The sequence below is a fragment of the Culex quinquefasciatus genome, chromosome 2 (genome assembly GCF_015732765.1).
Source record: "Culex quinquefasciatus strain JHB chromosome 2, VPISU_Cqui_1.0_pri_paternal, whole genome shotgun sequence".
Lineage (NCBI taxonomy): Eukaryota > Metazoa > Arthropoda > Insecta > Diptera > Culicidae > Culex > Culex quinquefasciatus.
Genome location: NC_051862.1, coordinates 22,236,242 through 22,297,189, shown reverse-complemented (window position 1 = coordinate 22,297,189; position 60,948 = coordinate 22,236,242). Strand labels below are relative to the sequence as shown.

Here is a 60,948-nt window from a genome sequence, read left to right as displayed (position 1 = left end):
TTAATCCATTCAGTGAACTCAATTTGAATATACGAAGAGCAAAATTTGGTAAAGATTATCATGTGACTGTTGAAAAAGGTGAACAGAATGAAAATAAAAAAGAATTTCATAAGCAAGATCATTTAAATAAAATAAAAGCTGTACATTTTTGGATTTTTTTAAATAATAAATTATTATTAGAATTGATTCAAATAAAGCTTTCAGAATTGAATGACATGTTGTTATGAACGTCTGAACATAAATTTGCATTGGTTCTGTATATTATTTGCAAAGTGTTCTGGACTCTTTAAAAATCATTGCTTGGTTTATTGTTCAACAGGCTATTTTCGCAATTTAGTATGAAATAGTGTTGAAAAATATTTGATCAATGTGCAATTTGTAACTGCACGCTTTATGTTACAAATATAAACAAAAGTGAAATGATGTTAAAATAAAGATTTATGTATTTTTTATCAAATGAAAATCGTCATATCTCTTCTTCCTGGTCTGCAAATCAAATTTAACATATTGAACACGCACAAATTAGGCAACAATGTAGCAGCTACGCTAACAAACACGCAAAACCCCCCAAATTTGACACCGAAAACCGATGCTCAGATCCCAACCGGTGAATCCTCATTTTTATTCGCATGCCAAATGAGCATATTTCGTGGTGCCCATTAAGGTTCCTTCAACAGCATTCCGGCTTCACCCTTCTCAACAAGGGCGAAAGTTGGTGCGGAGTTTGGAGGAAAATGAGCACCCTTTTTTCGAAATTGTGGAGAAAACATCGAGCTAAGTGTGTGCTTCGCAACGTTAGAGAGGGAACGCTCCTATATTTGTAAAACCAATTACAAAGTTCCCACCGTTTACTGGCTGGTGAGTTGGTGATGAGTTCACTGGTGAATGCCTTAGGTTATCAAAAAACGATAGCATTTTTTCTTTGAATTATTTTTCGATATTTTTTGAATGATTGATATAGGTACTTTGATTTTTGAAACCAAAAATTAATTTATTCTATAGACTGTGCAATTCGAGCTAGCTAGCTAGCTAAAAATTAGTGTTGGAAAATCTAGAGTTTTGATAAGCCAAGGGATACGGAACCTGAACAGGTGGCGATGAATTTATTTCGATGTAACAAACCAGCTGAAATTTGTTAATGAAAAGTGAAAAGCGGTTGAAGCAACCGCTCATGTTGAATGAAAGAAAAAATCTAATTGACTATTTCATTCTGTGGCATACTGATTGAATTAATGCATATCGAAAGTCCGGACAGGTTTCGCCCGAGTTTTGACACAAATCAAATTAAATAAAACATAATTTGATTTTGCGATTACTGGCTTCGAAACGGTTCGGGTGGGGAATCCAAACGGGGACATTTCTGACATAAATTGTCAACTTCAATTAAATTTGAATAGCATTCCGCTTGTCAATCTTTCCTGATGGGTTAGGAAATTGACTCTGCTGTACGTAAATAGAAAGTCCGGAGGATTTCACAAAAAAAAATAGTCATGCAAACTCTACCTAGGCCAGAAGTTGGGTTCTGAAGAAGGTTACACCCATTTATGTCGCAATTCGTTTTGTCACGAAGGACTTGTTGTTATTGTTTCTTTTCCTTTTTGGAGTTGCTCAAACAAACTCAAACCACCCGACATGCAAAAGAGAGAGAGCGAGTTGAGATATTATTTTTGATAGTCCTGGGAACCTCGGAAGATGTTTCTCTAACAAACTAATTTCGGCGCCCTCCAAGCAGGTCTATCTCGCCGTATAAAGATATAAAGCACGGTGCTCACATGCCAAGCCATAATTACCAACTATTTATGGCTTTTCCCCCTGGCCGAGGCGTCGTAGAGGGATCGGAGGGGGAGCCGGTGTCCTTAAGGTACCGGTTCGTTGTTGACTCTGCTTATGAGGATGATGCACTCACCTCGTGGAAAAAAAAGTCAGGACTTTCCACTTTTCCGAAAGCACACTCGGTACAATGGAGCGGAGTCGATTGTACCGTAATGTAAAATGAGTTTGGTTATTTCATTTAAAATAATAATTTTACTGAATTGTCCAAACTCCAATTTGGAAAACACATGTTTTTTTATTCTATAGGATTTGCTTAAAAACGATAACAACAAACATGCAACTCATGTAATAACTTTCGATTCTTTTGGTTTGAAATTTAATAAATTTGAAAATTTTTGAAGAATTTAAAACAGATTTTTTAAAGCAAAGTTAATCATTTTCCGACTCAAAACAATTTGCTTTGTAAGTACACCCAGAACTGGGCATCGGCATACAAGAGGATAAAGAGCACGATTCGGTAGTAAAATGGTACTGTGTGCGGACGGAGAGGATAAATCCCGAAATTGCCGTGAGTACTTTACTCATGGGTTCATTTTCCAAAAAGTTCATCTATCAAAAAAAAAGTACCGGTATCGAGATTCGAACCCAAGACCTTCGGCTTATTGAACCGTGCCTTTGCCGTATAGGCCACCTTGGTTCGGTGACTAAGTGGCGGTCATTTGTCCATATAAGCCACTCAATAGGATGAACTCGTCAATGAACGAATGAACACGCGAGAAGTCTTTACTCACGCAAAGTAGCACTTTCCTCACGTTTCTTTTCGGGAGGACTTTCCCCTCGTTCTTTCACTTTGGGTGTACTGAACTAAGTTTAAAAGTAAACTAAATAATTTATATAAAAATATACTAGGAACATATTTTTGTTAGGTTAGGTTGCTCAAAATAACCTCCGAAAACTAAAAAAAAAAAAGAAAACAAAACACAATTGAGCAATTCTTTGAGACTTCGGTCATTCGATTTTTTTTTGTATTTTTTAATCCGACTGAAACTTTTTTGGTGCCTTTGGTATGCCCAAAAAAGCCATTTTGCATCATTAGTTTGTCCATATAATTTACCATACAAATTTGGCAGCTGTCCATACAAAAATGATTTTTGATCGATTTGGTGTCTTCGGCAAAGTTGTAGGTAATATTGGTCGCAAAAATTTTTCAATCAAAAAGTACTTTAATAAAATTTTGATAAAGGGCACCGTTTTCAAGTTATAGCCATTTTTAGGTAACTTTTTTTAAAAGAGTAGCAGTTTTTCATTTTTTTAAAATTAGTGCTCACACAGCAAATTAAGTAGTAATCCAGCTGCTTGTAAAAGGCTTGAGTGTAAAATAAATTTTGCATTATTTTATGAAATACTGTGTAATATTACACCCTGAAATCAGTATGGGAAACCTACTTGACCGAAATGTCAAGCTCACATATACGTTTATGCTTTCCATTTTTCATCGGTCTGATGGCCGAGCGGGCTAAGGCGCCAGTCCTTACTGTAGGTGCTGGGTTTGAGTCCCTTTGGTTGCCACTTTTTTTGTGTTTACAAAAATTTTACATGCAGCGTGTAATATAAAGTGTCTTTTTTGACGAAGGTGACCATCGGATTTTTTGCTGTGCATGTATGCCCACTCCTGAAAAAAATATTTTTGATAAGCTGAGAAAATTTTCTATATTTTGCTTTTTTGAACTTTGTTGATACGACCTTTAGTTGCTGATATATTGCCCTGCAAAGATTTAAAAACAGGAAAATTGATGTAAGTCTCACCCAAACAACCCACCATTTTCTAATGTCGATATCTCAGCAACTATTGGTCAGATTTTCAATGTTAAAATGTGAAACATTCGTGAAATTTTCTGATCTTTTCGAAAAAAATATTAAAAAAAATAAATTAAATCAAGACTAACATTTTAAAAGTGAATAATATTGAATGTTTTGCCCTTTTTGAAATGTTAGTCTTGATTTAAAAAAATTGAAATTATTTTTTTCGAAAGGACCGGAAAATTTTACGAAAAAACGAAGTTGACTTTATAGCTGTCGGCCACCATTGCTAGTACCAACCACTAGTGTCTTCCTTTTTAATTACAAGGACTTCGCCGCCCTGGGCTCCTAAGTGTATGGAAGTATGGCACGGAGCGACGGCGCCGAATACTCATATTTACACAAAGAATTTTAGAGCGCCCGCCGCGGGATTCGAACCGGCGACCTCTGGATTGTGAGTCCAGTGCGCGGTCCGATTGATCCACACGGGCGGGACAATTTTACGAAAACTATTGAGAATTTTCTCAGCTTTTTAAAAATATTTTTTTCAAAAGTGGGCTAACATGTGCACTAATTTAAATAAATGAATTACTGCTACTATTTTGAAAAAAAGTTACCGAAAAATGGCTCTAACTTGAAAACGGTGCACTTTATCCAAATTTCACTGAAGTACTTTTTGATTTCAAATTTGATTTTACATCGAAAAATGAAAAATTGCGACCAATATTTTGATTTTTTGAAAACATCAGTATTGGTTCAAAAATTCATGACTTGGTCAAAGATTTTTTGCCCATTCTGGAAATTTCGGAAAAGTTGGCATTGGATGCCCCCTTAAACATATCAGAAAAAAAATTGTGTGTGTTTTTTTTGCAAATCATAAAGTGAAATAAAAAATCAACAAAAAAAGTTTTTACCATATTTTCAGTGAAGTTCTTATCCATACCTACAACTTTGCCGAAGACACCAAATCGATCAGAAAATTCCTTTCAAAGATAAAATTTTCATAAATAATTTTTGTATGGACAGCTGCCAAATTTGTATGGAAAATTATATGGACAAACTAATGATGCAAAATGGCTTCTTTGGGCATACCAAAGGCACCAGAAAAGTTTCAATCGGATTATAAAATACAAAAGTTAAAATTAAAGAAAAACGGCTGATTTCGTAGAGAATTGCTCAATCAGCAAAATTTCAAAAAAAAATTATTTGATTTTGGATTAGCAAAAGAATATGTGATAAACCAAAGTTACCTCCCATCACAGTAACAAGGGCTGGCATGTTCAACTTTGTGCAACCCGATAGTAAGCATAGATGTGCGTGACCATATGGAGTTACGGTTTCCTGCAGTCAAGTGCACCATCAAATGAAGAATGCCAATCCAGAAGAGAGAATATCCCTTTCGGGAAAAAGTAGCCCATACAGTTTGAAACACGCTCAAGAAAGTTTCTAGCCGCCGCCGTTGGCTTGAGGTTTGTGTTTGAACATTTAGCTGGGAAAAAGCGCACGCTTCGTATGAGCAGTTTTTGGCGTGTTGGATTTTGATCGTGTGTTATTCCAAAACCAGAGTGAAAAAAAGATTCAATATTTGATATGTCTGACACTTGGCGGTACCATGTGAATATATGTTTCGCTAAAAGTGGGCCCTCTAAACAAAAAGTGTATGTAACCACGTGATGTAGAAAAAATGACGTGCTTGAAACTTATTGCAATATAAATTCAAGTAACACTTTGGAAATTGAAAAATATGGCGGCTGGAAACGAAGACTAACTGATGTCAACGGAATTTTAGTCTAAAAAAAAAAGAAACCACTCGAATTCTCAACAAGCAAATCACAGCTGAAGCCACTTGTCAAAAATTTTACGACGCTTCCCCCTAAAAAAATCACCCACTTCTCAAACACTTGAGATATTAATTCACGGTCAAGTGTTGCCCAGAAGTGCCTTGTGCCCTAATTTTTATGGCCCACTCTTGAAAATACACACATCATCCCCCTAATAGCAGGTTAATTGATTATTGCCTTTTTGGCTACCTGTCAATAAACCCGAAATACCTGTGGCACAAGTGCGATAATGTTTATAACCCCCCCCAAGTGGACTAGCCAAAACTTTTCTCCCAAAGATAAGCTTGTTCTCCCCCCGAAAAATAAGTTATCTACGATTGTTTGATTACCCAGTGGCTACCGCTGCTGCTACCATAAATCTGTCCAAATTTCTGAAGCAGGGTGTGAACCTGAAAAAAAAATTATGCATTTGTGGGCAGTTTATTTTTAAAAATTTCTTTTTTTTCCCTGGCAGTGCTTATTTATCCAAAAAAATCAGCTCAACAAAACATTTATTTAAAAAATTTAAAAAATAGAAAAAATAAGGTTTTAAAAATTAATCCTATTTGACCCTGATTGATTGTTCACAATTCCAATGAGCTTAGGGGACATTTTAAGCATCTTTTATTCTACGTTTCCCGTTTTCTTTTCTTGTTTTTTTTAGGTTTTTCTTCTTCAATTTTCATTATTTTTATATTTTGAATTTGAAACTTCTTGGAAAGTGACACAAGTCTCAATACTTCCTTTTCAAAACCCTTTAATTGTTTGTGATATGATTTTGACCTACAAAAAACAGCGTAATTTTTATTTTATTTGGCTATTTGACTTTTTGGCTAAACCATATTTTAAGAAAAGTGCTGACGAAAAAAATGAGCTGAAAATTTAAAGATAAATTCTTGATTTTTTTTTTTTGAATAGGTTCTATAAACATATGAAACACAATTGCTTATAAAACCTTTTCAAAAAAAATCTAGAATTGGTCATAACAGCAAGAAAATTCATTATTAAAGAAATGGTGAACTTGCAAACATTTTCAACCGATATCATTTTGAGAATCAATGTTTGTTTGGATGTGTTTACAAATCAATCAATATCCGTAACCGGCTAAGAAATTACAGTAAAATATAATTTGTATTGAACTTGGTTGGCAAACAAATCTATGTATAATTATGAGAGTCATGCAATAAAAAAGCATTACAAAAAAATCACTGACAAATTCTGCTTTTTTGAGAATTTTGAGAGTTTTGGGGCACTTGTTTAAAAAAAATATACCTTTTCTAAAAATTATTTTAATATGCCTTACTTACCAGGTCAAAATCGGGAAAATAATAATTATGAATTGGAGGAGATCAATTAATTCGAATGTTTGTAGAATTCTTATGGTTTAACTGATTTGTCGGCCTCAAAAAGGTTGAATTAACATTTGCTTTGAAATATATATTCTAAATTTTTCGATTATCCATTAAACTTGTATATGTTAATCAAAAAGTTGTTAAAAAGTGAAAAATGTTTAAAATTCTGGCAGTGATTGGCAGTGACTGAATAAACAAATTTAGATCATTTGTATTCAAATCGACAATCGAAAAATATATGAAAAACAAAAAGAAAAGGATAACAATCTATAGTTTAAAATTTAGAAGCAGAAGGGGTTTTTGAATGCATGGGAAACGTTTGCAGTTTTCTTGTAATTATTTTACACCTTTATTGGTATGAAAACTTTGGGTTTGTTATGAAAACCAAAAAAAAAAATAACCTAGCTCGTGTTGAGATTTTAATTTTCAAACAATTCAAAAATAGTGCCGATTTATTTTCATCTCTAGAAACATACAAGAAAAGGGTGCATTTTGACAGCATGAATTATTTAGCAAATCTGGAGTTTTTTTTTAAAAGGTCCAATAAACCAAATCTCCAGCTTTTGCTTTTTGGATGTTTTTGAAACCGCCTTGAGTCAGGGGTATTAAAAAACACCCAAAAAGCATAAACTAAAAATTTGGTTTATTGGACCTTTTAAAAAAAACTCCAGAAATAACCTGAATTCTTCACAAAACTCAAAGGTTAATACAATAGCTGGCCTAACAATGTGGCTTCTGTAAAATCAGTTCCAGCTGCCTAAAAATCGTAAAATAGAATGCAAAATGCAAATTGCTTTGCATTCAGCCATATCTTGACAAATTTTGATCCGATATTTATAAAATAAAAACTCAACCTTTTGAAAAATAAACTGTTTTTAGGAATCCAAAACAACTTTTGAAAATGGCCCTTCTCAAGGAACAGATTTTAGAATATTTTAATAGTCATTTTCTCTAACCAATCTTTTTATATTAGTGTTTGAGCAGGTTTTTCTGTAACCTTTTCCTATGGTTATCTCCCCATATCTCAGCTTAGGAAGGTAACTGTACAGTAACGAATTTATGGTAATATTACATCTGGGAATGGGTACAACTTTTATTTCAGTAAAAATGTTTAATTTTACCTCTGAAAATGTTTAATTTTACCACTTTTCTGGTGCAATGTCTCTTTTTCAGTCTAAATTTGGATAAAGTTACATCATATTTAACCTTACAAAATTACACCTTCAAAATTTACACAATTATTTACTGTGTGCGTACGTGTAATGCTAATGCTTTAGTTCATAACAACGGAATAAAAGAAATGAAAATGAATAATTTAATTGCTTTTTAATATGGACTACAAATATTGCTACACAGTGAAAAATTGTGTAAATTTTTTAAGGTTGAATATTACAATTTTTATGATGTACTTTACCTTAATTTAGACTGAACAAGTGACATTACACCAGAAAAGTGGTAAAATTGCATATTTTCAGAGGGATAATTACACTTTTTTCAGATCTAAAAGATGTACCCCTTCCCAGATGTAATATTACCATGATTTGTTTTACTGTGTACTTCGGACTAAAGAAATGAAAAAAAAATCAATCATATTAAAAAGTGATGAAAAATTATTATGGAAAAGCGAAGAGAAATGCTTTTAAGACAAATGTCTGAACTTAAATTTGCTTTAAATTTGTAAATGAAATAAAATTTGTTCCTTTCTTTGCTTGAATCGATCTTAATGTTATGTATTGTTGAAATGAATTAAAATATGTTAATCTTTGTACTGAATAAGATTTTTTGTAAGTTTGGTCAATTGGTCAATTTTCATCATCAAAAATATTTGCTTATAAAATTCAATTTTTTGCCAAAACTTACTCATACTTGTAGTCATAGTCCGTCGCACCATAGTCCGGCGGTATCAGCTGCCAGCTGGAATCGTAATATTCATCGTACCCAGGTACCGACGGAACCTGCACCTGTACCGTAACCGGAACCACCGACGCCGTGGGTGGAACTGAAGCACCAGCCCCACCAGAAGTGGCGCCCGATCCACTGGCCATAACTCCAAGTATTTGCTCTCAAAGATCACCCCCTGCCGACGGTCGGTCTCGGGTGGGACAGATCCAAAGTGGATCCACTCGGGGGACGACTACAACGACTCGGGGGAACAACTCACTTGAACTCAACAACCTGTCCAATGCTCAACTCAACTCGATTAGCTATTCACTCGGCACTAACTGATGACCCTCGAAAGCGTGTTTATTTTGGCACTTGACGAATTCGGAAGCACTCTTGCGTTAATTGCAGTCAAATACCGGATCAGTTCCGGAACCGCACGGAAGAACCGGTTCCACCGACAACTATCGCCCAACTGGCCAATCTCCCGCGCCCAATCGAAGAAGTTCCATTATCTGCCCCAATAGAGTGGAGAAGGATGGTGGTTTGTTGGTATTAAGGGGTGGGGGTGGTATCAAAAGGCCCCAATAAGCCCTGTTGGCGACGATATCAGTATCGCTCGCGGATGGATGGATTGCATCGCCGACGACGACGACGAGCTGCATGTGCAACTAAAGAGCAAACATTGGAGATATGACCAGGCTGGGTGGAACTTGCCGCATCAGGACGATACGATGGGAATTGAACAACGATTGGGAAGGGTGATTATTAGTTTAGTTTGTTGCAGAAATGCAGTTTTTAATCTTATTTTGTGTGGAAAACGTGACACCAGGTGCAGGTGCATGGGAAAGTTTGAATTTAAAACTTTTTCTGTAAACTTGTCCTCTTTATATATAAAAAAGGTTATGTACTTTCATCCAGATAAAAATTACCAGCTTTCAATAAGAGGGAAAAGATCCTATCATTCTGAATAATTGAGGAAGTGTACAAGTCTCCAGAATTATTTGCATCTTGACTTTTTCGTTTTCAATGGGAGGACAAAATGAATCTTGTGATGTTTCTATGGAAAGTTGGGAGATCGTTCATAAACGCCGTGGCCTTCAAAATAGAAATTCCTTCTGCCTGTACTTTTCTTTACTTTTTGTATGGACATTTTTTAACTTTTTGTATATATAATTTTTTGAATATTTTGATTATAAATTTTTTTTTCTGTATCCATTCAACTGGTTAAAGCTTGGCAATAGAAATTTGATATTTTTCATTCAATAAATCTATTTTACCTAATTTATTTTTAATTAAATAGGGGAAATATACCCTTTCTAAACAAACACCTATCTTCGTCATATGAAGAGTTTGATGCTCGATGATGCCAGCAAATTTTCTCTATAAATGCTACTTTTCGTAAGTGTTTGCTTAAAATTTCATCACAATTGGCAGCACTAAGCGGACCCAAAAGAGCGCTGGGAGAAAAAAGAACTAAGCTGAAAATAGGAAAATGGGCGTGGCCCAATGCACTTGACTGATTAGAATGCGTTTGGGAATTTTTTTTTAAATGCTTGTAAAAGGAATAGCATAACTTTTAATAAAAGTGAAAATAAAGCAGAAAGTTGCTCTACTCGTTGGTGTACCTGGTTTTAGTGAATTTCAAGGAACACTCCAGATAATCCAGCATCATTCAAACACGACCGCTTATTAGTCTTAAAATGGGTATATTTCCCCTATTTGAGAATTCTGAAAAATAGAAGGAAAAAAACTAAGACAAAACTTATTTTTTTTGTGATTAGCACTTGAAAAGTTCCACACCAGCTGTCTAAACTCTGAACTCGAAAAACTTTCTAATGTAATCTAATGGAAAAATAACGGTAGCCATTTGAAAACCATAACAACATGACTAACTTTACTAGAATTACTGAGTTAACCCTCTACAACACAACCCCGCCTTTAGACGGGCTTCGATTTAAAAAATCGCCAAAAATCAATTTTTAAACTAATTTTTGATCTTTAAAAAGCATTAGAAAGAAGAACTCTTAAAATTTTGGAAATTTTATGGGTTGGAAGCAGGGATGGAATAATCGCAAAAAAATCATTTTCGCTTGCGAACTTTATTCACCCGCGAAAGAGAGAGGAGGCAAATCACGCAAAAGAAAATCGCTCCCGAACTTCTCCAAGAAAATCAATCTGCTGATGATTTTTTATGAATTTCCTTGTCAGCACCACTTAAAAATATTTATTTCACTTTGTTTACACACATTGCCCATAAACAAAATGTGACAGGTCAAATTTCGACGTGTGAAGTAACACTCGCAAGTGTAGTAATGAAAAAGAAGTTCCGCCGAATAATCAAGATGATGATTTTTTTAGATTCCTTTTACCGATCTTTCGTGCGCGGGAGAGGAGAGCCAAGCTCCCTTCGGATTTTTTCTCTTGATGAACGTCCGATGATTTTCTTTTGATGATGATTATTCCATCGCTGGTTGGAAGTTTTACTTGTTTTATGTGACTTTGCCAATGTTTTTAAAATGTCCTTTTTTTAGGAATCAACTTTGGCTGTGTTTTTTACTAACATTTTATATATTTTAAGTAAAAAGAAGTATGCAGTAATTTTTGTAGTGTCCCAGACTATGCCTCTATGCTTTTTTTTTCAAATTTTAATGATCATGGTGCCATTTTATAGCAGAAAATGTGAAAAAACAAGCAAAAAATTTAAAAAGTGACTGTAAAAACGTGAAAAAATTATATAGGCGAAATGTAATGATAGGAGGTGGTAGAATGGGCCAAATACTACCAAAAACAAACAAAAACTAAATGAAACAAGAAAAACATAAAACAAGATAAATGAAATTTTCGTAGAACAAATGTGCTCAAAATGACTTCCGAAACACGGGAAAAATAAAAATTTTGGAAAAAAAATTGGGCAGTAGAGGGTTAAGCTTAAACTACGATGAAATACATAATTTTTCAGCGCCGGTTACAAAATTTATTAAAATTCTTGTAAATCAGAGCTTTTTTGATAGCAAAATATTTTTTTTAAATAGTAGTAATTTTTTAAAGCGTACAAAAAAAAAAGTTTATTAATCTTATAGTGAGTGCGGAAAAACAATCCAAATTTGCTAACCATCTTGATCAAACATATAAATTAGACACAATTTGAAATTAATAATGGACTAATATTTATCAGTTTAAAAAAGGCTAGTACAAATTACAAATTTTGTTTGATGTTTTTGTCCTTCTGCACTGACATTTAAAATATCTTTCTGGAGTTTTTATTTGAAAAGATACTACAAACAAAATGTTCACTTCTCGATCAAGAAGGTTTTAAAACATCCAAAAAATGAAAATTTTGAAATTTATTAAGATTTTCTATTTGATTATCCTTGATTATATGAAGCCTCGATTATCCGAAGTTTCAATTATCCGAAGGACTTCGGATAATCGAATCATAAACAAAACATTTTTTTTTTATTTCCTTGCTTTTAACATCAAACTTGAGTTCTGCGACCTCATTTAAGTATATTTTATTAATTTTATATTTATTCAGTTTTTCTTTTCCATGTACATTCATTCAGTTAAAATATTATTGAGTGTCCAATCACAATCGATGACTTTTCACCTCAATTTTAAATACTAGCAACTTTCATTTATTCATGAAATATTTAGCTTTCGCTATTCAGTGATTTCAAATGTAGGAGGTCCTACATGTACAAAAGGGAAAAGGGATACCTTAAAACTAACTAACTTATAAACTATATAAAGAGCGGATCAATGCAGCTGAAGACTGCAATGATTTTTGTCGAAATGCATTAATTATTTTATTGGACATAACATCCAAAGTGTCAACTTCGGCTAATTGATGAAGTTCACTGGTGCTGAACCAGGGAGGAAGTTTCAGAATCATTTTCAGAAGACCTCATTTAAGTAAATTTTAAATGGTCGATCGCCTATTAAATTAAAAAAATGCATTTTTTTTTCAATATTTCATCACCACCATTTTGGCTGGCCGCCATCTTGGATTTTAATTCTGAATAACTTTAGAGTAGGTTAGGGGGAAAAATGGGACAACAAAAAAAATTCGAAAATAAGTCTAAATTAAAAATTTTACTATAATTCATCAAATAGTGAAAAATTCAGGCCCCAAGGCGTGGCTTTGTCTACATGGGTGCATTTTCAAGTAATTTGATAAATTTAAAAAGTGAAATAAATTTTTAATAATCATTTCTACTAATATTTTGAAAATTTCCTAAAAACAATTTTTCAACTTATTTTTGATCTTCTTTAAAAAATTACAAGTTTGTTTCATGAAATTTGCTAATGTTTTGGAAAATGTCATGAAATGTGAAAGCTATGTTTTGTTGTGCAAGACTATGTTTTGAACTTTGCTGTGATTTTAAAGGATATTACATTTAAAAAATGCCCAAACTGTTAAAATACATATCAAAAAAGTCAATGTAAAAATAGGCAATGATAATGCGAATAAGTCTAATCCTACAAGAAAAAAAATCTTTACAGGATAAATTGATTAAACATTCTAAAAATTCTTTGAAATCAATTCTTATGATCTCATTTTATTTCAAGGTTTTACAAAGCGCAAATATTGCGCCATGTGTCGCGTTGACTTTGCCAAACCAACGCCGAAACCTTCTATCGGCGTATAGAAACTATGAAACTATTCGCTCATGTTGCTCGCGCAATTTTCTGCCGATAAGATAATGACAGAAAGGAACCCGCGGTGAGAAAGATAGTTTGTTTTCAATTGCAAACACAAAAAAACGGCAGCCAACACCCCTGATAAGGAGGAGGAAAAAAAAAGCCATTATCAATGCATCGATCACCGATGTGCAATTTTTGTTGCGGTCTGAGGGAAGCAATAAAATTGAAACTATAATAAAAATTTCCACCCTGCTTTCTGATAATGAATTTTTTTTTTGCGATAAGGGTTTCCATTTGCAGAATGCCGTTAAAAGTGAGGGTCGTCGTTGGTTGGGTGCGTTTACAGCACCGGAAGCCTGCGGACAAGTTCATTAATTTCATGCTTGATAACTTAATTAGCCTTGAAATAATAATAATATCATGAAATCTTGTGATAAGATAAAATTTCTGTTCAATTTGTTGTCTAAGTTGTCATAGAACTTCATTCTTTCATCTTAAAAAAATTAAACTAATTTTCATTTTCAAAGTTAAGCAACATGTTAGAAATAATCAATTAAATTGAAATCAGCCTTTAGTTCATTCTCCTTCAACCATCAATGGCAATAAAAATGATGAACTATCATAAATATATGATACAGTTGATAAAAAGAAAACCCCACACCTGCTGTATTAAATCGCGCAAAGCCAATATCAGATCAGCAGCAACAGGCAAATTGATAACATGACTGACGTACACACTTGTGCAAAACTACTATAAAGAAAGAAAATAGTAGTTTATGCAATAAGTTGCAAAAAGAATATTTTTCAAGTTTTGCAACGAGTTGCTTACAACATTTTATGCAATTCCGAAAAACGGAACTTTATGTCAAACATTCATGTGTTAAGTAAAATCACCGCTCAAATAGATTTTTTAAATGTTACTTTTCGATACTAGTGCTGAAAAGTTCAACTTTTCAGCACCCATTTTAGTGCTGAAAAATATTGCAATCAAAAATATAATAATCAAAAGCACATTTAAATACTAAAAATGAACATCCCATCGCGAACCAGAAAAGCTCGAAATATTTCAAAGCTTTACCGCACTGAAACATTTCACCACACGGAAATAAAACGCTTCTGGAGATTTACAGTTTTCATCATTGATTTTTTATTAACTAATAAATGTAAGTATATTTTTCTCATATTCATGTCCACATAATTTTCCTCTTTCTCTCTCTCGCTTTCTCTTTCTCTCTATTAAATTAGTAAATCGGAAATAAAACACTTATCTAGGTTTTTCTTTTTCTCTCTAACGAACGAGGGGAGTCTGTCTGTCTGTCTCGTTTTCTCACGGAGAGGTGTGTGTGAGTGTGATGATGCTAGCTCGCTCGCTCCTCCCTCACTTAAAGCTCAAAGTTTTTTTCCCGTTTTCCTTCCCCTCATATTTCACAACTTGCTTAGTTAATTTTTTTTCTGGATTGATGGTAGCATTTTACGCACTCCCGAAAAATTAAACGTTAAAATTGGGTTTCCACCAAATGTGTCTTTTCCAGCATTCCATCAGGTTCCAACGGCAGGGGGACTATTTTTCTTCTTCTTCTTGAGTTATTTGTTACTTTGTTACAGCGATGCTTCTTCAGTTTGTATACACGTTTTTTTTTAAAGAGTTAATCTTGATTAGTTTAAACATTTTTATTTAAATTTCTTTTCCCTAACTCACTAGCTCCCGTTTCCGACGGGCGACATTTTACCAACTCCTTGCTTTTACCGCGCTGTGTGTGTGTGTAAAATTACTCGTCCGTTCGCAGGAGGTGTGTTGTGTGACTAAATCGTAAGGAGTGGTGGAATTGGCGGCCAGGTGACCCACGTTACTCGTCCGGTCGGTGTCATTTCTTCTTGATCCTCTGGGCTATCCACTCGAGGCCCTGGTAGAGACTAAAAAGCAGGAAATTCAAGTTAGGGAATGCTATTTTGGAAACGAAAAGGAAAACTCACCCTTCGCCGGTTAACGCACAGCACGACTGTATGTGCCACTGGTGCTTCTTGATGGAGGTCAGGTCCAGTTGTTTGGAAATTTCAGCTGCACTCATCGATTCTTTCAGGTCCTGCGCGACGAGTCGGGGAGGGTTGAAAAGAATCGGTTAAAATAAATCATTTTTAGACATTGAATACTTTCGAATAAAAGGTTTGAGGAATCACTGGGATTAAAAGAAATTAAAAATAACAATAAAACTGAAAAATCGAACCAATAGTTTCCGATACATCGCTATTTCAAGAATAAAGTCGAATTAGATGACGCTGAGGAAAACTTGTTGTTGTTGTTGTTGATTTTATTGTGGGAACTTTAACCCTATGAGGAAAACTTGTTTTTCATAAAATTTAAACTTTAAGAGACTGTATCACAATTCATAACAACCAAGAATCCGATCAACAAAGTCAAAAGAAAGAAGAAAATTACAGGTAATTTTCTCAACTTTTCCAAATACTTTTAGGGGAAATTATTTAAAGGGGAAAAATTTAAAAACGGTGCACTTTATTAAAAAATGAGTAAGGTCATTTTCAATTGCAAATTTAATTTTGTAAGTAACTTAAAATGATTTTTGAGATTAAGATTGACAATATTTCAGATGTGACAAATTTTCAAAAAAATCGGTCGATTTCGACCATGTTTATTTTTTGTATTTTTTATTTGGCTCAAACTTTTTGGGGGCCTTTCCTATGACCAAAGAAGCCATTTTGTGTAATAGGTTCACCCGTACAAGTCTTCATATAATTGTGGCAGCTGTCCCTACAAAAATGGTACGTAACTTTTGAATTTTCTGATCGATCAGGTTTCTTTGGCAAAGTTGTAGGTATTGATGAGGACTGTTCAGAAAAAAATGTACACGAAAAAACATGCCGATTTTTTAACAAACTTTTTTTTACCATAGCTCAATTTGGTATTTTTTGATTTTAGAAATTTTTAGATATGTTTTGGGGAACCAAAAACCGCAAAATTTTGCCGTCGAGTTATAAATTTTAGATATTTTTTTGATTTTTGGAAAAAATCTAAATTTTACACATAAAATTTGTTTGACCTCATTTTTTATGTGAATTTGAATTTGCAATCGGAAAGAATTTTACAGATATTTTTATAAATTGTCTCTTTTTCAAGATATAACCACCAAAAGTTTGATTTCAGTGAAATATTTGCAGTTTCTGGATTATTAGAAATAGTGACTATGGGTGACCATTTCTGAAAATATTTTTTTAAGGGTTCAGAAAAAATGCTGTAAAATTGTCTAAGAGACATTGAAGACTGGACCTCTGGTAGCTGAGATACTGCGGCTTAAAGCAAAAGAAATTGGAAGATTGAAGTTTTCTAAGTCTATCCCAAACAACCCTCTATAAATACCCTCTATAAATATCGAAAAATTTTTTTTGCGGATTTTGGTCCCCTAAAACATATTAAAAATTATCGAAAATAAAAAAAAAACAATTCTGGGAAAGTGAGTTTTTGTGAAAAAAAGTTAATAAAAAAAACGGCAAGATTTTTTTCAGTGTACCTTTTTTTTCTGAACAGTCCTCATCTTTGCCAAAGACACCAAATCGATCAGAAAATACATCTTTAGGATGGGATCATCCATAAATCACGTGGACACTTTTTTTAAATTCTAGACATCCCTCCCCCTCTCTTATGTGGAAATCACAAAAATATTACAACAAAAGTATTTTTTTTGTGAAAGTATCAAATAACTCTAGATATGTTTTTAGGAACAAACAAAATATTTTTCGAGAAGTTTTCATAAAACTGTGTAACCTTCCAGTTCGGCCTTTTGAAAATTTAACTCGCTATAATTACGCTATATAAAAGTCTTAAAATTTTCTGAAATTGAATTTTAGATTAAATTGTACACAGTAGTTGTTCGGTAACTGGGCTGAGAACGTAGCCCAGTCACCGAATGTTGCTCGTTAACTGGGCTGAACAAAAAAAAACGAGGGGACCACCGATGCATGATATTTTCCAGATGAAATATAAAAATAAAAGTTACTCAAATTTATTTACAATGCTTACTTTTCATATTTCTTTAATTGTTACTTGAAATTAAACAAAAGTTTGAAAAAAGTTTTTTTATTTATTGAATATGATTTTTGCATCCATTAACCCCTCGGTCATTTTGATTTGTTTTGGTTTTTTGACGTTTGTCTGCTTTTTAACTGGGCTACGGCCCAGTTGAAAAGCAGCCCAGTTTAACAACGCCCAGTTACCGAACAACTATTGTATACCAAATTATTAGCCGAGGGGAGCGACCGTAAAATAGTAACTTTAAAAGTATTGGTGTTGTTTTCTAACTCAAATCTCAAAAAATCCAGTGTTTGATCAAATCCAGGTCTCTTGACCTCAAATGAAAGATTAGGATGTCCCTTTTCCGACGCGAAAACCGGATTTGATTACCTGGAATCTGCTAGAACCGACAAAAAGGAGTTATTCAGGATGCTTCGGGTTGCATTTGAGAGATTTTTTTTTCTATATTTTGACGACAAATATCAATGTTAGGGCCGGGTGACCTACCGGTTCCGGAACATCCGAGTGTTTTTTTCACGGGAATGCGGTAAGAAAACAATCACGACAGTTGAAATTGATCCGTAAAACAAACTGCAGACACAATACACTGGTTGAGTGTTACTGGTCACTTCCAGGTTACCTGGAACCGGTTCCCGGATGGATACCCGATAAACGGTCAACTTGACTTTTTTATGAACCCCCATCATGTTGCACACCAAACTTCATGAAATTGACGGATATGCCAATCAATGGTTATGCAGTTGTTCTCTGACCCAATCTGGTCTATCTGGAACCGGTTATCGGTGGCCCCTCGGGTACACTTCCGGAATATGCAACAAACTCTATCTTTCGACGTATCAAACTTCATGAAATTGAAAAATATTTAAATCTGTGGTCATGTCGTTGATCTATAATCCATTCTGGCTACTCTGGAACAGATTACCGGTGGTCCCTTGGGGACACTTCTGGAATATGTGAAAAATGCCGTCATCCGACATATCAAAGAAAAAGAGAAGTAAGAGAAACCCTTTATTCCGACATATCAAACTTCATGAAATTTACAGATATTAAAATCTTGGAAATTTTGAAAACATTTTTGAACGCTTTTTTCAGAATGATTCTAAAACTGATCTGCAGACACCAAATTTACCAAAAAAATCTCTTCCTAACATACAGATTTTTTGCAATATTGCATACAGTCTTCTGTATGATGCTACAAAATTGCGGTTCTGGTAATAAGGAAGGCCCTCACAAAATTCAAACCCAATAATAAATCAAAACAAAACAAATAAAATACATTACCTGCTTATTAGCGTACACCAACAGGCTCGCCTTGGTTAAGTCTTCGTGCTGCAACATTTTGTACAGTTCTTCCCGCGTGACCGCTAACCGTTCCCTGTCGGTCGAATCTATAACCATTATGATAAACTAGAAAGACAGAAGGTGAAAAGGGAGAATTGTTACGAAAAACGTGAGAACTTTGTTGTTTACCAAAATATTCCAAATGCACACACATGTTTGCTTGCCGCTGGAAATAAGAACCACAACAAAAAAGGGCAGCAGACCAAATAAGTAAAACATCATAACAAAACGCACATGTTTGCTTATTTTTCCACTGGCCCGGTGTTTATGTACTCGTGTCAGGGAAACGTGCTGCGCGTTGGGCACGTGAAATCAAGCTGCCCTGCAGGCGTAATTCCGAGACTTGTTAGAGGGGTGCACAGACGTAACAGATTCAAACGAAAATTGATAGAGATTCATAGACTTTTTTTTCTATTAAATTTAAATATAACAACAAAAATAAAACATTTCAATTTTGAATCAAAAAAATTAATATTTCGTGGTAAAAAAAACGTTTAAGTCTAACTGTTGGAGTCGTTTGTACTTACCTCTGTGTTTGTGTAATACGTGCTCCACGCTGCCCGTAAGCTCTGCTGGCCGCCCAAATCCCACACCAGAAAGTGAATGTTTTTCCACACAATCTGTTTTTTTGTTTCGTTTTTTTTTTCACCAGTAGAAATTAAATTCCATTTGTCCAGATGCATTGGAGTTGGCGATTGCGAAAAAAAGAGAAAAGAGAAAAAAGTGGATTAGCAGAACGATTAAAGCAAATATGCGACGAACTCAAAATCTGCACCCGGGCTTTTATTTTTGGGGAGTAGCTTTGTGTGTGTTTGATTGTTGTTGTGCTTGGCCGTAGACTATGCTATGCTGAAAGGATAATCCGATTGACGGGACGGGATTGATTCGGGGTTTATCGGGAGGAAATTCCTAAACCTGGATTGTTCGGCAAGGCATTGTTGATCTGAATGCAAATTTGGCAATTCAAAATAGGTTGAAAAGGTTTACAAAGACCAATGATTCACATTCTTCACAGCTTCTGAATTAATTCTATTTTGATAAAATTTATCGATTTTTGCAATAAATAATAAGTTTATTATAGTTTAAAAAGATTTGTAAAAGATAGTCAAAAGCTAATAAGGCAAAAACTTTAGATGTCTGATGGAATACCTTCCGTTATCTTTAAATAATGTTTTGACATGTAAAATTATGATTAATTTTTTTAAGGCTTGGCTTGTTTTTGAGTAACACATGTTTTTTTAAATGTTTGTATTCGTTTCTGCAACCATTTCCCAACATATCAGAGGCAAAGAAAAAGATCTTAAAACAAAAATTTACCTTGAAAATTTCTAGTGAACTTCAAATTGAATATATATATTTTTGAATTTCCAATCAAATTAGGAAATTTTTAAGTTAGTCTTAAAGAATGTAAATTTTAAAAATTGAACTAAATTTGAAAAAAAAAATACCGATTTGTTTCCATTAAGCGCAAAAAAGTTTTGAGAAAATTATCACTTGATTTCATTAGGCAATAAACGACCCAAAAATAATAAGCAATTTGTACCGAATTCCGGAAACTATTGGAAACGGATTTGTTGCCAAAATAACATTCAGTTTTAATGAAAGAGCCGTCTAAATACGAAAAAAACCTAATAAAATAGTGTTTTTTTAATGTTAAAAAAATTGCTTTTGCAATAAATTGAGAAAACAATTTCTTACATTTTTAATCAGTTGCTGAGATTCGAGCTAACAAAAAATAAACATTTATGGAAAGAATATTTTTTGATTTTGGAAATAATATTTAATTAATTAGGCCAGTGTAAATTCCATCTCATGTGATTACTTCTAAAGAAGAGAAAAAATATTTTAAAAACAGAAAATATCTAATTTTTCCGACTTCTATCACAGTCAGAGTCGAGGGACCTAATTTTTACAAAATATTTGCAATGGCCGTGAAAAACGTTGCCACACTTGAAGTTGCCTTTTTTGATCTTCTAAAACATGGTTTAAAAAAAATATTCTCGGGAATTTAACATTTTGGCAGAAAAAACAAAAAGGGAATTCAAAACATTACTTGTTGGATTGTCCACATTATTATTAATTATTTTTTCTGAAGACACCAAATCGATCAGAAAATCCCTTCCCAAAATAAAGATGTTCAACTATAAATAAAATAAAATTTGAAAAAAGGCTAAACATATGGCATCTAAACCTAGAGTGGAATTGATGTTGAAGCTATGCAAATAATGTATTGAAAAGATCAGAAAATTACCCATAAGATTCCTTTATAAAATCTTTTTTTAGTTAGATTTTATTTGACACATGGCACAGCAAAGTCAAACTCTAAACACAAAACAGATATTCGAAGCAACATTGTTACACAGAAAAATAAAACAATTTTTTAAGAGGTTGGAAATTTGATGATTGAATTACTTCTATTTCGGTGTAACTTTACCTCAATATATGTGTAAAAATGGAAATAAAACATAAAAAATGTAAATTTACATATTTTTCGAGGTAATATTTCACATGTGTTGGGACATAACCAGCATAATTTTACGCTGCAGGCTCCTAAAAACGCAGCAGAGGAAAAGTTTATGTAGGTAGTTAAACCCAATTTCGAACGAAGGCATTGAATTGCAAATTTGATCTTAAGTTACATTTAAATTTAAGATTTTTTTTTTGTGATTTTTAAAGCTTTTTCAATCAACCAAGAATTCCATTTTTATGCCACTAGTTTTTTTGTCCGCAATTATTCACAGCATAAATTATGTCGTTTGTTGTGCACTGCATAGAATCAAAAGTAGAAAAACAATATATACAGATTTTGAAAACCAAGTTTAGTCTGAAAACAAAAAAAAAACCATAAAAAAGATCCTATTTTTTTGACACCTAAACTGCCGTTCTAAGCATAATTGTCCCATGTCATTTTTTGACGATTTTGATATAATGACATTTTTAAGTTTAGTTTGATGTGTACTTTAAGAAAAACACATAAAATCTGGTACTTTGTTCGGAAACTCATTAAAATCCACATCAAGTCTGTTTGTCCCATCGTTAAACTTCTACACATAATTGTCCCACCAAGTATTTTCTATCACGAAATCATTAGTTTTACGTAGCATTATGTCTTATTTACCTGTTGTATAGCAAGAGAATCACAAATAAGGATGATAAATTGCTATCTGGGGCGATTAGGGACACATAGGGCGAATAGGAACCCACGGGACAATTATGCGTAGAAACACAGAAATCGATCGAAAAATTTCAATCGCGTTTTTCTCAGTTGCACTTTTTCGAACATGGGACAATTATGCGTAGAACGGCAGTAAACAGAACAAAGAAGTATTAATATGAAAAGTGTAAATTAATCTCTGTTTTAACGTAATTTTATCATACTTTATGTCGGAAAAGAGGATTTACAAAAAAATACGTAAATTTATGTTCTGAAATAAAATTTTAATCACCAAAAAATTAAAAAAAAGTGTCTACATAAATATTCTTACAAACCCCAAAACACAAATGTAAAATTACATTGCAAACGAAGAAAAGTAATATATACATATTTGTTTTAAATTTGTATAAATTTACAATAAACATAGACAAGTCCATTCTCAATGTACAGATTATATAATTTTCAATATTGCTAGAAGGTATACTGCCGCTCGAATCAAGTCCGTCCCATATGTATTTTTGTCGATTTTGAGATAAACCTAAAAATTGTCTTGTATGACCTTCTACTTTAAGCCTATTTAATAAAAAAGTTATGTTTGTTCTAAAAATTCCAAAATAAAAATCACTTTGGTGCTGTCCCATATGCAAAATAAAGGCAAGTCAGTTCCTTGTATAAAAATTTCTTACAACTCAATAGCAAAAATTGTCTAATAATTATATTTACTCAGACTATGTACCTAGGTACTCGCAGAACTTAAAAACACAAAGTTTTTCATATTGACGGTATATTTTGAATTTTGAAGCGTGATAGTAGAAAACTTATCTTGCCTTTTTTTTCCTCATGCATGGGATAACCACGGAAACAAAATAAACTACATACCATTGAGCTAATATTCAATACAATTAGTACTTTTCCTTCTTGAATGAATAGCCATGGTCTGGTTCTGAATTAGGTTCCCCTTCCGTTAATTAAACGATTCTGGATTACTCAATTTAAGGGCCCAGATATTGAAACATGCAATCAATTATCTATTTGTCTTCAGCTAAAGAAATAGAAATAATACAACGTCGCTAGTTTCATTTTCGCTGCTGGCAAATTTTCTAGAACCATCCTCCAAATAAATAAACCTGAAACAAACAAACTTTTAGATATTTGATAAAAATAATTTGGAAAACCACCAAAACAAACCAACAAATGACAGGCAAATTTCTGTTTTTTATAGTTTACACATATTTAAATATTAACAGTATAAAAACAGTTCTGTTAATTATTACTAAAAAAAATTAACATCTTTTTGTCAGGAAAAAATGTGTAATTACCTATTTAAAGTTTAAATTCTATCTTTTATATGGAATTCAATTTTCTACATAAACTTAGGTAAACTTACATCAAAAACGCGTAAACTCGTGTTAAACACTTTCCAGATTTACAAAATTTCAACAAAATCCGCTCAATTCAGGGAGATTTGCTTCAATAAACTTTCACAACTAGCTTCCATGCTAATATCTCACAACACTCCAACAAAATCTTCCCATCCAATAAAGCCCAACATTTCAACACGTCAGGATTAAGGGAAAACACTTTCCCCTCCCAATCCTGCTGCTGTTCCCAACAAAAGGTCCTCCTTCCATAAGATTAAACCAGCTGAGTAAGCCATTCTACCAAGAAAACGACACACACAGAGTCGACACTCAAGCCAATTTCAAAGGGCATCTATCGGTCCAAAAGCAAACAAAACTCCTTGATGGCGATGGCGATGATGATGGTCCTAGGTCCCTGGGGTTCCAGGATACATCGTAAATGTGGGTCGATTTTGAATAAAATTAAGGCCTAATTCCCCTATTCATTCAACAGCCCTGATGGTTTGCTGATGGCAGCAAAGAGAGGGATCAAAGCCGGATTTGGCGGCCCGGGCTGGAATTACCTCTTCTACGTTGGATCCGATCGTCGGGCTCGTGTGGACGACTTCATTCATCAGAAACTGGTACAGGATGGTGGTTTTGCCGGCGTTATCTAGGCCGACCATCACGAGTTTGTGTTCTGGAAAGGGAGAGAGAGAGAGGAAGAAAAGTGGTTAGTGGGTTAGTAAAATACTTCAACTGCTGCGCCATCTACAGCATTTGACAAAGTGACGATTTTGACCGAACGAGAGGGGTTCCGCTAAATTAATCCACTCAGATTACAAAAGAGGGATTTAATCGATAGGGGATTTTGAGTGACCTTTCCGCCTAAAGGTAGGTAATTCAACCTTCCGGACGAGAAATACACACTTTTTTCCCCCGGATATAGAGACATCCGTCAGCCAGACAGTAACTAACAGACCAACGCTAATTAAATTTTACTTTCGACGTCAGTCGACCAGTTCGACAAAAATAGGCTCCACTGCCATGAAGTTGTTTTGTTGTTTTCAACGAACCCAAGTGACCGTGACATTATCTAGTTCCGCTTTTTGGGGAGCAGGGCGCGAATAGCTGCTACTGCTTTTGTGTCAACACTTTTGATTTTTTTGGGAGATCTGAGATTGATTTGGAGATATCGATATCTTTTGAAAACAGATGCTAGCGAGAACCACAAAGAAGCATACAAAATTTAAATTTTTATTATTTTAATGAAAATATATGCGATTTGCTGTTATAGTTGACGATTATTTTTATATCAGCTGGAAAATCAAAATCTGGTTGTTTCAAGTTGCTTTTTAGATGCAGAATCAAATATATTAGAAAAGAAGCTTACATTTTTTTTGTGATATTTTTCAGTTAAAGCTTCTTTTACCCCTATTCTGGCCAAATTTTTGTTCGATTTTTTTCCACTTGTTCAGGTGGTCATTTTAAATCACTTTTGATCTACAAATAATTTTACTTCTCTTATTTAATGTATTTTTTAATTATTTTTTCTTTTCTATACATTTATTTTGATAGGTTTTTGTATTTTTAATATTATTTTGCTTGTTATTTGCATTTTTGACCATAAAATGCAATTATTGGCTTCAAATTGCAATTATGTGCATGCTTATTTCGACATAAAAAAAAGAAGAAAACGTGGCCAAACATCACAAAAAAAAAATCGTTTAAAATGTTAATTGGTTAAATCATGAAACCCAAGATTTTCTAAAAAAAAAAACAGAATTCTCCTTCATAATGCTTCTTTAACTCTAATTTGAATGTTGTAAAATGAAATTTTTTTTACAAAATTTTCGATTGAAACCCGTCTAGAGACGTTATCAAAGCGCCATTATGTGACACTTATTATCATATATATTAGATTATTATTATATTAGATTTTTTGTAAACACAAAAAAAAGTTGCAACCGACGGGATTCAAACCCAGCACCAACGGTTCGAACTCGCGCCTTAACCCGCTCGGCCATCAGACCGATAAAGAATGGAGAGGATAAACGCATTTATAAATAAAAAAGTTGAAACATTTAAAATATAGGCCACGATTTTAACATTTGAATGAAAAAAGTGTTTTAAAAACATCTAAGTATTGAGGATTTTTTTGCCGAAAAAAAAACTTTTTGCAGTGCTGTGCAACGGAATTTTACAAAAAAAAAAATCGATCGATACCAGACATGCTAAATATGATTTCAAACGCAGGAAAATGCATTTCAGATTGTTTCCAGTCGATCAGACCTCTATTTCCATTAAAATTTTGAAGTTTTTGGAAAAAATATTTTTTGCTGCCTTTTTTTGAAGGGGAGGGGCGACATAATCTTTGAAAAATATTTGCAACTGCCTTATAGGGGGATGGCGTCGCTATTTTTAGACCACGTTTTCCACTTTTTCTCCATCGAAACCAACTACTTTATCGACTTCAATTTGCTGGGCGAGATAGGACGCCGTCTATTTTTAGACGATGACTGAGTGCTGACTTTTCCACTCTTGCACTTAAAAAAAACATATGGCAGCACGATGTACTTAAAACGATTGGACTTAAAACAACTCCTGATTTCATTAAAATAACCTGTATTTTGAGTGTATTTCAGTAAAACTTAAAATATTTTTTTGGAGAAACTATCAATAATAAATAAAAAAAACTGAGAACAGTTTTTATATTTCTAAAATAATTTAAAAAGTGTCTACGTATTTTATGGATGGCTCATAAGAAGATTCGTTTAACGTCAAAAGTAAAAAAAACCAAACTCATATTTTAACCCTGATTTTGAAATTTCGAAGCAAAATTATAACAAAATATTTTGTACATCATTACAGTTATGCTATTATCAACAATTTGCAAAATAGCGATAATTTATTAAAAAAAATATTTTTATTCTCAACTTTTTAGTTTTATACCAATCTGTGGTCCCAATAGTTAACATTTGTGAAACGATTCAAATATATTCTGAATATATTTACAGTGGATTTTTAAATGTTAGTCAATAATTATTTTGTTTGCCCTCTCATTTATTGGTGGAAATATTAAAGGCTCATCTTTTTTTTTAAATTCATAATATTTTAAAGTTGGAACATTTCAGTTGTGTTTAGGTTATTGCAATTCGTTTTATCAAGAAAAAAAAGAAGAAATTTGTTTCACAGATTACAAATTATTGAAATAATAAAACATATAAGAAAGTAACCTCAATAACTAAAACTTACCATTCCTAAACTCAAATTGACATTTATTTTTATGTAGTACAATTAGGCTGTTGCAAATATTTTTCACAATTTTGTTTCCCCCTCTCCTTTCAAAACAATCCGAAAATCAGGGGGTAATAAAAATTGTTTTCAAAAAAACATCCTAATTTCAATGTTAATCAGCTGAAAATTATTTAAAGTGCATTGCCCTGCATTTAAAATCATTTTAAACATGAGCAGTTCTCTACGGAATCGGTCTTTTTTCTTTAATTTTAATTTTTGTATTTTTTTAATCCGGCTGAAACTTTTTTGGTGCCTTCGGTATGCCCAAAGAAGCCATTTTGCATCATTAGTTTGTCCATATAATTTTCCATACAAATTTGGCAGCTGTCCATACAAAATGATATGTGAAAATTAAAATCTGTATCTTTTGAAGAAATTTTTGATCGATTTGGTGTCTTCGGCAAAGTTGTAGGTATGGATATGGACTACACTGAAAAAAATGATACACGGTAAAAAAATTTGGTGATTTTTATTTAACTTTTGTCACTAAAACTTGATTTGCAAAAACACTATTTTTAATTTTTTATTTTTGATATGTTTTAGAGGACATAAAATGCCAACTTTCAGAAATTTCAGAATGGGCAAAATCTTTGACCGAGTTATGAATTTTAAATCAATACAGATTTTTCAAAAATCGAAATATTGGTCGCAAAATTTTTCAACTTCATTTTTCGATGTAAAATTAAATTTGCAATCAAAAAGTACTTCAGTGATTTTTTGATAAAGTGCACCGTTTTCAAGTTATAACCATTTTTAGGTAACTTTTTTGAAAATAGTCGCAGTTTTTCATTTTTTTAAAATAGTGCCCATGTTTGCCCACATTTGAAAAAAATATTTTTGAAAAGCTGAGAAAATTCTCTATATTTTGCTCTATTGAACTTTGTTGATACGACCCATAGTTGCTGAGATATTTCCATGCAAATGTTAAAAAACAGGAAAATTGATGTTTTCTAAGTCTCACCCAAACAACCCACCATTTTCTAATGTCGATATCTCAGCAACTATAGGTCCGATTTACAATGTTAAAACATGAAACATTCGTGAAATTTTCCGATCTTTTTGAAAAAAATATTTTCAAAAATTTAAAATCAAGACTAACATATCAAACGGGCCAAACATTCAATATTACGCCCATTTGAAATGTTAGTCTTGATTTTAAATTTTTGAAAATATTTTTTTCAAAAGATCGGAAAATTTCACGAATGTTTCATGTTTTAACATTGTAGATCGGACCTATAGTTGCTGAGATATCGACATTAGAAAATGGTGGGTTGTTTGGGTGAGACTTAAAAACATCAATTTTCCTGTTTTTAACCTTTGCATGGCAATATCTCAGCAACTATGGGTCGTATCAACAAAGTTCAATAGAGCAAAATATAGAGAATTTTCTCAGCTTTTCAAAAATATTTTTTTCAAAGGTGGGAAAACATGGGCACTATTTTAAAAAAATGAAAAACTGCGACTATTTTCAAAAAAGTTACCTAAAAATGGTTAAGACTTGAAAACGGTGCACTTTATCAAAAAATCACTAAAGTACTTTTTGATTGCAAATTTAATTTTACATCGAAAAATGAAGTTGAAAAATTTTTGCGACCAATATTTCGATTTTTGAAAAATCTGTATTGATTTAAAAATTCATAACTCGGTCAAAGATTTTGCCCATTCTGGAAATTTCTGAAAAGTTGGCATTTTATGTCCTCTAAAACATATCAAAAATAAAAAAATTAAAAATAGTGTTTTTGCAAATCAAGTTTTAGTGACAAAAGTTAAATAAAAATCACCAAATTTTTTTACCGTGTATCATTTTTTCAGTGTAGTCCATATCCATACCTACAACTTTGCCGAAGACACCAAATCGATCAAAAAATTTCATCAAAAGATACAGATTTTTGAATTTTCACATATCATTTTTGTATGGACAGCTGCCAAATTTGTATGGAAAATTATATGGACAAACTAATGATGCAAAATGGCTTCTTTGGGCATACCGAAGGCACCAAAAAAGTTTCAGCCGGATTAAAAAATACAAAAAAAATCGAATGACCGAAATCTCAGAGAATTGCTCACATGTGAATTTTTGTTGCACAGTTTTTTGTCGCATGAAAAAATATTTTCATCGAAACTTAGCATTTTCCAATCCTTTTTGCTGTTTCATATTTTTTAATTTTTTTAATCAATCAATTTCAAATAATTCTCCTTTTTAATTCAAAATGGGAGAAGATCGAAAATTATGTAGTTCAAGAGAAAATGAGTTTTGCAAAGAGTTGAAAACACCGTTGAATTTGGATTTCTTGGCACTAAAAAGTTCAACTTTTCAGCACTCGTTCGGATGATGAAAAGTAGACCGTTTCGCCACTCAATAATGACAGAAGAAGTTAGTGAAATCACAACGGAATTGCAACAAAAAAAAAAAAAAAACTGTGTAATACAATGTTTTTTGATTGGTTTGAATAAAAAACCACGAGGAAGTTTAACGTTAAATGTTTTTGAGTTTGTCACAAATCGCGTTTCGCAGAACTAACAGTGTAATTAAACTTATTATACTAATCGATGCCTCAAATAAACCACAAATTTGCGTTCAACTTCAAACCAATCTTCTGGTCCAACGCTAATTGGCACACTCAACCGGTTTATCGTTCAAACGGTCAGTCAATCACGTCAAAACCTCTTAGAAATTGATCCCACAAAGTGAACTGGACAGCCGATCTAATGTTCGATTTTGCGGTTTTGGATCTTTGCGATCTTAGTTCATACATTTCAGTGGATAAAAGTGCATCGGCCTGTCATAACAAATCAGCTGTTATGAAGAATTATATTCAACCCAATTTATCTTAAAATGGTAATTTTCTAAGGTGTTTTTTTTACTATTTCTATCTCACAAAATTTTAAAAAAAATTGAGAAGATACGTCATTAAAACAAACAGTATTTGACATTTGAGGGTTAAATACCGTTCTCACGGTAAAGATCTCTTTGGACAGTGTTCAAGTGTGACCCGGTAAATCGATTTGAAACGAAGTCCACAAAACGAGCCAACTCCAACTATTTGTGTGCACATGTTTGCGTCCGTACGACTGTAAGTTTGTGCACGTGTGACGTAACGTGCTGCCGGACAGCGAAAAAGACCACGCGTACAACTGCGAAATCCGAAACAACTCGTGTCTGCTGCTGCTGCTAAAAGAAATAGAAAGTAAAGTGCACTCTGTTGGACACTGCTGGAACTGGAATGGACACTTTTAGAGTCGGTTGGTTTTCAGTTAAATGTATTAACTCGGAAAGCTCAGCTTGCGCGGTGTGAATTTCGGAATCGAATGTCGTCGCCATGGGTTGCATTTAAAAGGCTAACAGCAAAATCAGCTAGTAGTGTTATGAGAACTTTCTTATGTTTTATTTATTTATATTTTCAAATAATTCAGTTATTGATTTGAAGATTTATTTCAAAAAAATCATAAAATTGTTAAAAAGTAATACAGTGGACTCTCTCGATGTCGATATTGAAGGGACCGTCGAGAGCGGGGGTTATCAAATTATAGAATGAAAAATCAAAGCAATCTATTTGAAGGGACTGAAAAATTTATTGACAGCTGGAGCAATATTGATATCGAGAAGATCGACAGCCAGAGAGTCCACTGTAATACAAATTTAAAATATCAAATACCGCATAGAAAAAAGATAAGTCCACAACTTAATCTTGTTCCAAAGGTCTAAATAGGTATATTTCTAACCCAAGTCTAGATTACCTGGGAGCGATTACTTTTGTCAGACATCGTCATCGCAGCCTTTAAACGGCTAGTTTGTAGCGCGAAGTTGCTGTTGTTGCCACGGCGTGGTGGCGCTTCTACGAGCGTTGTAAATCATAAAACAGTTAGAGCTTTCAACCTTAGAGGCTGGTGGCGTTTCGCGGGAGATTTGATATACGGTCAAAAGATCAGAAAATTGAACCAAGCTTTATAGGAAAAGGCCAAAGCTATTAGGGGTTGAGAGCCTGAAACGAGGTTTGGACACATGCCGCTGACCACCAGATGTGGTTCGAATATGGACGACCTCGAAGAATTTTATGGCTCACCTGTGGGAAGTCAAGCTGGTCCTGAGAAATAGAATAAATTGTGTCGTATATCTGTTTTGAGCCGTGTCTACCTCGGTTAACGTTGCTGATTGCTTGGAAATCAGTTGAACGTGACATATTTTCCAGTGCGAGAGTGTTACATAAAAATACTGGCTCTTAAAGGCAAAACAAATATTTCTGTTAGGAATTAAGATGGTGTTAAGATAAATAAATATTGAAAGTATTTTTTTTATTCTGCACGTTTTCGTTTTCAAAATAAACTTGAATTTAGATGATAACTTTAGTTCAGCCTGATCTACAGTAAAGTCTTTTTTAAGTTTTCAAAAGAACACAAGAGTAATTTGTAAACAAAGCCAACGTCCTAAGCGACGGTTGTAAACAAGGCCGTTTTTCGATCGGATATCGATCAATCGAATTCAAAAATCAAAAATCAAATTATTCGCTCTACAGCATTGCCTTGGTTCTCGATTGCGAGATTCCTACTCGAAACTAGGTGTCCGAAGGCTAGATTGTTAAGGCAATTGCAAACCTCTTTTTACACCTTAGCTTCCATCCACCCCGGGATTCGAACTGACGACCTTTGGATTGTTAGTCCAACTGCCTACCAGCGACTCCACCGAGGCAGGACCCAGGGAGACGACTCCTACACCTGGACTGAGCTAACGACCTAACCTTTTTTTAGGTTAGTCCGGGCCAACATTTACTTCCCGTCCGACGGAAGGCGTGATCAGACAAATCTCGTCTCGAAAAATGCCACCGGGACCGTCTGGGATCGAACCCAGGCAGATTGGGTGAGAGGCAATCACGCTTACCCCTACACCACGATCCCGGATCAATCGAATTATAAAATTCAAAAAAGCATTGAATTGTTCATCTGCATCAAAATTTAATTTGTTTTAGAGAAAAAATAAATAAATAAGTGTCGGAGATTGACTGTTTCCACGTATTGCAAACTAACCAGAGATTTTTTTTTATTTGACCTAGATTCTATCATTTTTACTTTCAGTAATTTCCGGATTAAGGCTAAATTTTTTTTTCACGAAAATAACAATTTTGTTTCAAAGTACTGAATACAGTACTTGTTGGGCGTTGTTTAACTGGGCGCTCGATAACTGGGCCGTAGTCCAGTTGAAAAGCAGACAAACGTCTAAAAACCAAAACAAACCACAATGACCAAGGGGTTAATGAATGCAAAAATCATGTTCAATAATTTAAAAAAAAACCTTTATTTAATTGCATAGCATAGCATAGCATAGCATAACGGGTCTGCACCACGCTGTAGGGGGTGCCACAATGGTCAATTCAATATTCTTAGACAATTTGGTTGCTGCCCGGTACATCCAAAAATATCTAAGAACGTAAATTTCCACACTGTGCTCCAAGGCTACGCCCATACAGTCCCGTGGGGATTTGGGACGGGATATTTTTGTTGTTCACTAGTGGCAAAAGTGCAGGGAACCCATGCGACTTTTAAAAGTGAACGGAATATTTTTGGGAGGTTTGGAATGGGGGTTAGGGGAATTTCATCGGGCCGATGAAAATTGTTGAATGCGTAATGTATTACATGATTTGGAAGTTTGTACGTGTAAATGTGAGTCTTTAGTGCAGGGTGGCCACCACATTTCCGTTTTCAATTTCCCGGTTTTTTCCCGGTTTTCTCCCGATGCTAGAAGGAATTTTCCGGAATGTTTTTAAACCAAATTACAATGTTTTTTAGGCTAACGTTGGTACTTTGGCAGCAGAAAACTTCCATACAAATGTAAAAAAATCGGTAGCTTGAAACTTTTTTTTTATCGACTTAGTAGCTTCGGTATGTTTGCATGTATTGATGGGATAAATTTTCGAAAATAATTTTAATTAAAAAAAACTGTCTAAAAACCCCAAAACATAAAATGGTAAAAAATCGTAAAAAAATACCGTGCTGCGATTTTTTCAACAACACATAAGGCTGGTACAAATTTTATTTAAAGTTTTTGTCCTTTTAAAGTTGCGCAAAAAATCAGGAGGCAAAAAATATATTTTTTTTTCAAAAACATCTAAATTTCAATGGAAAATTAAGTGCAATCAGCTGAAATCTATTTAAAATCCATTCCCTACCGTTTGAAATCATTTTTAAGCATGTTTGGGTTGATTTAATAATCTTTTGAATTTTTACATTTTTTCGGTCTTTTGCAAGCAGTTTTTTTTTTTTGTTGAAATATTAGTTTTCGTCAAATATTACATTTTTGGAAGACTTATAATTGCAAAACAACTGAACTAGTGTAAAATGCATTTTTAAACACTTTTTGAATTCAAATGTTGAGACTATGGCTTGTTCTTTAAATTTTTATATTTTTTGCCCCCTACACAACGTCCTTGGAGGTATTCCTTTTGTAAATTAAATTTTCATCGACTTTTTCATTTCTACAAACATCTCCCATAATTTTTATTTTATTTTTTATTTTATATCAATTTCTGATGACGGAAGAATAGTTTTTGGAACAGAGATTTTTGAAACAGCCCAAACTTTAAACATGCTATTTAATAGTAATTTAAAGAAGTTGTAGCTATTTTCAATCAAAAATAATTCTATTTTATCTTTATAAAATCGAATGGTTGAGAAAATTCTTAAGTGCTTTCTTTAGAGGAAAAATCTTGATCTTTAAATTTAAAAAAAAAATCCTGGTTTTAATTTTATGCAAAGCTAATATTTTAGCAAAGAAAGGTCGAATTGACAATATCCAAATAATGAAACATAAGATTTTTTTCACAAATATTTTGAATGTTTTTAATTAAATTGTAGTTGGCACAATTTACAAATTTGAAACAAATATTCGAAGAAAAAAAACAAAAAGATAAAACTCTAAATCGGTGCACTTTACTTTAAATTCTTAAAATTTCTTAAAGAATGCAAATTATAGGTAGGTAATAGGTAAATTATAGGTCAAATATTTTGTAAAACATTTTCTGATTGGTCAAAACTAATTCGCCCGTAAATCACTGCACCTTAAATATGGTGGTTAGTTTTTTTGCTTCAAATCAATTTGTTTTTTTTTCTCTTAAATATTTTGTTTGGGACAAATGTCCGCCATTACGGGGTTTTTCTTCCGGACCCCTGAGACTGCTCGTGGTACATCTAGGTGTACATGTACCCCGGGTTGAGAACCGCTGCTGTAGATAAAAAAAATGCTTTATTTAAAAAAAAAACAAACTCGCCAAGTAAAAATATCATAGGATACAACAGAAAAAAAAAACATCCATAGCCAAGAAGCATAAGTCTATTACACAAATTCAAACATAGTTTTCGCGAATTCTTCATTTAGAATAACAGGAAAAATATTCTATTTGAGAAAAGAACATATTGAATGCATTAAAGAGGCTTTTGTCAAATTTTAACTAAACTTAAAATATTTTCCCGGTTTGTCAGTCGAATTCCCGAGTTTTTCCCGGTTTTCTCCCGGTGGATAAAAATCCCGGTTTTTTCCCGGTTTTCCCGGTTTTTTCCCGAGGTGGCCACCCTGCTTTAGTGTATTATATAATAAGCATGTAGTTTTGTAAAAATAATAAATGAAACAAATATAATACATATAATAAATATAATAAATAAAATCAAGATGATTCCAGGAAGCTTTAAAAAAATAGCAGTAATTTAAAATATAAATGCTCCAGATGGTTCCCATGCTGTCCTAGAAAGTTTCGTTAATTTAAACAGTTTGATCATATATGGTATGAGGAGATGGTGTGTTACAGGAAAGGAAAAGGATAAGGAATAATATAAACATTTATATAAATCATATAGTGAGTTGATAAATTTACATGCAGACAGTAAAATTACCACAATCACTCACCCCATACGAACAGCGACACAAAAGCACACACAAAATTAACTTGAATAATCACGACTTCGCGTCCCCACTTCCAGCGCACCAATCAAAAAAAAAAAAAAATTAAAAAAAAAACCTTTATTTAATTGCAAGTCACAATTAAAGAGATATGAAAGGTAAGCATTGTAAATAAATTTGAGTAACTTTTATTTTTATATTTCATTAGAAAAATATTATGCATCGGTGATCCCCTCGAAATTTTTCGTTCAGCCCAGTTAGCGAGCAGCATCCGGTGACTGGGCTACGTTCTCAGCCCAGTTACCGAACAAGTACTGTATCGGTATATTTTTCCGGAATTATTAATTTTTATTTACAGTGGACTCTCTCGTTGTCAATATTGAAGGGACCGTCGAGAGCGGGAGTTATCAAATTATAGAATGAAAAATCAAAGCAATCTTCTTGAAGGGACTGAAAAATTTATTGACAGCTGGAGCAATATTGATATTGAGAAGATCGACAGCCGGAGAGTCGACTGTACCAACTTAAATTTGCAGTTCAGTCAAATCTTTTTTAAAGGCCAATGCAAGCCGCTTTCAAAATTTACCCAATAATTTGATGATTTTTTTTTTTTTAATTTTCGTTGAAAATGTGTAAAATTTAATGTAAGTAGATTTTGAATACGTTGACTGTAAATCGAAAATCGGGAAAAAGTATTTTCATAAATCCACTGATATTCAATGTGTGATAGTTCAAAAATTATGACAGTTTGAGATATTATCGAGGCTCGACAGCGATAGTTCTACCGTTGTCGTCGGGACGATAACAATAATCTATCGTTAACATTATCGTTATCGTCATTTTGGTAATTCTATCGGCGATAATGGATGATAACTGATTTTTGAAATCTTTCTAAAATCGACTTAATTCAAACATATCATGTTAAATTTTTAATGTTTTCACAAAGAATATATTTTTTGTTGTAATTTTCAAAGTATAAATACTCAAAATTGTTCACAAAAAACCGTACTTTTGGAAAGTACTCAAATTTTCATAATTTGCAATATGGCTTTCAAACGAAGCGAAATTTTGTATGCCTTTTCGATTTTTATAGCTTTTTTTATTTTTTTCACAAAATACCGTAATTTTTTCAAAAACACTCCAATTTAAAAATTTACAATATGGGCATCAATCGAAGTGAAATTTTGTATTCTTTCACTTTATTAGAGTTTTTTTTAGTTAAAAGCTAAAATTTTCACAAAATACCGTTTTTTTATTTATACATAACAAGCCTTACCCGACAAACTTCGTCTTGTCTCTTTTTTTGTATTTTGACGTTTTGAGCTTTTTGCTTATTCAGCCTCCTGTGATCAAAATTTGATTTTACGTAACTTTCTCCATACAATTTGCCGATGCTCCGGAATCGGTTCCAGAGTGGCCAAAGTGTCAATTAGTTAGCGTAAGAACCTTCCTTGGACTTATACTAACCCAACGCAACGCAAAGAGCACCTCGATCCGACGTTCCGTATTGAATTGATTCGCGTTCGAACAAAACCGTCGAAATTTTTTATATATATAGAAGATTTTAGAATTTGCAATATAGGTATCAAACGAAGCGAAATTTGTGATGAATTTTCACATTATTAGAGTTTTTTTTGCTGAAGTACTAAAATTTTCTCAAAATACCATATTTTTCGAAAATACTAAATTTTTTGCCGATAGAATTATCGAAATGACGATAATTATATCGATTAAAAATCGATTTAATTTAAATATATTTAAGTTTTATGTTTTTTGAAATCTGAATTTTGAAGTTTGATGTTTGAATTTTGAAGTTTGAAGTTTTAAGGTTTTATGCTTGAAAAATTGGGTCTCGTGGCGCAGGGGTAGCGGCTTCGGCTGCCGATCCCGATGATGCTATGAGACGCGGGTTCGATTCCCGCCTTATCCACTGAGCTTCTATCGGATGGTGAAGTAAAACGTCGGTCCCAGTTTCTCCTGTCTCGTCAGAGGCGCTGGAGCAGAAATCCCACGTTAGAGGAAGGCCATGCCCCGGGGGGCGTAGTGCCAATAGTTTCGTTTTTTTTGCTTGAAAAATTACTAGTTTATGACATAAATAGATTGATTACTATCATTTTGTTGGGTTCAGATTATACAACAAATTTAAATTTAAAATTGTATGTATTCGTTCACTTACGTATTTTATCATCGTCATTGTTAGCATTCTAGATTACGTAAATCCACCCTGCCATACCTCATAATCTGAGCAAATAAACGCAATTCAGAGTTCACAGCAACGTAAACACTCAATTCTTCCCCCATTTGGTACAACCTCCAAAAAAACTGATAACGCGTCCAGCAAAAGTAAACACTATTCCTCGCTTCCAACCCAAGTTATGCTGTTAACTCAGCTGTTCTACCCATCTCGAAATCTCTGATTCCCGTAATCAAACCCGAATTCAAATCCCCCTCTCAAATCAAATGCACCGTCATTATCTTCACTCTGATTTTTTGTCTTCTCCCGTAAAATTCTACCCCGATTAAACGCAGCCGTTTAACCTTAACCACGCAATTATGCGGGCATTCAACCCCGCTCATCATTTCACTCTCACTTGGCGCGCGAGCGAATTCCAGTGCCGCGAAAAGGCAGAAACAGTTGAAGCGTAAGTAGGTGGCTAATTAAAAGAAAAACTGACGACGATGACGTATCTTTGGCAGAGAGGAGCGCTCATAAATTAATCATTTGCTGAGCGATTTGAGCTGCGACGCGTTACTCAACTTGAACCAGCTGACGAAAGTGAAACTGGTCAAGGACTTCCTGCTGTTGAAAGACTTTGATCTGCTCGACTTTAACAAAGACTTTAATTGAACTCACCTTCGTTGCCAAAAAGGCTCCAGATTTTTGCGAAAAGGAGTCCCATTTCGGGTTTCGGGATGTTTGACGCCTTCAGGAGAGTGGTTCCAATCAGACCAGGACCTTCATAAGCCCGGATTCGTTCCGGATTTCTGCGTTGAAAACCTTCAACCAGCTCGATTTTCGCCTTTCTTTCAACAATTGCCTAACAAATTGTTATGTTTACTCGCCACATGACGATGTATTTGTGGCAGAAAGTGATGGTCGCTGTGTGAGTCGTGTTGTTTTTTTTCTGCACCACTATTTTTGCATTTCGCACCTCTTCGGAACCGAATCTCACCGATCGGGTAGAGGAGGAGCTGACGGAGGAGAGGAGCAGATAAAAGTTTCTAATTTCTTCTTCCAACTGCGCTGCGTCTTTGCACCAAGGCCAGTTGCAAAACACTCTTTATGCTACAGATTCCACCATTATTACGGGTTCGAGCACCAGCTGACGTCGGGGACAAATCCCGTTCACGGATCCAGATTTTTCTTTTCCTCTTGCCAAATTTCGTCAAACTATTTCTCACTCGCCCGCTTGAATCTCCTCCAAAAATCAACACTTTTACCCACCAAAAAACGTCGCAACACTTGCGAAACAATCTTCCGGAAAACCTTTTCAGCAAATATTGCCTTTGCTGCTGCTGCGTTTAAGAAAGATTCGACTTCCACCACAATCACTTTTCTTCCACGGACGGCCACTGACGATGAAGGTTGAAGGCGCGCGTTTGACGTTTCTCTCGGTTCTTCTTTGGGCGCTTTGTTGACAGCGCAGAGAGAGCTTTTTGGTTTGACCGAGAGTGCCGTTTACGCGAGCACGAAGGGGGTAGGAATGTTAAGCAAAACAGATTTGGATTTTTTTTAAATTTGTTTAAAATTAAATCACTTTGAAAATTTGGTTTAAAAAAAAACTCCAGAAATTGACTTTAGACATTTATTCAATGAATCAACTATGAACTATCAATGAAGTTACTATGGTTCCCTAAGAACCTAGAACCTTTTCTGTCATGAAGGGCCGTGAAGTTATGTTTTTAAAATTGATTTAAAAATCCATTTTACAGTCATCCCACATATTCGGAACGGTTTACAGATCGGCCAATGTTCAACAAATCATAGAAAATCGTTAATTGAACATAATGATTTGCTTTTACCTTCATGTGAAAGCTTTTCTTGAGATCTTTCGATTGATGTATAGACCGGCTGTACATTTTTACGTTTTATATCAAGTTTTTAAAGAAAAACATTGACCCTTGAAATCCACAAATTCGGAACACTTTTTTCTTGCGATGTAAACAAACTTTTTTTTCTCTCCAGGAGTACATATTTTTTACAAAATACTAACTTCACAATCTGAAACCAATAAAACACATGCTTAGTAATGATTTATGAATGGTCTGATAACTTTTTTGTGAAAATATCAGTTAAATTCAGGTGTTCCACAATTGTGGGAGGCACAATAACATCCAACAATCATGGAACAGGCAATTTGGAGGCAGTATTTGCTGCTCTGGATAAAATAATCTTGAAATGCAGTTTTTTGTTGCAAAAGTACTACTTTTACTAGTGGAATAGCAAGATAATGTACAAATAAAGGTCCTAAAAATAGCAGGGTCGACAAAAAAGTTGCATTTGGCATCCTATTGACAAATTACCACCAAAGTGTTCCGAATTTGTGGGTGTTCCGAATATGTGGGACGACTGTAATTCCTTTGCGGTCGTACAAAGTCTTTGTACACAGACAAATAAGCTTGTTGTGAACTATAATATCACAAATTTAAACTTAATTTAAGAACCCAATTGTTGCATTAAAGTAATTACTTTGATGATCTGATTAAATTGATTGAACAGATTCAATGAAAATGTAAACTAAAACTTTTCATGAAAAAAAAAATAATGCAGAAATTCTGTAAATCTGTAGGGTAATCTTCTCGGAGATTGAGGATGACTGCTATTGTTGGTAATGAACATAAAAAAAAAACAATTAAAAAATGCCTATTCAAATATTCATGAATCATAAAAGAATCCCAAATAAATAATGTGAAATTTTAAAGTGTTGAAATTACAAATTTCAAAAATAAGAGCTTATTTTTTTATATTTGTTTAATTTTAAGCCAAAATTTGTAACATTTTTTGTAGAAATTTCTAAAGCGACCTTCCACAAACCACGTGGATACTTTTTTGAAAATCTTAGTACCCCCCCCCCCCCTCATCGTGGATAATTTCTATAAAAATAAAATCTTTTTTGTATGGAGCGTGGATAATCGCCAATGGACAATGGATGATCCCAAATACTCAATCATTTTTGATAAAATGGACTTTTTTAAATTTTTGAAAAATTTATTTTTAAAATATTTTAAAACAACAAATCTGAATTTTTGTAGTAATTTCCAAATGTTCAATTGAACAAAAATAAAATTTTAAAATTTGTTTTTAAATAAAAAAAATGTTTGTTTCGTTTTGTTTCAGCTAAAAATGTTAATGTTTTAAGGAATATTTCAATTTTTAGAATTTTAGATTTATAAAAATTTGTGTTTGTAACTTTTGAATTCTGCTTTTGATATTTTTAATTCTATTTTAATTATTGTTTAGGCTGCAAATATTTTTCAAAGTTTTTGTCACTGCCCCCTCCCTCTCCTTCAAAATCGGATCAAAAAAACAGGGAACTATAATATATTTATTCAAGTGAAATCAATTTAAATGGATTTTCCTGTGTTTAGAATTTTTTTCAAATTTCAAATATTAGAATTGAAAAAAAAAAATTTTTCGATTGAAAATATTTTATATTTGTTGAATTTAATTGTTTTTAGTATGTTATTTCTTATTTAAAAATATATGTTTTTTTTTGTATTTTTATACTTTTTTTCAAGCTTTTTTTTTAATTTTTAGTTTTTTTTAAACATTTATTTTTAATTTTTAGTTTTATCTCAGATTTTGCTTTTTTCTTTTAAATTTTGCGTTTTTTCAACTTTTAAAATTTTTCAATTTGGAATCGATTAGATTTGGGGAGGAGCGGCCGTGGCTGACTGGTTACGGTGTTCGCTTTGTAAGCGAATGGTTCTGGGTTCGATTCCCATCTGCTCCCAACGAGAAAGTTAAGAACACAGAAATTTGAAATGATGAATATGAACGAAAATCAAAGTCGCTCAAGGCGAGGTTCGATCCCCCGTCCTTTGGGTTGGTAAGCAAAAATGCTAACCACTAGGCCATGACGACTTGGTGAGCATGGACTGGAATTAGGAATACTGTTACAGAGAGCGAGTTGTGGCGCTATAACCACGGCAAATAGAGTCCAGAGCATTCGTGGAAATACAATGTCCCATCCCAGGGGGTCCCGGAGTACCAAACCTTCTTAGCATGGTGCTCCCGACGAATACAACCAAATCTCGGAGCGTATGGTGGTGTGTCCCCACGCTTCTTCCTCCCCTGTCGATTCAGAATTGTGTTGTTGTTCGAACACTCAGTGCTCAAACTCAACCCAATTACGAGTCATCTCTGCGATACGGCTTTACGCAGTAGGCCTGGCCGGTTTAACGCTTGTGATGTTTCAATGCATTCTAATGCAATGGCGCACTACAAATGTTAATAAATGACAAGAAGAGTGCTAGGCGTCATCTAACCTAAGGCACTCTCCAGGATCTCTTCGAAAGATTGGCTGCGCTAGGGTCTGATTAGATTAGATTAGATTAGATTGGAATCGATTAGATTTGGATTTTTATTGTGGTTTGGTTGAGCGTTTTAGCAGAATGCATTACTGTGAATACAAAGAGACGAGTTGTTCCTTTTAATTCCGCTATATATTTTTTAATATCTTGACAGATACGTATTTCGTCTACTACTTGCAGACTTCATCAGTGTTCTGTTCTCGACGGATTTTTATATTATTTTTAAGATTTTCATTACATTTACATTTTTTTCACGTTTTTGCATTTTTTGATTATTTTTGTGTATTATTCCATTTGGTGCGGGAGCATACCAGGTAGCAAACTAGGAGCAAGTTGAAGCTAAACCATAGACTAGTTAGTCTAAAACAGAAAGAATTTCCCAATTATCATAGAATATTTTATTGTTTTTTAGTTGTGTTTAGAAGAGTTTTAATAATGATTTTAATATTTTTTGTTATTATTTATTCTTCAATGGATGTCTAAGTAAGCCAGATCTCAATACTGTTCTATTGAAATTTAAGTTTTAAAAGATGCATTGGATGGCGTAGAGGACGTGTACCTCGATTTTGACATTTGTTTATATTATCCGTTTCTTCGATGATGGACAAGCTGCTTAAAAGTATTTTTTGAACTTTATTTAACTCACCGGCAGTTGCGTACGAGTACTTTGTACACAGTTTGTAAGGGCACTTGTAAGAAAGGCTAAAACACGCGACTTTCCGAAGGTTTAGATTAATCTTTAATCTATTATTACTGCGAGCGTCAATAATTAGATTTCACGCGCGGTGATACGACCGCAAGATATTGCGCGTATTCCCGAAAAAGACACGCGGCATACCAGCCTCGAAACGACGCGCCGCACTTTCGGCAAAGGCGCGCTGTCAAATCCCATACTGTGCGTTTTGTTTTTGTTGATCTTCTTCTTCGAATTGCATGGCATTGCTGCCGGGAATGTTTTTTATTGCACCAAAAGTGCAGAAAATCGCTGGCAACAGTGTCTGCGGCACATTCTGAAATGCCGCGCGGCGTGTACCTTCGAGAGAAACGGACAATAATGGTCGCATGACAGCTGCAGAACAAATTTTTGGCTGTTGTCAAAGGTTGCCTTGAGTTTTCAGCTGACTTTTTGGAAAATATTCAAAACAAACCAAGTTGACAGCCAAATCAACGCAGAATTTCAGTTCAACTTGCTGATTTTACACTGCGGTAGTTAAGCGGCAATAATCGCCTGTCACTCACAGCGAAGGGGAAATGTGATTTTATCTTGCAATAAGCAATATTATTCATCATCACCTAATTTAAACGTGAATGTTGTTCATTCAAGTTACCGTCCTATTTTGATTCATTTAAGATTGTAAATAAGAAGATTCAAAACGATCCTTCAAAATCGGCTCGGAAAATCAGGGAATGAAAATATATTTATTCAAGTGAAATCAATTTAAAATGGATTCCCCTGCGTTTAGAATCATTTTTAAAAAATAAATAAACAAACAAACCTCGTATCCCACTGTGAACACGTTCCGTTCCTATCCCTCTCTCAAAAATAATTCTCAAAGCTCGCGAAAAGCTCTCTCTCTCTCTCAGATATCCTCTCCCAAAGCGCTCAAAGCTCGATACGAACAAAGAAAAAGCTTCCCCGTTTCTTCGTCTGCCAAAAATCTTCTCTCTTGCTCCCTCCAACACACGATTCTAGCAAAAAACAGCAAAAAGATCAAAAAAGCTCCCGACGCTCCCCGATGTCAACAACAACAAGCGTGCATGCACGGGACATGTCGCGTGTGAGCGAAAGAGAAACAGCAGCAGAATGCAAGAAACTTGTTTTGGCATGTTTTGGTCGAACAACTCAGTGCGAGTGGTGAAAATTTGCGTGCACTTTCGGGAAACAATAGAAGTTGTTCCGGTCGCGATTGTTGAATAACCGGCGTGTCGTTGCGCGATCGAAAGTGGGATTTAAAGTGGTGGGGAAATTTGTGATTTCGGTTCGATAAAAGAATAAAGTTTGTGCACTATGAGAATCTCCGATTAAAGGAAACATAGCAAATTTAATTTGCTTTTAAAGCGAATAAATAGTGTAGTGGTTAACAAAGAAAACTATTTACAGTAATTGATAAAGAAAATTTTGTATAGTTCGAAATTTGCTATAATTACAAATTCAAAAGTAAGTCAAATTAATTTGCTGTGTTAATTTGTTTCATATATTTTGTTAAAAAGTCTGTAAAGTGAAATAATTTAATTTGCTTAAAAGTGAATGTGAAGTGAAGACACAAGTTCTTAATTGGTGTTTTCAATTCCAATCTAAAACGCAAAATAGGAGATTGATTGATATCACTGCGTAAGGATCCATGTCTGGCCAATTATTTTTATCCTGGATAGATTTGGTGTAGATAATAAACTCATCGAAAAAGGTAAGTGAGCTAGTTTGACAACATGTTTATATAGAAACATAAAACATGTTTGGATTTTTAGGATAATACGGCTTGAATATCTTTTCAATAGGTCGTTACCATGCATTTATTATTTAAAATATTTTTCAAAGCGCTAATTATTATATTTTTAACTGAGACAGTTGTAAAATTTGAAATATTTTAAAAATTTTGACATTTTCAAAAAATAATTTCAGACTCCGTTTAAAAAATAACCTTTTGGCCTATTCTGATGAAATGTAAATTTTCATACACACAGTAATTGATACAGAATTTTCATTTATTGAAATTTCAGTAAACACAAACAAATCAATTCCCTAAATCATGAATTGTGTTCATGAATTTAAGAACCTCGAAGGAATTTATTCATGAGTATGGTGAATTTGTACTATGAGTATGCTTCTCAAATTCGGAATTTCGAGATTTTTTTCCGTGAACGATTCAGTAATTTAGATTTTTCGATTAACTGCTATTTGTCACTTAGACAGATGATTTACTCAAATTTCAGTAAAATGGTTGTCAAAATAACAGAAATTGCAGTAAAAAATCGTCAAATTATTTTGCTGAAAATTCAGTAATTCTTGTTTCAGTTTGACAGATCATTTGCTAAAGATTCAGCAATCGTTGCTGGTATCTTACCTTTGTTTCTAAAAATCACAATACAAACAACACATTTGAAAGAGGATTTTCTCTAGACACCATCTAAACAATAAGTCCAGACTTTTTTTTGATTAGGTCCTATAAACATATGAACCCAATAGTTTATTGGACCTTTTCAAAAAAAAAAACTCTAGAAGTCATGAGTGGCTTTCAGTTTGACAGATATGCAGTTACTGATTTTTCAGCTATGTTTTTGTTCATTACCGAATTTCAGCAAAAGTGATGATTACTGAATCGCATTCAGTTATTTATTTTACTGAAATAGTTATCCAAAATTTGCTGTGTACCCAGTTACGAAAATCACAGACAAATAGATTTAAGTTATTAAATAGAGCCATCTAGTGGTATACGTACGCATCAACGGAATGTTTATGTTGTGTGTACATACCATTTCAAGCAACTGTCAAATACGTGTAACTGAGCGATGGTGAATTCCAAATTGCCGTGGTGAGTTTCAAATTGACCGTTAAATTCTAAATTGATGAAATTTCAAAGAAATTTAAGTCTGTCAAAACAACAATTACTTAGGTTGATCTCTTCCAAAGTCCTTTTTCTCACAAGGACCATTCACCAAACGGTAGACTCGTTCAACATCCTAACAAAACAACACGGCAACAAACGCCACAGCTGGCAGCTTATGGAAGCGCTAAATCCATTTCCCTTGGCACCAATTCCCACAGCACCGCCCGACCCTTTTCGCACCCCTAACCAGGTTCCCCCACAGGATCAGATCACTTAACTGCATCGCTAAAAGAGATCTTTGCACATTATTCAACACTACCGCCACCCCCTTCACCACTATTGCGAGAAAAATACTATTCAGCATAACTCACAACAACAACAACAACCCATGAGCAAAGGGGCTTAGCTATAAGAGAGAGAGAGAGTAAGACCAAGAGTTATCCTTCTCACGCTCACTCCTCTGCTCAGCGGCGGTTTCTCAGGAGCAAATCCCCATAAATTGTGTGATATATGAGTAATACGTGGAATGGTCGTGGTTGGGAGGAGGAAGAGTGAGCGCGGTTTTCTCGAGGTCGAAAAAGTTTTTTTTTTAAATTTGTGGTTGTCAAAAGACAGGCTAAGACCACAGTTGGTCCATCTGGCCAGCGAAAAAGTTTAGTAGATTCATGTGTAGAAGGGTAGTAGAGGGTGCCTGCCTACCCCTTCTTCTCACATCACAGACTGTGCTCTGTCATCCCTTATGGCAGAGTCGCTGTGTATATACGTAATGCATAATTTAGTGGATTTTACTGAGCTCTGAATTTGCATGCCACTGAATTGAATCGTCTTAAAAAGTTATGATCCAGGGTGGGAGAACACCCTTCGTGGAAGTTATACACTCAACCCCCGGTGGTTGGTCACTTTTTCGTTTGACACTTTTCTAGTTTGTACCCCGTTGGTTGGTCAAAGTCAAACTAAAAAGTGACGAACTGTCACTTTTTACACGGCGCTCACGCACACTATCAAAACAAACGTTTGGTAGTGTGTGTGAACTCCGTGTAAAAGGGGTGTCAAACTAAAAAGTGACCCCGTTTGTTTGACAACAGTTGGTGTCAAACCATCGGGGTTTGAGTGTAGTGGCGAAACAAAGTATTTTTTGAATTGACTTGTAGTTTGTAAATTGTTGATTTGAATTCTTAGGAAAAATACAAAAATACAAAAATACAAAAATACAAAAATACAAAAATACAAAAATACAAAAATACAAAAATACAAAAATACAAAAATACAAAAATACAAAAATACAAAAATACAAAAATACAAAAATACAAAAATACAAAAATACAAAAATACAAAAATACAAAAATACAAAAATACAAAAATACAAAAATACAAAAATACAAAAATAAAAATACAAAAATACAAAATACAAAAATACAAAAATACAAAAATACAAAAATACAAAAATACAAAAATAAAAATACAAAAATACAAAAATACAAAAATACAAAAATACAAAAATACAAAATACAAAATACAAAAATACAAAATACAAAAATACAAAAATACAAAAATACAAAAATACAAAAATACAAAAATACAAAAATACAAAAATACAAAAATACAAAATACAAAAATACAAAAATACAAAAATACAAAAATACAAAAATACAAAAATACAAAAATACAAAAATACAAAAATACAAAAATACAAAATACAAAATACAAAAATACAAAAATACAAAATACAAAAATACAAAAATACAAAAATACAAAATACAAAATACAAAATACAAAAATACAAAAATACAAAAATACAAAAATACAAAAATACAAAAATACAAAAATACAAAAATACAAAAATACAAAAATACAAAAATACAAAAATACAAAAATACAAAAATACAAAAATACAAAAATACAAAAATACAAAAATACAAAATACAAAAATACAAAAATACAAAAATACAAAAATACAAAAATACAAAAATACAAAAATACAAAAATACAAAAATACAAAAATACAAAAATACAAAAATACAAAATACAAAAATACAAAAATACAAAAATACAAAAATACACAAAATACACAAAATACACAAAATACACAAAATACACAAAATACACAAAATACACAAAATACACAAAATACACAAAATACACAAAATACACAAAATACACAAAATACACAAAATACACAAAATACACAAAATACACAAATACACAAAATACACAAAATACACAAAATACACAAAATACACAAAATACACAAAATACACAAAATACACAAAATACACAAAATACACAAAATACACAAATACACAAAATACACAAAATACACAAAATACACAATACACAAAATACAAAATACAAAACACAAAATACACAAAATACACAAAATACACAAAATACACAAAATACACAAAATACACAAATACACAAAATACACAAAATACACAAAATACACAAAATACACAAAATACACAAATACACAAAATACACAAAATACACAAATACACAAAATACACAAAATACACAAAATACACAAAATACACAAAATACACAAAATACACAAAATACACAAATACACAAAATACACAAAATACACAAAATACACAAAATACACAAAATACACAAAATACACAAATACACAAAATACACAAAATACACAAAATACACAAAATACACAAAATACACAAAATACACAAATACACAAATACACAAAATACACAAAATACACAAAATACACAAAATACACAAAATACACAAAATACACAAAATACACAAAATACACAAAATACACAAAATACACAAAATACACAAAATACACAAAATACACAAAATACACAAATACACAAAATACACAAAATACACAAAATACACAAAATACACAAAATACACAAAATACACAAAATACACAAAATACACAAAATACACAAATACACAAAATACACAAAATACACAAAATACACAAAATACACAAAATACACAAAATACACAAAATACACAAAATACACAAATACACAAAATACACAAAATACACAAAATACACAAAATACACAAAATACACAAATACACAAAATACACAAAATACACAAAATACACAAATACACAAAATACACAAAATACAAAATACACAAAATACACAAAATACACAAATACACAAAATACACAAAATACACAAAATACACAAAATACACAAAATACACAAAATACACAAAATACACAAAATACACAAAATACACAAATACACAAAATACACAAAATACACAAAATACACAAAATACACAAAATACACAAAATACACAAAATACACAAAATACACAAAATACACAAAATACACAAAATACACAAAATACACAAAATACACAAAATACACAAAATACACAAATACACAAAATACACAAAATACACAAAATACACAAAATACACAAAATACACAAAATACACAAATACACAAAATACACAAAATACACAAATACACAAAATACACAAAATACACAAAATACACAAAATACACAAAATACACAAAATACACAAAATACACAAAATACAAAAATACACAAAATACACAAAATACACAAATACACAAAATACACAAAATACACAAAATACACAAAATACACAAAATACACAAATACACAAAATACACAAAATACACAAAATACACAAAATACACAAAATACACAAAATACACAAAATACACAAAATACACAAAATACACAAAATACACAAAATACACAAAATACACTAAATACACTAAATACACTAAATACACTAAATACACTAAATACACTAAATACACTAAATACACTAAATACACTAAATACACTAAATACACTAAATACACTAAATACACTAAATACACTAAATACACTAAATACACTAAATACACTAAATACACTAAATACACTAAATACACTAAATACACTAAATACACTAAATACACTAAATACACTAAATACACTAAATACACTAAATACACTAAATACACTAAATACACTAAATACACTAAATACACTAAATACACTAAATACACTAAATACACTAAATACACTAAATACACTAAATACACTAAATACACTAAATACACTAAATACACTAAATACACTAAATACACTAAATACACAAATTACACAAAATACACTAAATACACTAAATACACTAAATACACTAAATACACAAAATACACAAAATACACAAAATACACAAAATACAGCAACCCTATCTAATGGTATGAATAAGAGATCTTTACCTATTTTTCAAATCTAAATAAATCACCTTGAAAAAGTCACTCAGTTGGAATTCATTCCAGCAGCACCCTGTCAGATATTGCAGCTGCCGGCTTTGCACTTGGGTGAGAAACAACTTAAAACATGCCAGTAATAAAGCAACTAACTACCTCCAGTCAGTGCAATATTGATCACCTCTGCTTAAACTTCGTACAAATCGTGAGTCGAAGGAGGAGTCGCGTTCGAAATGACTGCGCCGTTCTAAGTCGTGTCTCCTCTCCCCTTGGAAGGACACACCGCAACAAAGCCATTATGATCATTCAACTGATATAGTCTTTTTTCCTTGTACCTACCTTGCATGCTTGCGTGTTTATAAATCACAAGTTTGCAAATTCATCTGCTGATACGTGACTAACTGCAAAGAGATTGTAATTTGTTCTGTTAAATTGGTGTGATTTTGCTGATCTTTTGTCTAATTTTTAAACTTATTGTTAAAAACATTTAACAAAAAATCATGTCCGTCCAAAAAACCTGTCGACGTTCCACCTAAAACTCAAAAATACATTCCAGCACAGATTAGCTAACCCCTGATTTGACCTGTCCACCTGGTCGCGGCTAGTCACTAGTCAGCCAGTCAGTCAGCAGCGTAAATTCCTCCAACTTAATTTTACACATACACACACATACCAACTAAACGGAGTCAACTTGACTGACTAAAATATTTCCAATATTTCACCTTCCCCGAGCGCGATTATGTACACATGCAGCTATTAGGTCAACCGACCACAGAAACCGCCGCCGCCACCGTTTTTGGGGGAGGGAAGTGACCTTCCCTTCACTTTGCTGGATCCGACTATCTGGCCAGTGCAGAAGCAGTGTCTCTCCACCGCGTGTGATGGAGCCCATTTTGGGCTATTTGTACGTACTTATGTTAAATATAAAATTTGAGGTGTACCGTCGGTGGAAGCTGCTTTTGTTTTTTTTTTATTTTTGTGCTGTTTTTAATGAAAATAGTTGTTTATTTAAACAAGCCCGACAATTAAAAACGAATAAACTGAATAAGTGTAATTAGCCCTTTTAAAAGTTACTCTTGATTCTAAAATTTTGAAATTATATTTTTTGAAAAGGGCAGATAATTTCACAAGTGTTTCATTTTTTAAACATTAAAAATCTAATCAATAGTTTGCGTGATATCGCGAGCTGAAAAATGAGGGCTTATTAGATGACACTGAGAAAAACTAATTTCTAATTTAATTTATTTAAAATAAATAAATATAATATTGAAATAACAAGCCATTGTTTCAACATTTGCATAGAAAAAGTGGTTTAAAATGCACTTGTTCAGTTGTTTTCAAAAAATGTACGAATAAAGCTGTAAAATGTAAAATTTGACGAAAACAAAAATTTTAGCAAAAAAAAACATTTTACGACAATAAACATCGAAAATTTTCTAAAATTCTAAAGATTTTTAAATCAACCCAAACACACTAAAAATGATTATAAAACGCAGGGGAATGCATTTTAAATTAATTTCAGCTGAATGCACTTCAAATTCCATTGAAATTTTGAAGTTTTTTGAAAAAAAAAATTGCCCCTTGATTTTTCGGGCCAACTTTGAAGGGGTTTGTACCAGCCTAAAGAAAGTAAAAAAATGAGAATTGTACAACATTTTCTCAGCTTTTTAAAAATATTTTTTTAAGGGTTGATTTTCTTTCATATTATATTTTAAAAGTGCAAAAAAGATCGAAAAAATAAAACTAAAATTCCTTAAAGAACATGAACACACACTTAATCAAAAAAAAGGGAGGGCATTTTCGATAGAAAATTTGATTTTGCACCTGAAAATAATTTTGAAAATTTAGTTTGACCGTATTTTTGATTTTTTATCAAAAAAAAAATGATAACTCCGGTACCAAATTTTGCACCAAAAACGTTTAAAAAATTGGATAAAATTTCCGTGTCGGTCTAAAAAGTCATAATCATAAATTACAGATACAGATTTTCGAACATTCACATGCCCATTTTGTATGACCAGCCCTCATATTTGTATGAAGACTTTTGTGTGGAAAAACTAATTATGCAAAATGACTTCTTTACACAGTATTTTTTTTGTAAATTTGGAAGGTTGTATATAACCTCTTTTATGATGTAATTTCGCGTCAATTCAGACTGAAAAAGTTACATTAGACCAGAAAAGTGGTAAAATTACACATTTTCAGATGTAAAATTACACATTTTTTGTGACATAAAAAATTTACCTCTTCCCAGATGTTATATTACCATGTTTTTTTCTACTGTGTAGACAAAGGAACGCACAGACAAAGTTTTAGTGAAATAAAAAAAGCAAAGTTAAATATCTCGAAAAATGTGCGAACTTGTACAGAATTACTGAGATGTTTTTTTACCACAATTTATTTGGAAATTTTGCAATTTATTTCGAAAAAACATAGTTTTAAAATTTTGAAATCAAGACTAACATTTTAAAAGGGATGAATATTGAATGTTTGGGCGTTTTGTTGACACCAAGATTTTTTTTTTCGGAAAGATCATAAAATTTTACAAATATTGCTGAGATATTGGCATAAGAAAATGTGGGAATGTTAAGATGAGACTTAAAAAACATTTTTTTGCTGTATTTCAGCAGCCAGAGGTCCAATCTTCAATGTCTTTTAGACAATTTTATTGGAAAATATCTCATGTTTTCGAAAAAAATATTTTCGTAAATAGACAATCAAAAATACTATTTTTATGTATCAAAAAACTGATTTTTTCAGCTAAAATTTAACTTTAAGTGATTGCTTTTTTTTCTCGATTGCTTTTTTTAATTTTAATTTAAAACTGTAGTCAAACCAATTTTTTGAGTCAAATTTATACTTTTCTCAAAACGCAATTTTTTTAAAACATAATAACTCGGTGGCAAAAATTTTCTCCGTACTTTTCTATGGCTCAAAAATTGCGGCTTTTGTTCCCTAAAACAAAAAAAAAATGTTTTTTCAATTATTTAAAAATATAGTTTCTGGAAAATTGAATTTTTTTGTAAAAAAAAAGCTTATTAATATTTTTTTTCCGCGTATCATTTTTTTTTCTGAATAGTCAATACCTAAAACTTTGCTGAAGATACCAAACCGATCAGAAAATTTATTCTGTTCATACAATTGGTACCTAATTGTTTAACACAAAATGACTTCTTTGGTCATAAAGAAGGCTCCCTATGAAGTATTTTTTTATCTATTGAGGTTGAGGTTTTTTTTTGTAATATTATACAAATATTAACATTATCATTCTAAATAATGTTCTGGTTTATTTCTTTTAAAATAATGAACTGTTGCTAAACTTGTTGCATTTATTCAACAAATTCAAATAATACGAAAATATTGCAAAGTGCGTTTTTTGCAAAGTATAAAATCTTTACTATACAATACTTTTCAGTTCAAAGTCACTCCTCAAGCAATTGCATCAACATTGGGATAGAACCCAAAAATCGTCACTTTTGTCCGAACTTCGCACAGCTCACACACCGTCTATTACTAGTTGAGTGCTTATTTTAAAAGCTATTACTTGCCCTTCCCTTCTCTCCCTCCCCTTAAACCACGCACACACATCCCACAAACCCCTCGTCGGCGCGCGGTTTCAGTTTCGACCTTTTTAGTGATTAAGAGCGAGCCCCCTCTCGCGCGCGTTTAAGGTAGAAACCTTTTGGCCCGAACAGGAAAAACGGCTGCAAAACATTCCGCGGTTTTACTGTGGCTGTGGAGTTGGACGCGGCCTGTCATCGAGTTGACGCGTGGGCACTGTAAAAAAAGAGACTTTTGCGTACACATTAAAAGTAAATTTACGATTTGGAAACAAGCCCGGCACAACACAATGGGGGCTGTGGTTGTTAAACATTGCGACTTTTGAGTTATGGCTTTTGAATAAATTTGTTTCGGAGCGGGGCGGATGGGGAGTGATTCCAAAAATGGGAAGTAAATCAAATCGAGGTGTGTGCATGTAGCTACAAAACGGCTTTTGATGGCTGAGACTTTTGATTAATTAATTTATGCAGTTTTGATTTTTAACGTTATGGGAACTGTACAAATAGTTTGTTAAATAATTTCCGATTCGTGCCACATTTTAAAATTTGTAAAACGCATTTCAAAATTTGAATTTGTTTTGATCACCAAATCACCATCTTTCAAATACTAACTGTACCGGAAAATACTTTGACACTTTCTTCCAGAAAAAAAAAAACAAATATAAAACACTCTCCCAACGTCAACCGCTTCTATTTTCGTTAATACCAAATCGTTTTAAGCCTCATTTCCTCCTCCGAAATGATTTACTGAACTAATCGTATCAACTTACTGACCCCTTTCAGAGTATCGAATTTTCCCCGAAACACACACAAAAAATAACAATATTTGAATTGATCCAGAACCACCGGAAAAAAATAACAACTGACAGAAAAAAAAACGAGAGTCGAAACGCCAGTTGACTAAACTCATCTCACAACATCCGCTGTCATCCGCCACCACCACCGGGTTTTGAGCTGTTTTGAGCTGTGTGCGACTGACGACTGACTTTGGGCCCTTCGCGGCGGGACGTCCATCCCGGGAATCCCCGAGAAGTGATTTCAGTCTTTTTTTTTTGCCTCGCCCTTTCCGCACACACCGTAGTTTTCCCATTATTATCATATATTCAACTTCCATTTTCAGGGAAGGAGGGAAATGGGTCCGTTGTTGATGCTACTCCGTGGTGTGGAAAGAGGACGGGGGGTCTCGACCGCTGGAAAAATTATACAATTTTCCATACGAACCCCCGAGGGGATAGGGTTGCCAAAAACTGTCAATGAATTTGATAAAATTGGTTTTTCATCGTTTGTATTTTTAATCTAAACTAAACTTTTTGAATCATTTTATTACTTTTTAAGCGAATTTAAAGAATATTTTTAAACTGATGATTTTAACTTTTTAAATTTTTAGAATATTTTTGAAAGCGAATTTCAATGTTCAAATTCAATGATATTTGTATTTTTTTTAAATAAAAGCCTTGAATTTGATATTTTGAATTAGGCCTAAGCAAATATGAGGAAAAAATATGGCCAAAACTTTAGAATTTGAATGGAAATAACACCGAGGGTCATTCAAACGTATTTTGAATATTGTTGTAAAAATATTGAACATTTCCCCAGACGGTTTTTTAATACAATACAGACCTAATTTTTTTTTGGAGAATTTACATTGATATCTTCTTAATTTTATTTTTTTCAGTTGTTAAGTGCCCATAGTTTTGCGAGTTTATGCCATGTTCACTACAAAAACCTGTAACATAACTGATAAAGTGACTATCTAAAACATTCTAAACATTCTTAATCTACACTCATTTATTGACTCAGAATAGAAAAAAGCGCAAAGGTGATTAGAAATGAATATAGACTTGGCCTTAACAATTATTTAAAAAAAATATCTCTTCTTCTCTCTATTTTTCGAATAATAATTAAGGGGCAAAACATATGTAGCCAAAAAATAATAAATTCATGATAAAAGTTAAACAAAAGATTGAAAATTCATAGAAAAAAATTAAACGCTTAATTATCCATTCAAAAATTAAGACTTAAATTTCGGAAAAGAGACGAAACTTAACTTATAAACAGATATTTTGACAGTAACATGACTGCAATAAAGTTTTAACCGTTTTACGCTTCTTTTTGCTTCAATAATTTATAATTAAGAATTTTATATTAAATTTGTAAGAAAATATCCTCATTTTGGCACTGGCAGCACCAATTATGCCCAACCTGGTGATATTGGGTATGGAGTTCCAAAAGTTCTTTTGAAAATTATTCTATTCGGTTCAATTAGTTCAAAAGTTATCCTATAACAGCGATTATGGCTAATGTCTAGAAGCTACTATCATTAAAACGAATTATTTGGCGCTTTTGAATTGCAAGTTGTGATTTAAAAATGGTTGAAAACATTGTTTTTTAGCGGTTCAAAAATTTCACATCAGTTTTACTCTTTTAACATTAAAAATCGGATCAATAGATTCCAAGCTATCATCGATTGAAAATTGAAAGCCGAATGAGTAATTTTGAAAAATACATTTTTCGTAATTTTAATTCTTTGTAAGGTCCTTTCTCAGCAACTTAAGGTCGGATCAACAATATCCAAACCAGAAATTGTAAAGAATTTTCTAATCTTTTTAAATTTATTTTTTTCAGAGGTAGACAAGTCCATCCTATTTAATGAAAATATGTTTGTTTCAAAAAAATTCAAAAAAAATTTTTTACAGCTTTTCAGGTAAATTTTTAACACTTTCCAAAAATCATTATCCTCAAACATAAATAAAACTTATCAAAATCACTAAATTGATCAGAAAATTTCAGATTTATTTTTCATACATTATTCTTCCGGTAATACTTTTTTCCATGTAGGTCTTTTTTCGATTTTTTTTTATTTTGCTTTAACCCTTTCTGGCCTGATGGGTCATACATGACCCAAAAATCAAAATTTTTAAAAGTAGCCTATAATTTTCGTATGGTCCTAAGAATCATTTTCCCATCATCAGCTCAAAAATTATTTTTTGAAAATTCAGGCCTGAAAGGGTTAAATAAAAGTTTCGTTGAAAATTTATATTTTAAAATACGGGATGATTTTGATATTCACCGTGTTTCTTACAAATTTCAGCTTTGAGTACATTGAATTTATTACGTCAAATTGATCATTAGTATGGTTTGTTTTAATATTTCATTTGGATAAAATACAATCATTATTTATTATTTTATTTATGTCAATCAAATGTTTATTATCATGTAATAAAATCAAATCCAATCATAAGTTTATTATCATTTAATAAAATGTATATTAATTTGAGGTTAAGTTAATTAGTTAATAAAAAAATCCAAGCTAGGTAAAAATTCATCAGAAACAGATTTTTTCATAAAACTATCGATTTTTTTGCCACCAATCTTGTAACATGATTATTAAAATTTCCAAATTTACTTAGAAAATTGTTCTACTATAGAAGCCTATGACAAATTCCCCAAACTTGTAACCTAGAAACTAATTTTAGCTGTTCTTAGTGTGAAGCTGTAGAACAAATCCGATAATGCAGCTTGTTTTTCGATTTATATCCATTTTCATTAAGAGAACTTGACACTTTGTGAACATTTAATTAATACAGTTGTAAATATCTTCATAAATATAATTTAAATTTTCAAGATCTGTTGAAAACTATTTCTTGAGGTACTTTGAACACTTTTCTTGCAAACTCAGTATGATTCCATACACACAGAAAAAAAATCATGGTAATATTACATCTGGAAAGGGGTATATCTTTTATTTCAGAAAAAATGTGTAATTTTACCTCTGAAGATGAGTAATTTTACCACTTTTCTGGTGTAATGTCACTTTTTCAGTCTAAATTGAGGTTACCATGACTTTTTTTCTGTGTACGACACTTTGAATTTATTATTATCTAACGAAACTAATTGAATTGAATAATTAGATTGTTTTACAATTATATGCATAAGAAAAAAATCTGAATGGTGAATATAATTAATTCAGTTATTTTAACTCAAACAACTTTTACTAGAAATTGACATTGCTTGTAATTAAACAAAACTGATTTCATCGCCCATTCGCTGGCAACCCTAACCTCTCTCTCTATCTCTCTCCTAAATTCACTCACGTTTACGGGCGCGCGCCACACGTGCACGCCGTTGCTCATCACCCACCACAAAATCGAAAAGTTGTCCCGATTTTTGCGCCGACCGTTCCGCCCTTCTGCCTACTGCGGCTCTGGTCCCCCGCGGAGAACCTCCCGTTTTTCCTTCCCTCCCTGTTGGTGCGATTTTGCTAACTAACTAACCAAACTGACTGCTACACGCAAACATACTCCGGTGAACATCGGATGCGCATTCGGCTTTGACCATTCGATGTTCATACCTGTGAACATCGAACGTTCAAATTTCGTAAACATTACCAACACAATTAAAACTTATTTCAATGTATGTGTGAACCTCCCTATCGAGCTGCTCCCTTCTTCTTTAACTTTGTTTCAATAGCGGGGATTCTTCCTTCATCGCGTTTGACAGTTGGAGTTTTTTTTTGCCTTCGCAACGTTTTGTTTTGCAGCCGGACAGACTGGCCAGCTGATGACGTTCGACCCAAACCAGCAGATGCAGGTGCGTTACTTGCTTTTCCAAAAAAAAGTCGCTCTAAGGATAATTTCTCACCAATTATTTCTCCCCTTACCAGGCCACCAAGAGACCGCATCCGGAGCGACGGTCCTTCACCACGCGCCCGGCGCAGCTGGCCAAGTAACGGCTGCGGACGGAAGCCAGCAGCAGCAAGTTTGTGTTCAACGTGGATGCAGCAGCCCCAAACGGGACGTCCTCCGGCGTTGCTTCCGGTTGACGCGTCCGGAATGCCCACGAAGATAGCCAAAAAGAGATCAACAAAGTGCAGCCGCAGCGGCCGCCGTTCCCGGAGGATACCAGTTTGAGGCTAGTCCCGCTCCGGCACCCATTCAAAACCCGGCTACAAAACGTCGTCCAGGAGCGTCAAATTGACGTGGACTCGGAGACCGATTCCAACCACGTTACCGCGTTGCCACTGGCCTATGCCGGTGTTCATGGAGAACTGGTCGAGTTGCTCATCAGTCGCGGTACCAACATCGAACACAAGGACAAGAAGGGCTTTACGCCGTTGATCTTGGCCGCAACCGCAGGTCACGAGAAGGTGGTCGTCGAAACGCTGCTCCGACATGAGGCGAAAATGGATCTCGACCTCAAAAGAAGCCGCGAAGAAAGTCGCAAAGCGGTCGCGGCCAAACGACGCGAACGGAAGAAGCGCAGAAAGGCTGAAACGCGCGAACAGCAACGCAAACTAGTCGAAGGCGAAGTCAAACCGCCAACCGGACGACGACTCGGACGAAGAAATTGTCAACGTTCCACTGCCATAGACCCGCGGAAGCGGCAACTCAATCACCCTCGCAACAAACAATCGCATTCATCCGAGAGAGCCTCCACCAACAGCTTCAATCGTCGTCCAGCAGCAGCAACAACAGCAGCAGCAGGACAAAGAGGAAGGTGGAGACTCCGGCATCGACGCCAACAGCCAGGGCTCGTGCTCGAGCTCGGACGTCAAGTCCGCCAGCAGCCTGATCGAGCAACAGCGAAAAAACAACAAAAAGCGCAAACAACAACTCCAGCAAGCTCACCAACAACAACAATCGCACGTCAGCTCGGCCGTCACGGCCAAGCAACTCCAGCAGCAGCAGTACGCGTGCGCACGCACAACCAGGGCTGCCAGTGTCCACCTGAGGCAAGTGATTTTCGCGCCCGGTGTTGCTTCAAGGTCACATCCGAACGCACACAGGTGGGTCCCGTCCTCGCAACGATCTTCTATTAATAACCGTTTCGCTCATGTACGATTCTCTCTATTTTCGTTTCACGCTTAACTTCAAACGACCATCTGGACGCTCACGTGTTTGATTAATGGTCGCAACAGGTTAGAAGCCCCACCCTTTGCCCTCAAGTCCTACCAGTACAAGCACGAGGACTAGTCCTGTATGAAGAAATACCTCCGGAAAGCACCGGGTAAAAGCTAACAGGACATTCGTCCAAGAATGGCGCCGGAAGGTCGAAAAGGACCAGCACGGATCATCATCGTTTTCGTCTTCCTTAACATCTTCATCCAGCAGTGATGGCCATTCCTTCCCGGGATCATAGAGGTACGACCGAAAAGGTACGAAATTTGTTCATCTTATGAACATAAATCTCACTGACAACTTTCACTCTTTCCACAGCGTGCATTTCTCGTTTGTGCACCCCGACCCGACCAAAACCAAACTGCAAAACCTGCTTAAGAAGCGACCTCGCCGTCTCCGCCATCAGCAAGAGCCACCCACTTCCGCTTGGAGCACGTGAAGTGGACCTGGCCGTGGGTTTACGCAAGCGAAACTTCAAGTGCACATGAAGCAGCACCGGACTGGTTTGGGTCGGCAAAAGCAAAGCTGCAGCCATGGCACAAAAATTGCCAAAGGTAGTTAGGAAGATCCCCTGAATATGAACAAAGTTCTACAACCTTTCTTATCTTCACACAGAACTTAAGCAAGTCACTTCGAACATGCAGACCCACAAGAACCTGACTGCGCTCCGGACTGGTCCCGGACAATTATAAGAACCGGTGTTGAAATTACAAATCGAATGGCGTGGCAGCAGAGTGGAATAGACTGCCGTCGATAACAGAGCGGAAGTTTTGCGTGCCAATGCGTGGTTCTTCCGACCGATCGAGGTCGATCTGATGCTGGTCGAGCATAACCAAGCGGAAGCTCGCATGAAAGCCGCCGGTACCGCACGGCCGACTGTTCCGGCAGGAAAATTTTGATGCGCTGGAATCGAACGGCCAAAGACCACAGGGCAGAAAGAACTAATTGAGCATTTTGTCCTGATTTTGTTAATTTCAACTCTGCTACTAGAAAAGTGGTTTGCTGATGACTGGAGTAACAAAGATTTTTTGTTAAAAGTTCTTTTAAAAAGCTGAATTAAAAAAATATTTACTGTTTTATCAATTATTTACTTTTGTAGGGAATATTAATCAAAACAGATGTTTTTATTACTTTAACTTGAAAATTATACTAAATAAATCTATTGTTTACAATGTAAACAGTTTGATTTAGTTTAATTTTGAAATTAAAGCAATAAAAACATCTGTTTTGATTAACATTCTCTTTAATTAATTTTAATTATACCCAAAATACTCATTAAACAGAGCCATCTAGTGACAAAAACATTGAACAGAGCCATCTAGTGGCGAAAAGCGGTACTGCCCAGCAGCGGCAATGTACGGTGGCGCCGCCTGTGTTGAATAGAGAAAACAGCAAAAAGATGCACGGGGCGACACGCACACAATTAAAGGAACTGTCAAATTCCATTCAAAGCAAGATGAACATCGGATGGTCAACGCGCTTTGAGCATCGAATGAGCATGATCGTTTATGACCATTCGATGCTCAAAATTTCGGTACCAATGATCAAAGAATTCGCATTGGTTGTTTTGCGTGTACTAGTACTACAGGGAGTGCTTTTATGAGGAAAATTCGAGGGAAAGCAGTCCGATGGCCTAGGTCGGGAACTCGGAACTGAAACCAGGAAGAGAGCAAAACCGCAGCGATTAATTCCCCTCCGTGCTACCCTCCTGTTTTTGTGAAATTTAAGGAGTGAGGTTCAGCGGCCTGACCGAAATCCTGGCCAGAAGTATTTTTCCATCCCGAAATTAACTAAACCCAAGGGGGAGGCAGCTGCTGCTGAGGCTGCTGTGTGCTGGATATGAACTCATGAACTCATCACCTAATGGAGAGATCTGTTTGAAAATAGTGAGTTATGGGAGAGGAAAAATGTGAGGTTTAGTTTGACTTAGTTGGATTTGCTAGCTGTACTTCACTGTATTTTAAATAAAGTTTAATTTTTTTAAAGAAAATAAATTTGATGAGTATTAAAAAAACATATGTTGACAACAGTATTGGAATGTAATGATTTTCACGAGTTCGTCTTTTAAATTGGTTCCATGCTTTTTATTTTTCAATTTAAAATTGAAATACTTCCGGATGTTTTCCAACTAAAACGCTTAAATTGCTTGAATTACTCAGCAGAAATCATTAAAAAAAACGTTGCGCGTCGATTAATTGCCTTCCATTATTTCCCACATAATCGTTGTTTGCTAAGCAATCGATCTGCGCGCGAGACCTTTGAATAAGATTGCTTTTCGCCCTCCAAGCTCAGGTGGATTCACACGCCACACGCCCAGGTGATAACTTTTGAGCCGAATCGCGGCCTATAATGTATGATTATTCTGACATCAATCGCCGCAGCGCGGCCAGCTGAGCCCTCACTTGAGCCACGCGAGGAGTTATTGAAGACCCGAGGAATACATTAGTAGCATCTCGAAGCATAGTGCACAACTCCATTTAGTCAACCCGGCAAGTGGTTCCGCGGTGAGAGGGAGATCAAGGGATTAGAGCGTTTGATTGCAGTCTGATGCTTAGTTTGCCAATCGAAGCCTTTTGCGACATTGGCGATGACTCCGGCTAAGGCTTAAGAGCCCGGTTCGCGCGAGCTGCTCTGTGACCATGTAACTAATGGATAATAACTTAGCGGGCTGGCTCGTATGAGACCGTGTCGTAAGTCTTAATCCTCAGTCAAGTGTAGTCGTGGTGAAGGGGAGGTAGCAGTCGGGGCTAACTTGCACTGCTGGCTGGCGAGATATCCCAGAGAGGGATGATGATGCACTACGAGCGTCTGCTGTGCCAACTTTGGACAAGTGAGGAATCGTCTCTAGAAGC

At 33.9% G+C, this 60,948-nt stretch overlaps 2 protein-coding genes across 2 annotated transcripts; one reads left to right on the top strand and one right to left on the bottom strand.

The window, feature by feature from the left end:
* Positions 1–14,396: 14,396 nt before the first annotated feature.
* On the bottom strand, positions 14,397–37,909 carry LOC6053837 (ADP-ribosylation factor-like protein 5B). Its single transcript, XM_001869818.2, has 6 exons — positions 37,190–37,909; positions 23,738–23,853; positions 19,187–19,279; positions 18,600–18,725; positions 15,248–15,357; positions 14,397–15,187 (listed from the first exon to the last, which is right to left on the bottom strand). The coding sequence occupies exons 1-6, from the start codon at positions 37,233–37,235 to the stop codon at positions 15,139–15,141; spliced, it is 540 nt and encodes a 179-aa protein (XP_001869853.1). The 5' UTR covers positions 37,236–37,909; the 3' UTR covers positions 14,397–15,138.
* An 18,671-nt stretch (positions 37,910–56,580) lies between these two features.
* On the top strand, positions 56,581–57,120 carry LOC119767775. Its single transcript, XM_038257239.1, has 2 exons — positions 56,581–56,789; positions 56,863–57,120. Exons 1-2 carry the CDS (start codon positions 56,615–56,617, stop codon positions 57,045–57,047), a joined length of 360 nt encoding a protein of 119 aa, XP_038113167.1. The 5' UTR covers positions 56,581–56,614; the 3' UTR covers positions 57,048–57,120.
* The last annotated feature ends 3,828 nt before the right edge of the window (positions 57,121–60,948 follow it).

Bases quoted from the DNA above. Each gene is read 5' to 3' on its own strand.
- LOC6053837 (XM_001869818.2), bottom strand. From the start codon at position 37,235: ATGGGACTCCTTTTCGCAAAAATCTGGAGCCTTTTTGGCAACGAAG. The intron at 23,854-37,189 runs GTGAGTTCAATT...CTCCCTTTCCAG, and splicing joins GAGCCTTTTTGGCAACGAAG to AACACAAACTCGTGATGGTC. The intron at 15,358-18,599 runs GTAATGTATTTT...CTCGTCGCGCAG, and splicing joins TGGTGTACGCTAATAAGCAG to GACCTGAAAGAATCGATGAG.
- LOC119767775 (XM_038257239.1), top strand. From the start codon at position 56,615: ATGTGTGAACCTCCCTATCGAGCTGCTCCCTTCTTCTTTAACTTTGTT. The intron at 56,790-56,862 runs GTGCGTTACTTG...TCCCCTTACCAG, and splicing joins ACCCAAACCAGCAGATGCAG to GCCACCAAGAGACCGCATCC.